The sequence below is a fragment of the Galeopterus variegatus genome, unplaced genomic scaffold (assembly GCF_000696425.1).
Source record: "Galeopterus variegatus unplaced genomic scaffold, G_variegatus-3.0.2 Scaffold406, whole genome shotgun sequence".
NCBI classification, from domain to species: Eukaryota; Metazoa; Chordata; class Mammalia; order Dermoptera; family Cynocephalidae; genus Galeopterus; species Galeopterus variegatus.
The window spans coordinates 438380-501648 of NW_007726517.1; the positions used below are offsets into that span (position 1 = coordinate 438380).

At 42.0% G+C, this 63269-nt stretch overlaps 1 protein-coding gene and 1 non-coding gene across 2 annotated transcripts; one reads left to right on the forward strand and one right to left on the reverse strand.

Annotated features, from left to right (window-relative positions):
• Positions 1 to 18466: 18466 nt before the first annotated feature.
• On the reverse strand, positions 18467 to 60383 carry SMS (spermine synthase). The gene is made up of 13 exons (XM_008568400.1): positions 60291 to 60383; positions 57407 to 57417; positions 56242 to 56261; positions 44473 to 44593; positions 40788 to 40881; positions 40190 to 40254; positions 35133 to 35308; positions 34192 to 34346; positions 33642 to 33731; positions 26752 to 26866; positions 25431 to 25510; positions 20516 to 20631; positions 18467 to 18990 (listed from the first exon to the last, which is right to left on the reverse strand). The coding sequence occupies exons 1-13, from the start codon at positions 60381 to 60383 to the stop codon at positions 18951 to 18953; spliced, it is 1176 nt and encodes a 391-aa protein (XP_008566622.1). The 3' UTR covers positions 18467 to 18950.
• TRNAI-GAU lies at positions 48212 to 48286 on the forward strand. The gene has a single exon. It is a non-coding gene; the product is annotated as a tRNA-Ile (tRNA).
• Positions 60384 to 63269: the final 2886 nt, after the last annotated feature.

Consider the following 63269-nt stretch of genomic DNA (forward strand, 5'->3'; position numbering starts at 1 on the left):
GCCAGGCTGAGTCACAAGACCCCTCACACGCAGGTCCACGCTAGGTAACTGGGAAAGATCCCAGGAGCCATTGGCAGACAACATGAGCTCAGTCCTCAGCAACGGCAGCAGCAGCAGCTTAAAGGTCCAGCAGCTTCCAGGTCCGGCGGCAGCAGCCTCTCAGAGGGTCTCATAGGCACCGGCAGCAACATCCTCCAGCAACAGCAGAAGCCTCCCCGTGGACCCCCTGGGGATTGGGGATGCGTGGATCACAGCCACTCATCCTTCATACTTAAGTCATAACCCCGGACACCTGGGTGCACATGCGCAATTACATTAGTCAATAGCCAAGGAACACCTGGGTGCACGTGCATATTTACATCAAATGCTTGGCAAGATCTGAACATCTGATGGGCCCTGACCATTTTCCTATATTTTCCCAACAGGAGTCCATGGGCAAAGCCTTTATGACGGCTTTCAAGGAAAGGAAGGGACGAGTCAGGGTAAGCAGCTGAGCAGGCCTAGGATCGGGTAGTTTGAATCATTTCAGCAGGCTCTGGTCTATAGAGGTGGTCTCTAGAGCTCTGGTACCTGGCCATGGGGTGATTTAGGGCAGGGGGATAGTGTCTTGGACTGCAGGAGCCTGGTAAAAGGAGGTCAGTGAGGATATGGACTTGAGATTGTTGGGTTTGCATATCAAAGGCATGCTTACAGGCTAGTCACTTATCTCTAGGAATTAGCCAAGCCTGGGAGGGATAGTCCCTCCCTGAGTCTTCAAGGTCCCAAGATGTCAACACATCATAAAATATAAATAAAAAACATGTTTAATACAGCCCCCAAACCCATAATACTCTTTCCAAAGCACTCTATTGCATAATATTTTTTAAATGTGATAACTATTCATCTAACTAGTGCTTACTTGCTGTGTCCTCAAACTAATCAGACCCACCCTGACCCCTCAGACTACTAACCTGTAGAAATCTATATGCCTTTAATTAATACTAGAGAGTAGTTAAAGGATGGTTTACTCAGATGTCTATAAAGGCGAGGCTTAGAGAAGTGGCTTTCAAATTTGAGTGGGCACCAGAATTGCTGGAGGGTTGGTTAAAACACAGATTGCTGGGCTCTATCCCTAGAGTTTCTGATTTAGTAGGTCTGGGATGGGCTGAAATTTGCATTTATAACCAGCTCCCAGGTAGTGCTGATGTTGCTGGTCTGGAGACTACATTTTGAGAACCCCTGAATTAGAGCGGCCATTAAATCTCTTTACAATGTAGTAGAGTAAACTGAAGAACCAACAAAACCAAACATTAAACTTATGTAGTGAAACCAGAGATGACATTCAAAATATTTAACAACCAGTATGGCTTGGCACTGACCAGGGAACTGGGGCCAGTTTCAGTGGCCCCTACTGTGCCAGCACTACCTCTTAGCTGCTGTACCTCAAGGGTGTCAGGAGAGGGGGGCGGTGGATGAGCCTGTAGCCATCCACAGCTGGGATGGAGGTATTTCAAAATTTAACAACAGCTGCAGCCACACTGGTATAAACCAGCTAAATTACAGTCCTGAGTCAACTTTTTTTTTTTTTCTAAAAAGATGACCGGTAAGGGGATCTTAACCCTTGACTTGGTGTTGTCAGCACCACGCTCTCCCAAGTGAGCTAACCGGCCATCCCTATATAGGGATCCGAACCCATGGCCTTGGTGTCATCAACACCACACTCTCCCAAGTGAGCCATGGGCTGGCCCTCTGAGTCAACTTTTAAATGGATTTTTGATGGTGCTTAAAATCCTTCAATGGCTACTGTCAGCTTTTTTAAAAAAATGTCAAAATGCTTCACATGGAGTTCCCGCATGATTGAACCCATGCAATCGTCCAGGCTCACCTGTGGACAGCTCCTTGATTTACACCCTACACACCAGTCATTCCAAAACCCTTCAAGTTCCCAAATGCAGCCTTTGTGTCCTTAGAAAAGATTTCTCTTCTTGCCTAGAAAACCATTTCCTCCAGAAACTCAAATTCACCTTTTAAGACTCAGCTCAGATTCTATCTCTTCAGGAAAATCTTCCCAGACCCCTTTTCTTATCAAGTTCACCGAGCGACCTGTCACGCCATTTAGATTCATTACCATAGTCTCTTTGTAGAAAATTGACCCATTAGACTGCATCTAAGATGAGGACAGGTATTTACCATGTTTCATCAATTTTAAGAGGGACTTTTCATCAAGTTTTAACATCTCCAAAAGTAGGATATACTTCATAACTAGTAATGTGGCATAACTTGACAGCATTTTTCTTTCTTAATGGTACATAGTACTATGGTAGATCTTACAATCACTTGTATCTTAGATTCGATGAAATGGTTTTTTTTCTTCCTTATATCCACATTTCCTTGTGCAACACTGAGCATGTAGGATATGCTTAGGCTCTCAGCCCTATTCTGACCTTCTAGTGTGTTCAATATACGGTCGGCAGCTGAAAGTCTACAAACTCCATTTTCCAGGCTCCCTTGCCAACTGAGCTCCTGTTAGACTCTGTCAATGGGAGGCATCAATGGAAGATTAGAAAACTGAAGGGATGAAGAAGCCTGGTTTGGTTGTTGTGACTGTTCCTGGATCTATCTGGAACTCCAGCAGGCCACTGGGGGCTCCTACAATAGTGGGGCAAATGTGACAGCAGCAGGTGACCACATCAGCGGAACTGTGGTCCCTGGAGTCCCACTAGGCAGCAGCAGCCTCAGGGGGAGTATGCTGTGGGCTTCAGGTCACGTTCCTTCCCCTTTTTGCTGCTCCAGCCTTAAGGACAGTAGCAGCCTTTACAGTTACTGAACTCTGGGTAACATCTCCTTTGTTCCTCTGCTCTTCCACTGTCTTTGGAACCAATTCCCCGCAGTAAATACACTCGGTTTGAAATACCGAGAGAGTGGTTTCTGCTTTCCTGCCCGAACACTACCAGCTACAGCTCCCGTCTCTTTCCTTTTCCCGTAACTCCTGGCTGTGCCATTCCTGCTCGTGTGTTTCCATGCTGCCAGGTGGGACAGCGCAATGGTGACAGTGGTTAAGTGCATGGTATCTGGGAGCAAACTCCCTGGGTTGGATTCCCAGCACAGCTACTTACTGCTATGTGACTTTGAGAAAATTGCCTAATCTCTCAGGGTCTCAATTTTGTCATCTGTCAAAGAGAGATAGTAATAGTGTCTACCTTATACAGTTATTATAAGATGAAGTGCTTAAAATGGTGCCTGAATAATAATAATGGTAGGCATTATTATTGATGTGCTTAATACTTCATGTATTTTGTCACCCATAGATATACCTGTAGATGTCTCCTGTTTTGTTTTTTTTTTTTTTTTCTATTTCTTATTCAGGGCTGTCTAAGCCTATGGAAAGTATTCAGTCCATATTCTTTGCAGAAGGGATTGAGGAAGGAAAGAATGAATGGAAGAAGAGAAGAGGAGAGAAGAGGAGGAGGGAAGGGGAGGGGAGGGAGGGGATGTGTCTTTTCAATTAAAAAAAAATCACCTCTTCTCTGGTCCCTTCTCGTGCTCTTCGCTGAAGACCCTGGTGGGCTCCATTCCTAGATGGTTGTGTTCATATTGGTAGTAAGGACAGCCAGGTGTGAGCATACCCCTTCCACATCCTCCAGTCTTTGAGCCACTTCAAGGTTGGGACCACAGTTTGGACATCCTTCTGCCCCTGGGATCTGACAGAGAAGGCACCTAACACTATGGGATGAATACAACTGAAATCCCCATGAGATTACAGAAGTCGGCCTGAAAAGACTAGATTCACAATGTGATTTTTGTAGCCAGGATGAAGAGAAAGTAATAGAGAGGAGTGATAACAGACACTTTTTCTCAAGTTACTGGTCACAGTAAATGACAAGAGGGACATCATTTCCCTCAAGATAGTGGCCACAAGTGCTGTTCACGCCTGCTCTGGCAGGTTGCCATAACAACTTACGATTGGATTCCTTAATGTCAAGTGCTCTGGGCGCACCAAGCCTGGTTTTTATCAAATCAAGAACTTTCTGCTAATAGAATACTCTGGGGAAAAGAAGGAAAAAAAAAAAAAAAAAAAAAAAAAAAAAAAAAAAGGATGGATCGACATAAAAAAAAGGACATCATCTACAAACGGGAAGGAAAGTAAGATAAGATTTTCAAATTTCAACTGATTATTTTCAATTTTGCAATGCATTTGAAAGTTTTGACTCTAAAAGAGCTTGCTTGACATAATATAACATTTGCCATTATTCTTCTAAACACAGCTTAATGAGTACTCACTGTTCATATTTTTTAAAACTATAACACATTTCCTCAAGCCCACCCCTACTTTGTAGGGTCTGAGACAAGAGTGCAAGTGAAGGTCCAGCCACATACCACTTAAAGCTGTAAATCAGCCTACAAACTGTTCAGTCAAATACATTCTATCCTCCTATCTTGAAATATACCTCATACCCACCTAGAAGGCCAGTTTCCAATTCAGAATTCTCAGACTCCATGGAATTCCAGGCAGAACCATGTTGGAGACCTGGCCCCAGCCCTCGGCCCCCCACCTTTCTCTGCTCCCTTCCACCCCAGCAGCAGCACCTTGACCACCACGAGAACCCATGCACAGGCTTCTCTCAGGACGATGGAATGATAAACTTAGAGGAGACCCCCATGAGCCCTGGAAGTGGGCTCTGAGCAAGTTTGGACAGGAAATTTCAAGTCTTGGGGATACAAACTGTTTTAGAAGGGGACATAGGTACACCCCCTTGGAACTGCAGACTCTTCACCCCAATGGTGAGGGGCGTAGCCCGAAGAGAGCTAGAGTGGAGCCCTCATGAAGCCAAGACCCAGGGCAGGGACCCTCTTGCCAAGGGCTGAGGGCAAAACTGTAGCCCCTACCACATAGCTTAATAAATCTTTTCCCATCCAACCTACCCAAATAGATTTCAACTACAAGAATCTGCTTTTAAGCAGAGAAATATAGATCTCAGGTGTGAGACGAGCTGCCCAGTGCAACTGAATGAAGGCCTTGACAGCTAAAGCAAAAAGGGAAAGACCTCAGTTATGGGTTCTTAAATAAAGTAATTTATGCAAGTTCATTTGTTTAAGGAGACAATGTTTTGCAACACGTCGAATTCTAAAAATGTTTTATTGTGTTGTTATTATATAAAATACACCAGATGATATATGAATTTCAAAAATGTAATATATTATGCAAACAGAAAAGGTCATTCATCTTCCTAAGGAGGTGATAAATACTACATTACACAATAGACTGCCTCACTGATATTATTAGCCACGAATTCTATTTGGAGTTTACTGCTCATCTCAAAGGCTTACCATTATTTGACTGTAACAACTGCAAATCATGACCACTCAGACGATCGATTCTGTTTAATCACTGATGTTCCTGCAGTGGTGAAAAGACTGTATTATTTTTGTTTGAAACTAGCACACGAAGTCCCATGGTATGGTATAATTAAGAACAACTGTTTACTTTTTCTTAAATTCAACACCCCTCACCCCACCTCAAAAGCTAGACATTAAAGTACTAAATATAATGATCTTGGTAAACCAAATTGCTATGTTCCTGGCAGCCCTTCCCTGCTGCTTCCCTTAAACATTTCTATCTGGATGATGATGAATAAAAAAAGAAAAAACAAAACCTGGAAAATATACAGCTTTCCCTTGACTGTACCTTCCACCTAACCATCAGTTTCCATTTTCCTCACTCACCGTCTCCTTCCTCTGTCTCTTTCTGGCCATTTTAGATTGTGACTTGTATTGTTTCAAATGTCCACGGGGCACACCACACAGGATCATGAGACACCAGCCCACTGTCTCATGTCTGTTAGTTGGTCTCCCCAAGTAGACTGCAGGAACTTCTTGAGGACCTCCAGTCATCTTGGTTCGCTTGGTAGCCATGCCAGGGCCTGACATATAGGAAGTACCCATAATGTTACCGAATAAATAAATGATCTCCTCATAAACTATGTAACATAGACAGTTATTCTGACATAAAGAATATCATAAAATTGAATATCATATAAAAGTGAATATCCCATAAAAGTAAATTAACCCAGTGCATTACCTTTATAAATTTTGGAATCTGAGAATAAGAAAGTTCAGATAGAAGAACCTGGATGATTCCATCCAAATCCCACCAGGTAGGGAATGACAAAGAACTACCAGAACTTAGTGGCAAAGACAAGACTGGCAAGGCATGCCCCTGTGAAATCTTTTTAACATGCACTTTGTTTTAATTACATTTTACAATCATCAGGAGACCAGCTTTGACTATGCTTTGAGAAATGGTGCAACATTGCACTTAATCCAAGGTTATTTTTCAGAGGTGAAATGAACAGACATCAAATTCTGGAAATGCTTAGAAGGGAATTACTCTGAATGAGGCTGGAATAAGTGACTGACACAATATGGCAGCTACTGCCTTCTTTCTCTTCTACTTTCAGCTACCCTCTATTAAATGTGTTTTAATACTGTGCGCTGCCTCTGATCACTTTTAGGAATAGATGGGTTGTAAAATATGAATAAAGACAGAAAACTACATGGATTTCATTGCTTAGCTAAGCACAATTTTGTGGTCATTAAAAACGCAACTAATGTTTCTTTTTTTAAGGTGGTGCATGAGACCTGGCTTAACACATTTACTAGCTTTGGAATTGTTCCCAGGATACAGTTTTGTTTGAGGGGTGGATTTCACATGCTGAAGTTCTCTGTCCACAGACTGAATAATCTTAGGTATAACTATCACATTTGATAAAATATTTTATTCACTGCATCTTCAGTAATTTATCATAATGCAATTGTTTAGCCTATGACAATTGATTGCATATAACTTAGCTGCTAATTTAAATGTCTAAATGTTTAAATTTAAGTTTAAAAACATACAGTGGGCCATCATAAAAAATAATTCCCTCTAGACTGTGATCAACATCTTTTCCCCTTTTTGTGACATCCTAAGATAAAATATTACCCATTAGCATTCTGTAGCCATCTGTATATCTTTTTTAAAGTACGTTTTTGGCATAGCCCCATCAACTATCTCTTTCTCAATGTCCAAAAAAGCTGTTAGACCCAGAGACAGGCCCATGAATAAATAACTTGATATAGGACAACAAATGCATTTCAAATCATTGGGGAATGAATGGATGATTTAATCAAAGGTACTGGGACAAGTGGTGATCACGATGGGAAAGAAATATCACAACTTATAGCACATTGGATACCAAAACAATAACAATGAAATCTTTCCTCACATCCTACACAAAAAGTAAAAATAAAAAAAGGAATACCAGATAAATGAAAGCCCTAATTATAAAAAGGAAAAGTTTAAAATACTGAAAAAAAAATACATATATATATATATCAGGAAAATCAGGCTAGGGAAATGTTTCTAAAAGAAGACACAAACACGAACCAGAAAAGAAACAGACTGACAAATCTGACTACCTCAAAATAAGAACATTTCTGTACATCCATAAATACCATTACAAAATGAAAAGACAAGCTACAGACTGGGAGCAGATACTTGTAACAATATTAACAACAAAGGATTATTATCCTGAAGATTTAAAGAACAGCAGATCAATAAGAAAATAAAAGCCCAATGGCCAACAGGCATTTTTTTCAAAGAGGAATACTACCCAATTAACTTATAAAAATGTGCCCGACCTCATTAGTATTGAGGTAGATAAAAACGTAAACCACAAGAAATGACCATTTCACACTTCCAGACAGGTAAAAATTTAAAAGTCTAACAATGCCAACTACTGGCAATGGAGCAACTTCAATTCTCATCACACTATGATGTTAAGTGTGTAAATTGCTGTACCAATTTGGAAAGCGATTTGGCAACATCTAATTGACTTGAAGCCTGGAGAATCAGACACGTCGGAAGGTACTAGAAGAACTATTTTGTGTTTTTTTAAATGTGTCTACAATGAGGTGCCATCCCTAAAGGAACTGCAAATTTCAAAGCCAGGAGCCAAGCGGTAAGAGGTTAGCAGATAGGAAAAGGACACAATTGTCGGTCACCTCTGATGAATTCTGCCAAGTACCTTTCTAATTTTTGATGGCTTTTATTAGCCCTTCATATGCAGTGACTTCAGTGGCTGGTAGGATGTTTTAAAGGAGCTCTTTGGCACATAACAAAACCCCACGGTAATGTGTTTTCCAACTTCTCCATTGCTTTTTTCTTAGTTACATTATTGTAGCATTCTGATTCTTCCATGAGGATGTTGACATTAGTCTTCCGAATATGGAAGGCCCGTGGATTTAGACCTGGTTAAATGCATTTGTTCCATGAAAGAGAAAGCTCGTCATCTTTTTTAGTTGTTAATTTCTTTCTCCATATATCAGTGCTGAGCTGAAAAATAAATTAGTCATTATTCTTACAGTTATGTTGAATTGCCCACTAAGTCCTTTGCAAGTTACTGGGCCTTCCATAGCCAGACCACCAGACATGTTATCTTTTTGATGATTTACATTTCATATTATGTCTTTGATCATTTGTATTTTCATTTTCTCTTTATTGGGTACTCACCGTGTGCCTACTAAACCCTGGGGATGTGAAGCTTAATAGGGCATGGTCCCTACCCTCCAAGAGCTTACAGAACTTAATATAAATCTAACCTTAACCAATTTTAACATACAAACAGAAGATCACCCAACACTACCTTAAATGAGTCCTTGCAGGACACATCAAGAACATCTAACAACTTTATTGCCCTCATTTAATTATTAATATAATCATTTAACATAGCCAGTTAGCTTGGAGACGTGGATAAATTGGAGGGAAAAAAATGAGCATTTGGGAGAATTAAAATAATAGGTTTTTAAAAATTAAACCAATTCTGTACAGTTGTTCTTGGTGAATGTAAAGACTGAAGAGGGCATGGCTATTAGTATTGTTTCAGATTCCACCGCTTGATTTCTTTTAAAGGCAGCGGTAGCACAAGACAGTAGGCAGTTCAACTGCACTGGCACCGATTCCGATTTTGTGTAACTAATTTTTGAAACCTCATCGCTGCTAATAATAAAAGCTAACATTTGAGCACTTACTTGGTGCAAGGCACCAACCTAAGCATGAATTCTTTCATTTGATCCCCACAACAATCCAGAGGGAGGTGCTGTTACTATCCCTATCTTACAGATGCACCAAGGGCCAAGGGCCAGAGCCAGGAAGTGGCAGAGCCAGGATCTGAAGCCAGTGGTCTGGGTAGAGAGGCTCTGCTCAAAACCACATTTACATTTTACATTCCATAAATAAATAGTCTTTGCAGGAGGCAGCATTACTTGTCATGACTGTGGTGAATACATTCCAACATCGCTAAGTATGTGAGAACCACTACTGACTTTTGCGCCTGGAAATTAAGGAAGATTTTTTTTTTCTTTTTTTTTAGTATGATTCCTTAAGCCAGTCTTGATCCTACTATTATGGAAACGGAATGGACCAAGAAGCAGCCGACACTTGGAGGGTTGGAGAGTCAGGTATTTATTACGCCGGCGGGCCCAGACAAGCTAATGTTTGAAAATCTGGACCCCAAGCTCAGGTCTCACAAAGTTTTTATAAGCAGAATCTCCCAGGGTTTTTACATTTTTTTTTTTTTTCTCAGCATTCACTAGGCTAGCATATGTGGTCTGGGCAGATAAGTGAGCTCGGTTACAGAAGCCAAAAATATAAGCAGTGATTAGAGGCCAGATTAGTGTAACAAGCAAATATTGTTTCAAAGACAAAATATTACTTCAAGGACAAAACAGGCTTATGAGAAAATTATTTTGGCACTTTTCCCAACACTACTACTAAAGGCAAAGAGTGGAGAGAAGGAATGTTACTGAAACCCCAAAGGTCCGTTTGCTCGCCACTCAATAGCCAATATTTGAGAGACACGTGCTGGTGTAAGGAAAGGTGGCCTTTAATCAGGAAGCCGGCAGCCTGGGGAAATGGTGGACTCATGTCTCAAAGACCATCTCCGCTTTTCCCAGACTTGCCAAAGGGTTTTATAGGGACAGGTGGTAGGGGCCTGATTCATGGTGATCTAGGTGGGGAAGTGCAGCATAATCATAAAATTGCAGATAAACTTCAAAGAACTTCTCGGGTGGGAGCTGATCCACGGTGACCATCCTCCATGGAGTCAAGTCATGGATTCAGTTCCTGTTAACCTCAAAGAGATCTAGCTAGTAAGCTAGTAAAGAATGGCCATCTGGTTTAATAATTTCTTCTTTAATTATTCTGTGTACAGTGTGAGCAAAAGTCATTATGTTCTAGCAATCATGTGAAAAAGAGTCATTGTATTCCAATGTCCAGCTGCAAGCTATGTGGTTTGGGTTACAAGAGAAAGGAAACAAAATAAACACTTTTTTTAATTCAGAAGTTTAACAAAATGGAGTCACTTCTGTTCAGCCTGTTACAGGACCACCAATGCCTTTTAACTCTTGGCTTCCATGTCCAAGGAAGGAATACAATTTAGTCTTGTGTTTCAGGTTCCCTAATTGCCTAGAGAATATGTTCACCAAAGGGTGCCTTTCCTAAGGTTCCAGAATAAGGTTTCTTCCAGGAAGCCACAAACTTTGGCATCTCATACCAATGTAGGATGTCTGTGCACTTCACAGGACTGCTTTAACTATGAGGTGCCTATTAGTGCTTTCAGTTATCTCCTTCAAAGATTTTAACATCTCTTTGCTAATAGGAGGTCATCAGTTAAAGCTTTGCTCAAAGTGCAACACGGGGCTATAAGATTCAATCTTGACAGCATTTGTCAGAGTCAAGTTTGACTGCTGCTATTTCTGAGAAAGAAATTTTCCTATTTCCTTAAACGCCATTAATTTTGAATTAGGGGCATTAAGCACTCCTTGGAATTTATGTTAAACTCTAAAGTCATATGTGATAGATTGAGTTCTTTTTCCCAATTCATCACCCCCCTATCATCCATCTCCTTGCCATGGCCTGGTGACTGAGTTTACTTCCCTGTCTCTTGGCCTTGGGCTTGGCCATGCAATGTACTTTGGCCAGTGGGATAGTGACAGACACAGCACAGAGGCTTGACACGTACTTGGATCACTGTGCCTGCCCTTTTGCACACCTGCCTTTCACCATGAGAACATGTCTCAGGTAGCCATGGAGGCTGAGAGCAGACATAGACCCTACACACAGCTCACAGCAGAGCCCAGCCTAGGTCAGCCAAACCCCAGCCAACAATCAAATGGGTGAGAGAGAAATCAACATTTGTCGCTATAAGCTATTGAAATTTCAAGTTTGCTTGTTATGCAGTATTATTGCAGTAATAGTTGACTGATACATAAACCCTCCCCCATCTGCTAATTATTTTGAAGACCATCAGTATTAGTTTCCTGGGGATGCTGTCACAAAGTACCACAAACTGAGCAGCTTAAACGACAGATACATATTGTCTCACAGGCCTGGAGGCTAGAAGTCCTAACTCAAGGTGTTGGCGGGGTTAGCAAATCTCTCCTTTTTATTAGGACGCCTGTCATATCAGGCAAGAGCCCACCCTAAGGACCTGATCTTAACTTATATACGAAAACCCTATTTCCACACAGGGTCATATTCACAGGTACTGGGGGTTAGGAATTCAAAATCTTTTGGGGGAACACAACTCCATCCATAACACCATCCCAGATGTCTTCCTATCTGGGAGGTGAAGGGGTGTGAAATTAGACTGGAAAGGCCTGATGGTTTTTGGATTAATGGGAAATCTAAGAGTTTATCTTTTTATATAGCTGTAGCAGGGCTAAATAAGTATTAGGTTTTGCTGTGTCTTCTAAATGTTCAGTGTTTCATAAAGCACTTGCTGTACATCACCTCCGGCCCTGCCCGTCCCTTAAACTAAAACATGTGCACTGTCTTACAGCCATCACCTTATTAAATCTGGGCTTCCTCTTTGTGCTCCTATTTCCAGCAGCCCTCCTAGTGCCCTGTTGCTTTGGGCTAGTATTTTATGCTTATTTTTCTTTGCTGCTTAAGAAGCTGCCACATGTTCTTTCCTCTCAACAATGCCCTGAATATATCCCAACTGTCTCCTCTGACACCCCTACATAAGGGCTGCAGCAAAAGTGGTCTGTAAGTGCTGCAGAAGCCTGTTTCTAGTACATCAGGGCTGAATCATGTAACCTCTAATCCCTCCCCTTATTATTCTTTGTACTTTCCATAAACCTGCAAAAAACCCAAGATTGTTCCAATTTTACTCTTCACTGAAATAAATAAACTTACCTAAACCCATAAAACCAAAGCACAATCCAGGCTTCAGTAAGTTGCACGTTTAACTGAATGAAGAGTATAATCCCTTATCCTTGTGTTTAGAACCTTCTAGCTATCAGGACAATACCTGCACACTGAACAGCATCTCCATACCTTTTCGGAATCACAGGGAGGACCGGAAAATTCCTGCATTGCTTATTGCTTCAAAGTCCCCACTAAAGGGGTTCTCACAGTGGGTTCTGGGCCTGGCTCCACCCAAGAGCCCCCATCCTGGTTTGTATGTAAACACCTTTCGTGGAAATAGTATGTTTATGAAATCATCAAATCCTTGATTTCTGGACCATTTGACACATAAGAAGTCAAAATGGAAATTGTCTGAGTGTCTGCTTTTGTGACAGTGGCGTGGGCTGCAGGCAGGTGCTGGGTGAGCTCCTATCGGGCATACAGCTATGGGGCCAGGTTCCAGGAACCTCACCTTCCCTGAGGGATCTGAGTGCTGCTTCGCCCTCTGAGGGCCCAAGCCCTGGTCCAGCCTGTCTCGTGGGACCTGTCTGCGGTGTCAGGAGGCCTGCGTCCCCTCATCCTCTGACAGCATAGCCTGCTCAGGAGGCCATGCCATGTCAGCCGTTATGCTGTGTGCCAGACTGACCCAGGGCCCTGTGACATTGACACACCACGTGGTAATGTGTTTTCTAGACACAATTTGATGTAAGGAGATGATTAAATAAAGCACTATCTTGATGGAAAGAAGTCTCCAGTAACAGGCCTTTACCCACCACCGTTTTGTACTTTTTCAAATGCTGGGGGGATCCATGCCTTTTGAGGAGAACTGGGAGCTTAAACTCAAGCCCCAGATTAATGGCTTGTCAAATTGCCTTTTTAATAATATCCATGACAACATTTCTAACCCTTGGAAATCAAACAGGAACTCATTTTAGCAATCACTATGGCAACACCTATTGCTTTTGAGGCAGCGCATAACAATAAGTTGATATTTAAAACATTTAAATTCAGTAACGGTTCATGAAACAACTTTCTGCGTTTTTCTGCAATGCGACCCACCTGACTTGCCAGTGACCAGGACCCTAGCTCAGTACTACTCAAAGTGTGGGCAGGAGACTGGTAGCATCAACAGCCATTGATTACACTGTCAGAAATATGGATTCCTGGGCCCTGCCCCACACCTACCGAATCAGATTCTATATTTTCAACTAGATCCTCAAGGCACTTTTTGAGAAGGACTGCCCTAGTTTTTCTAGTCCTATTTCTAGATAGCAGGACAACTACCATTCCAGCAGAACCTCTTTAAATCCTCAGCCACTTTTTTCATCAAACTAATTGGGTAACTTTCTAATGGGATCTTATTCTCAAATTTGCAACATTACAATATGGGACTCTTTGCCTTAAGTAAAAAGAATCTTAGGACCCCCTCTCGGTCTCCCCTCTTCTGCCACATACGCCACAGAAAGAAAAAATAAATACAACCCATCATGCTCTGCAGTGTCCTATCAGCAGCTCAGGAACGAACAGCTAACAGCAAAGAAACAGTGGAGTCTTTGAAGCAAGATCTTTCTATGGGGCCTTTTGTCTCCAAGCCAGCAGGGCCCACCAGTGACCGCCGCCCCATCCTCTTCCTCCTGCTGGCGTCTCCCTTTCTCTGTCTCAGAGCCCTGCTCAGAGACCATCCTGATGTCCTGTGGGAGCCCTCGCAGCTGTGCTTCTTTCTTTGTGTAGCAGATAGGAAGCCTCGAGAACATAACTTAGACACTAGGCCTTCTGCTGCCCCAGGAACATGCCATCTTACCATCACCTATGCTAGGTCCTGAAATTTGCAGCAGCATGCTTCTTTGGATGCTACACAGGTCCGTTAAGCCTTATTCCTGTTAGAAATTTTGTGTCCAAACCTCTTGATCTGATCCCTCAGGCAGATGGGAGACCAACTGTACCAAAAGCATCCTACCTCCTACTTCTGAAATGTTTAATGTTTCACTTGGAAAGAAGTGCAGGGTATTCTCGCCCCTCTGATGTGCGAAGATGCAAACTTCTCCCTTTATCATCACAGGCTGCTTTCCTTCTTGAACAAGCCCAACTCTGGGTAATTTCTTCCGGCCAGCCTGTCTCCTCTATATTTTACTTGCAAAATGCAATTCTAAGAACTCCCTTTCACAGTGCACAGTTGAACTCCCAAGGTTGGAAATATTCACTAAGTGCCTACTACATGCAAGGAGCGTCAAAAGAGAGCAAGGGCCCGCTGGATGGTTTCAGAGCGTACATTCTAGCCGATGCCAACATGTGGGCTGAACCTCTCGCTTCCCCTGCAAGTTAAAAACCTCCAGCTCTTCAGTGGCAGTGGCAAAACCCAAACCCAGGTGTCTGTATTCTTTCCCACCAAGACACACCGTCTCTTCAGATATTAAATGCTGCAACGTATATGGACAACAAACACAGGATGAAAATATTACGACCGAGGAGGAAAGAAAACAAAGTCTGAGTGTGAAGGGACCATGCAATGCACAGGATATGTTAAAAGAAGCTCCCCTCAGCTTTGTTAGGGGACAAATGAAAGCAGACAAAGAATGTCTAGAAAGTAGAAGACATGGAATGTAGCATAGAGCTGTGTGTGACCAAGTCCAAGGAGTGTTTCTGTCCCTCTGCAGTGGGCACAGAGAAGCAGTCTGACACTTAGCGAGAACCTAAGCTACCGCTATAATCATTAACCAAGATGAAAAAGTATTTTAGAACAAAGTCAAGAAAAAAAGATTATACCTAACAGGTAGAGCTAGGATGAGATAACTCTAGGGCCAAAACCAGCGTCTACACACCCAACCCTTGCCTGTCTTCGCTATCCAGGGCTCTCCATCTCTGGGAAACAGGGTGGAGCAACCCTGGAATCCCCTCCTCTGGATATTGGAGGTCTGCAGTCAAATCATACCTAGCTCGTTTAGTCTGCCTCTTTACCCAGGAGAGCCCCCAATTCATTTATTGTTACATTCCTGTGCAAAGTTGCAGAGAGGAGCCTGTGTCCTGATGCTTCATCATAAAGAATTGCTCACCACATGGCTGGTTGCTGCGCACGTAAGTGTCTGCATTAATGAGCCAGCCTGGGCGTCCCCGGGACCCCCGGGTACAGGAGATAAGTATACCTGTCCGGTCACATTCATCATCTCATTTCCCAGGGAAATCACATCCGAAAGTATTCAAATAGCTTTCCAAAAGCACTGAGCTATTTCTTGCCCATGTTCTATTTCTCATTTTTGAAATAATGAGTAAAGCAGAAATCAGTGGACTGACTGCACCAGGTAATTGAGATTTTAAATGGTTCTGGCCGAGGAGAACAAACCTGTCAGTATTGATCTGAGGTTCTAACCGACGGGTGAAGGGACCCACCTGCCCTTCCCCAGCGCCCACTGACCTCACTGAAATTGAGCATTTCCTTTAAGTATAAACATAGGTGACAGATAAGCCATGTTAGCCGAAGCAGTTCCTAGACTCTGTCAACAACAGAAATCAGGTGTGTTCTTACCACATTTCAGTTGCTACGGCTCTTATGCTTATTACTACTTCAAAATTATGGTATTCGACCCACCACTTGACCCAGCTATGTAATGTATGGTGAATAAAGAAGCACAAACATTAAATCATAAATTTTTGAGAAAACAATATAAATTGTTTCCTTGAAATCATATCTATTTTATGTATTTAAAAAAAACGTTTCTGAGAAGGGGCTCACAGGTTTCACCAAGCAGCTGCCAAGAGGCCAAGGCATGAAAAATGTTAAGAACCCCGATGGAAGCTTCCACTTTAGAAACTGAGAATGCTGGAACCTAGGTTCAAATTGGGACTGGCCATGGCACCCTCAGGCACATTTCAAACTTGGACGCTGACCTACCCAGTTAGTTTAGTTATTAACATCTTGGTCACAAAGCCGTTTTAAGACTGAGTAAGATAATGTAAATGAAAGTGGTTTATTAACCAAAACCAGAGAAATGTTAAAGATTACTTTGTTGCTGTCTTTGTACCACAGTGTGATTGAAGGAGGTTAAGTGTTTGTTCAAGGCCACATAGCAGCTCCTAGCTCAGTAACTAGTACCAAAGAATGCTGCCCGCTGGCCTCTAGAAGAATGCTATTCAAGATACTGTTCCAAGATATGGTAAGGCACTTGGGCTGCAATGACAATCAGTACACTGCTGCCTCCTTCACCGAGAAAGTATTGCAATGAAGAAAAGCTCAGCTCAAGTAAACTGCTTAGAAAACAAAGTTGGTTGACGGACCAAATTTTGAGTAGCACTGCTCTAGAGTCAAGTATACTGATGATATATAACACAAAACACAAACACCCAACTCCCCACCCTATGCCAGGAGCCATAGGAACAGAGCGAAGTTGATCTATTGCGAGATAGATGGTAGAGATAAAAACTCCTGTGTCAATAGTTAATGCAAACGAGGAAGTGACTATTCAAAGTGCCCAGGAGTAACGGCATTTATTTGGACATCAGCACTGCTTTAGCTCACTAAAAATAGTCAACCCAGCCTTCCTCTGGCCCAGTTGGATCACCATTAATCAAAATTTTTATATATTCAGTCGCAGTTCCAAGAGAAAGAAGCATTTCAGTTTCTTAATAAATCAATTCTTGATATCTGCTGATGTGTTCAATAGAATTTAAACTAGAGCCCTATTTATAAAAAAAGCAGCTATAGGATCCTACAGTATATTCCATTTTAAATTATAAAGGAGATTATAACACTATAGCCATTAAAGTAAAATAACAGTGCTAGATTTATAACATTTCTTTAAAAAGCAGCAAAAGCAGAGGTGGTTTTTAGTTCTCAGAGTTCAGTTTGCATGCTTTTGTTTTAAAACAGTAATAAAGATGTTCAAAACAATCACACATCATCCTTTTCCAATACAAAGAAATGAGTCCGGACACAATTCACTATTACCCTCCAAAATAAAAACATTTGTTTCCTTCCATTCCTTTCTTCCCCCCCCATACACATCCCTTCTCTCACAAATGTATTTTTCATGGCCTGGCACAATCTGATCCCTTTCATTTGTACCGTTCAGCTCTTAGCAGGACCTGTGTCACCAGACTTATCAGTGGATCTCTTGCCTCAGCCTCAAGCTAGTCTTCAAGTGCGAAGTCATGCTCATATATTAATAGCACCATATCCAGGCATCAGATATATTTGGTTTCTTTGCTAAAATGGAAAAAACCCAATTCTGCTGACCCAAAACAGTGTTCTAACAACAATCTTACACAGTACAGCGTGCCTTTGCAAAGTATTAAAGAGTCTGAGGGAATGGGGAGGATTCATAATGTCCACCAATGTCATTTTAACCTATAGCCTATCTAGTTCCAACATGACTAACTCCTTTTATTCAACCTTATTGTTTCTTCTTCCATGCCAGTCCAATGAAAAGGGGGAAAAAAAGTAGGTATACACCCATTTTAAAGAATATTTATTACATATCATACCATTTGTTCATACCTTGGGAGAATGTTCCGTGTTGACACTAATTCTATCTCAAAACAGATACTGAATATTTCATTTTTAATGTTTTTCTTACTGCAAATTTACCATAAAGGAATTCATTCTATTGATAAAGCATAAGTCTTTTATAAAAATAGAATAACCCAGTAATGTCTAACAATCCAAGTCAATATAAGCTCCCCTGTGAAGTGGATTGTTACCCACAAATACAATACAATTAATTACATGTCCTTCCTTACGAGAGTTTTTAAGTTGCTCTTATTGCCACAGGCCTTTCCACAAACTCTGTCATATACCTGTGCATCCAAGAATCTTCTCAAAAAGTTTTATAGCAGCCATCCAAAATGATCTTTATTTCCACATCTAATACACCAGGGAAAATGGGAATAGAAATAAGCTTTTGATTTTCGCCTTTATGGTCAGGCAAAATCTTTTGCTATCCTCAGGTCAACTTAATAATGAAGAACTGGGGGGCCGGCCCGTGGCTCCCTTACCATTCATCTTTTTTTAAAAAATAATAATAATAATGAAGAACTGGTGAATGTAACAGGTTGTGTATCATTTACCATGGTGGTAAATGAAGTCATTACTACTGTTCAAAAAAGGCCCCAAGGCCTTATAAAGAGATAAATAACACCACAGAGATAAATGACACCAGTGATAGAACAGAACGGAACCCAAAACAGACCAGGAGACACCTTGGTTCTATGGGATCAGAAGTGCCAAGGTGGGGAACTGGGCTGAAATAAAACACAGAACACATGAAATGTCTTTTTTGTAACTTTAATTGAAGCATTGCTAATTCATTTTCTTTAACTGTTTCTTATAAGCACCAAATTTTAATATCTAAGTCAATTTGGGGGGAAAGAAACACCACCAAGAACTTCCCTCTGGAATAAAACAACGATGTTCATTCCTCTAAACATCCAAATTGAAGGTCTACCAAAACCAAAACAGAAATAGCCCACAGAGAAATAAAAAGTAACAAAAATCACATTCTGGGGGGAGGGTCAGTGCATTTAGCATTCTGTGCTGTGCTGTCTAATCATCCTTCAGCTGACTTTCAAAAAAAATAACAGCCTACCTCATCAAAATATACATTTTCCATTCGCTTTTTTAAGTTAAAAATAATTAAAAAAAGAAAACTTTAAGGAATTCACGATGAATTGCCTGACTCATGTTGATGGCATGAACAGCACATGGAGGTCAGGAAGGCTATTTGCAGCACACGTGATTAGGGGACATTCATCTTCATGGTTTCACTTTCTTCCAAACAGTGTAAAATACCCACCTGGACAGGGAATCAAGGAATAAAAGCAGGATGAAAAGCGTCATGGCTTCGGACATAGTGGGAATGAGAATGCAGGCCTTTGGAGGAGGCCACTGTGCAGCTAGGGACGCCACCACCTGGGATGCCTCAAGGACCGAGAGGACAAAAGGCTAAAGGAATGCAAATATTCTCTCCGGCAACACTACTGCTTCCAAGGTCTCATAAAAGCTTTAGGGAATTAGCATGAGAAGGAAAGGAAGGAAGGAAGGAGCGAAGGAGATATGGAGTGGGGGGAAGACAGAGAAGAGGGAGGGAAGAGAGAAGGAAGAAGGGAGGAGGAGGAAGACAGGGAAAAAAGAAACAGGGTGGAGGGAGGAACCAGAAGGCAGAAGCAGCCTATGTTTTATCAACTGATTTCTCAAATCTCTAAACATGCCAATACAGACCTGACTACACAAAAATGCTCCGAAGGGAACCCTGAACGCAGGTGGCCAGTTGGTGAAAGGAGATGTCAAAGCTCTCCACAGGCCACACAAGGACACAGCCACCCAGCAAGCAGAGGACACCCCCACCCCGTACCCCCCACCCCATGGCAGATCTAGGGGCTTCTTGCCTCCTGCCAGCAGGCTGCCTACTCGGCTGGGGCTCTGTCCTGGCTTGCCAGGGCATGAAAACTGCTGTCGCATGCACCTGGACTTGACCACCACAGATAAGGAAGGAGTTGTCCGCAGACTGCTGTCTGCCTTTCTTTCAGAAGGAAATGCTGTACAAATTTCCGAACGCAATGCTCATTTTGGTTTTTCTCCATGTTTTACTTCTTCGGACTAACTTTACTTGGTGGAACTTTGCAGCCCCCAGCATTATTTTGTTCCCGATTTCTACTGTAAATTAGCATCAAGTGTAGGAATTAATATTCAAGTCAGATAATTTTAATGCAAGAGTAGAATGAGTATCTAAAGACATCTTAGACCAGAGCTTGCCAAGCTTTTCAGGCGCACAGGAATCCCCCAGAGGGCTGTAAGACAGGTCACTGGCTCCACCTCCAGCAATGTGATTGGGCAGCAGGTGAGGATGGGGCTTGGGAATGTGCATGTCTAACTAGTTCCCAGGTGATGCTGCAGGTGTGGGAACACCTGTGAGAACCACTGCTCTGGACCAGTGGTGCTTGATTATTAAAAGCACCAGGGAAGCTGTGGCAAGCCATACCCCAGAATCTCTGAGGGTGGGACCCAGAAACCAGTGTTTTGCTTTTTTTTTTTTTTTTTTTTTTTGTGTGTAGATTGTTCTCTCTAACTGATAAGACTTGATACATTGTCCCCAAAGCTTCAAGGCCCAGAATGGCATTTCTAAGAGTTTTTTTTTTTTTTTTTTTTTTTTTTTTTTTAAAAGCCCCAAGGGTGATTCCAATAGCAGCCAAGCTGGAGAACCTAGGCTTTATGTACTACAGAGGTAACTCTGTTTATTATTGGGACTTAAAATGTTAAACTGGCCTAGGATTTACTGGGGTGTTCTGATCTGGCAACACAATGTCATGGTCAAAGGATACAATTCCAAGTATGAAGGGACACAGACGATCTCCTTCGAAAATTCCACAGGACAATACAGGCGCCCAAGCTGTTCTTCATAGAGCGACAGGGCTTCTGTCAAATTGACACAGTTCCCCTAAATCAACGAGAGAAAAGCAAACAATGGAATTCTTGAGTCCTACTGAGGGCTCCACTCACTTAAAGGTCTCTCTAATACAGGAGAACAATTCTAGCTTTAGATAACGGTTCGTCTTTGAAAATGAGATAAGGCTTCTGTACTTTTACAAATTGCATGGAATTCTATTTATAGACTCATTAGCTCATTATCCTTCTACCTCATTTACCAAGCCATTTCAAATTATCAGAGTATAAAGCAATACAAAGCACTGAGACCAATTTCTCATTAGTGACAGTCATTGTATCAACACCATGCGACTGAGCAAAGATTCGTACACATAACCCATTTCAAAGCAAATTCTCAATAATGGTCCCCATTGTGTTGAAAAGGAAGTATCAGAAAAAACAGTGCTTTTGATTTCCAGAATAGTTGAAACTACAACTCTAAGAGTCTAAGATATTGCCACAGAACTATATTCACATCCCATGCTTAGGCAAAATCTGTAATTTATTTTAAGACATAAGAGAACAAAAGTTTATTCAAGATACATATGCTAAGGAATCACCCAGGTGTGCTCCTTATCAAAAACCTGCCCTGGACTTCATTGCTCTAACTTTTCTCTCTTTCCAGTCACCACTTTTTCAGCTTGGCCAGCAACTAGGGGTGGTCAAAGAGATACAGTGACAAGTGACCCACCCCTTCAACTTTTTGTCAGCCTGTAACCTGGATGTGACATTTGGAGCTGCAGCAGCCATTCTGTGACCATGAGGAGGAAAGAAAAAAAAAAGGTAAAGAGTATCAGAGACTGATGTCAAAGACATAGAACTGCTGACTGGATACAGTATCTGCCCAGCTCTGGAGCAATGCTTCTCAATCTTTAATGTGCATATGAATCACAGGCGATCTTGTTAAAATGCAGGTTTTGATTCAGTAGGTCTGGGGTAGGATTTATCATCATTTTGGCACAATTTTACTTCAAGTGCTTTGCATTACAAATTTAGAAAACAAGATGAGTATTTAATACCACCTATTTTCTTTTGACCTCTGAAGTTCTTTACATCCAGAAGACTACTGAATCTATGTGCTGTAAGATGAAAATTATATCTACAAATAAAGACAGCCTATGATGTAAGAACTCCTAAGAACAGCATCTCAAAACCAACCAGCTAGCCAGCCAGTCACGGGCAAGAGGTTAGAACTATTCTGAGAGCTGGCTTTAGTGGTTTTAACTTAGCACATTTGCTCAGCATGATGTCGTCCTTCAGTGCCATCCTGTTTAGTAACCCATCATCTAGGGTCCTGCAGTGGGACTTGGCCAAACTACCCCTAGACAGCATATAATTTGGTTTCAACATCAAGTTCACCATGAGCGCATATAAACACCCCACGTGTAATTTAAGATTCACAAATAGAAAACACTGCCCAGTTGTTTTTAGATCACGAGTGGGGAAGCTACAGAATGGAAATGCCACCAAGGTGCACAGTTAAATCATTTTCTTTACCATCTTAAAATTGACATCATGCTCTCTTTAGAGAGAGTATATGGGAGGCCCCCCTTACAGAGAATGTGGTAAGGAAATAGGAAAGTTTCAATTTGTTCTTTCCCAACATTGTCAAGAAGCAGTTTTAAAAAAGAAAAGAGAAAAAAAGAAGTTCACCACACAGAGAGAGACCTACCCAAGAAAAGTAACGGGATACATTTCCCTTTCCTGTCTACTTAAACAGAACATTATTTATTCTTTTCGTTTTATGAAAGACGTGTGGGAAATGCACAACAAACATCTAATAGCAAAGAATTAAGCACCTACTAAGGATGAGAGGAAGGAATGGGACAAAGGGTGGGGACACACCTAGGGGTGTGCCAATACAGCACCTTTGGTTCTAGAAAGTTCTCCTTGCCCCACATTAGGCATGGATAAGTAACACTTGCTTTTGTACTTTATAAATTTCTGTATTGTTTGCAACAGAAGTAGAAAAAAAGGATACCATGGATGGGTTACTTCCAGAGACAGGCCGGAATTAGGGAGGAATATAGATGCCCCAAGGATACTACTGGTAATGTCCAATTCTCAAGTTAGGTGAAAGGTCAGGGGTTTGCTAGTATTTTGCATCATAACTTACATGAATGTTACATACGTATTTTTATATGTATCAAATAACCTAAAGTTCTCTTAATGGGGGGCAGTGCAGGGGGGAGTCCCAGGACCTGCTTCCTAGTCTCACGAAGGCAAGTCCTCCTTGTTTCAAATTCCACAACACATTCCCCAGCTTCACGGCACTGCTGATAAGGCTGCCTTGAAGCAGCCACAGTGACACTAATGACTTCACAAATTCTCCACTGTGACGCAAGTAGTTTTTGGCAGGAACATTTAAGCTTTTGTAAATCATCACACATTTTCATCCCGTCCCTTAACCTTACTCCATTTCTAAGCTACACACTCAGGCAAGAGAGGTGGACATGACAGGAATCGAGGCTATCTTCTGAGCATGTCACTTAGCAGTTTTAAAAAAATTACACTGTGGCAACTACATCAATAAGTCCTAATCAAACCACCCTGTTTGACTCAACCACTGCTTCTTGAAAGGCCTACACCCACTAAGTCCGTGTGAACCTCACAGCCTAACACATTCAACTACTGAATGTACTGTGGGACCCCCGGGTGTTATAAAATGACATCGCTTTGTGTTTCCAACTATAATCAACGTGGAGGACAAAAAACATGTCATAATACGTCTTTGGAACAATTCCTGGAAACCAGCGCAGCCCTAGACACATAATACTCCATTTTTGGTGAAAGTCAGTTGGCAAAGGCAAGTTATCAAAGCCTGGGTCACTGATAGTTACAAATGGGCTGTGGTGCTACTCTAAGCCAGCATTTCTCTTGGTCTTCCACACTAAGACAACACTTCCTCATAGGAGGCAGTCCACCAGGCAAATATTCAGGACAAAAGAGTCACACTTTCTTCCTAACTCCACCTGTTGTCTACTACAAATGGTCTGGTTTGCAGTGAATCCAGATTTTTTTCACTCTCTTTTGGTTAAAGATCCCAGAGCCTCACATTCTTCTTCGACTTAAGCTGCGTGAGATTTCCTTCTATTTGCAGAAACGTAATAGAAAAAAAAATTCTATAGGTATGCTCTGCTTAAGAAGTGTCCACTCATGAAAAAGACCAACTTGCTGAATCTAGGTTGCTTTTACAAATAAGACAGCTTCGTTCGAGCAGCTTTCACTGTAGACTTCCTACAACGCAGAGGTCAGCAAACTTCCTCCGTAAAGGGCTGGACAGAAAAGATTTTAGGCCTTGCAGATCATACGGTCTCCGCCACAACACTGCAGTTGTAGGGCAAAAGCAGCCACAGACACTATGCAATGGATGAGTGTGGCTGTGTGCCAAGAAAGCCTTATGCAAACAAGGAGGCCAGATGTGGCCCACAGTTTGCAGACCCCTGCTTTAAACAGTTAAGTCTAGAGCATGTTTCAAAAAATCATTTCTAAATATTAGGGGAAAAAACCTATCCATTCATAGACAGTTATTTGCTCTCCTCGAGGCTTCCCAACACTTTGACCAAGTGCAAAGTCCAGGATTAATCACCCCATGCTTGAAGGTCTTGTCCCAGGGGAAAAGGACAGCAGGATGGGCTGGAGCCTGAGTCAAGGTGTCTCTTAGGGTCACTACGTTGTTTTCAGATTATTAAACTCAGATTCCATAAAACGTCAAGGATAGAATATGCTCGCAAGCACCTCCTCACGAGAGTAAAGTTAAGAATGCTACCTGTTCTTGACAATTAAATACACCCACACTTTATATATTAAAAATAAAAAAAGTCTAGGGCCGGCCCATGGCTCACTTGGGAGAATGTGGTGTTGGTAACACCAAGGCCAAGGGTTCGGATCCCTATATAGGGATGGTCACTGGTTTGCTCACTTGGGAGAGTGTGGTGCTGACAACACCAAGTCAAAGGATTAAGATCCCATTACCGGTCATCTTTTAAAAGTAAGTAAGTAAGTAAGTAAGTAAGTAAGTAAAGTAAGTAAGTAAGTAAGTAAGTAAGTAAAGTAAGTAAGTAAGTAAGTAAGTAAGTAAAGTAAGTAAGTAAGTAAGTAAGTAAGTAAAGTAAGTAAGTAAGTAAAGTAAAGTAAGTAAGTAAGTAAATAAATAAATAAATAAAAATTAAGAAGTCAGGAGGGGGAGGGACTTCGCCTGTAAACTCAAAATTTAGAGACCAAAGTGTAATACTACCTAAGTTAAGTGCTTATTTTTTATTTATTAATCAAGAAGTTTTTGTACCAAGTAAAAAGGCTGTATTATTAGTTGCCTTTGCTGTCATTTTCAGAATTTTGCTAAGGATTTTAAGAGGTCGCATATTTTTTTTTAAATATCAAGAAATACAATCTTTAAACCTTTTAAAGTTAAGAATCCCCTAGAGAAAGAGAAAAACACCACAATTTGCTTCCACCTGGTGGCAGGAGCTCATACTACAGCCAAATTTATCAGACGCATGTTGCCGTATTTCCATTTAAGAATCTCCTAAAGGAGAGAAGATGGTGGAAATCACAGTCTCTGTCTCCACCTGGTGGCAGCAGCTTGTACTACAGCCAAATACCAGGGTTGATAAATCAGGATAAATCCACAAGAACTCATTAATTCCCAGTAGGTGACAGGTCAGCTATTTAGAAACTTACTGCTTGAAAGAACATAACCCAATGATGCTGTTCTATCATTAAAAGACACAAATTTTGAGAGTATGCATTCAAATTTCAAAATATAAAATTCTTAAATGACAGTTTTGGGAAGAAAACAGTTCAGTACCCTACCTGTGTAAAATATTTCCCATCCTGTTTCAGTACTTTCATTGAGAGATCAAGAATCAGTCTGAGAAACTCCCATGTGGAATCTGGATGTTAAAAAAAATTAAGTTTTATAAATATGGGTTTGCATGCATCAACAACATCTGAAATCCAATATTCACTCTAATACTAAATGCTATGTTTTGAAAGTCCCCCACAAAACTCATGTTGGAACCCCAGTATGGTATTTGAAAGGTATTTAAGAGGTGACTGGTTAATTGGATTAATCTATTCATGGAGTAATGAATTATCAGAGTAGACTGGGGTTTTATAAGGAGAGCAAGTGAGCATGTTGGTAACTCTTGCCCAGCTCCAGCCCAGTCCTCACCATGTGATATCCTGTGTCACCATGGGATTCTGTAGAGAGTCCCCACCAAGAAGGCGGCCCTCAGCAGATGTGCCCCCGGACTCCGGACTTAGCCTCCAAAACTCTAATAAACAAATCTCTCTTCCTTATATATTAACCCAGTTTCAGGTATTGTTATAAGCATCAGAAAACAGGAAGGGAAGGGAGGGAGGGAGGCAAGGAAGGGAGGGGAGGGAGGGAGAAGTCACAAGCTTAAGATCCAATATTTCAGAGCTTTTTTATGAATGACAATGTATAGTCATATAGCTGACATCACACACGCACACACACACACACACACATACACACACGCACACACATACACACACACATACACACACACACACACAAGGTCAAAATCAAATGTGTATCCACTTAGCACTGTTCTCACAATACCAAATAAAGATTCCACACAAAGACAGTGGTTGAAATCTGAAAGAAAACTGCTTTAAGGAAGGTGAAAAGCGACATCCTGAGAGAAACCACAAGGGTCATAAAGTTGGGACCCGATTCTGTAAAATGAGCAGGAAGTCAAGTTTACAGGAAAAAAACATTAACGCAGGAAACAAACAGCAGTGATGTGGAGCATATGGTTTTAAGAGGGGAACTGCCTCTGTTGTTCCTTAGAATCGTCACCAATTTAAAAAAAAATCACAATTTAAATAAACTATGAAACAATTAATGTCAATGATATGATTATGAGTCATTTTACTTAACGTCTGTTTCAAATGACCAAGTTAACGTGCTTATTTAATGGCGGAACAGGAATGAAAGCCAAATCCAAATCCAAATCCAGTCATCTATCCACATGGGCCTCAGTTGAACCCCCTTCTAAAAATGAGAAAACTTAACTAGACAATCTCTAAGATCCTTTCACCTCATATGGTGCCAAGAGAAACATCGCCATGAACAATATCTTGGTTAAAAAAACACTGAATCTACCTTCTTCCGGAGATGTGGAGATTGGAACAGCTGTCAGATCATTAATCACATAATCAAACTCTCTCCCTTCTTTGGCGTACCTCTTCAGTACTGGAATACAGTCTTCTATGAGAACCTTACAGAGAGAACAGGAAAAAGAGTGAGCCAACACATGTGGATGTAGTTAATCACTAGTAGAGAAGGAGGAAAAATGCAAGCTGGGGCTTAGATTCATAGAACCTGCTCCATAAACAAAAGACTTTCATCCATGTCTGTGACAATGAAAATGAAGATCTTACCACAGATGCTCCGTGACTTATGATGGGGTTACGTCCCAATAAACCCGTCCTAAGTCAAAACTGCATTTAATACACCTAACCTATCAAACATCACAGCTTAGCCTCACCTACCTTAAACGTGCTCAGAGCACTGACATTAGTCTACAGTTGGACAAAATCATCTAACGTAAAGCTTATTTCATAACAAAGTGCTGAGTATCTCACATAATTTATTGATGTTCTACTGAAATGTTACCACTTCCATACCACTGTAAAGTCAAAGAATTTTAAGTTGAACCATATACTAAGTCACGGACAGTCTATACATGCTTCATGTGCCTTCTCATTTCATCTTGCGAACAACTCTACAAGTACTATCATTATCCCATTTTACCAATGGAGAAACAAACTTGAGAGGTTACACGGCTTGCCCAAAGGCACCCAACAAGAAATGGAGCCAAGAAATTCACCAGGAACCATCCGCTGTGGGTTAAATGTGTCTCCCAAAGGTTCACGTGTTGGAGAACTTGATCTCCACAGTAACAGTGTTTAGAGGGTGGGAAATCCTATTACAGTAATTGAAAGGTGGGGCCTTGAAAACTTGACTAGATTGTGAGGACTGTACCCTTGTGAATGGATTAATCCATTGATGGTTTAATGGGTGGTAACGAACACGGTTCTGATGGCCTTAAAAGGAGAGCAAGTGAGCAAGTCAGCTCTCTCTTGCTCTGCCCATCCTCGCCGTTTAACACCCATCCCACCAGCTACAAAAAGGCCTTCACCAGATGTGTTCCCCAGACTTTGAACTTCCCAGCCTCCAAACCGCTAAGGAATAAATTTCATTTCTTATAAACTACCCAATTTCAGGTATTTTGTTATAAGAGAAATGAACTGATACACTATCTGAAGGCCAATTTCAACTCTAAACTATACTGCCTCTCCTAATATCTGTATTTTCTTCCACTTTTAATTTTTCTTTTATACTAAGCAGTGAATGACTTCATTGTTTATCAATTTACTTTTGCGTCTTACCTCTTAAATTATTAACCTACGGTTTTTCATTTGCCCTAACACTTCAAGTACTGCTGATAAAGTCATGTAGTAAATAACAGCTTCTACAATCAGAGTCATTAACGAGTGGAGTACAGCAGTTAAGGGCTGGCATCCTCACACAAATCCTATGTAGTAAATACAGGAAGTAAGTCTGAGGTCTGCCTTTCTTTGAAGTACTGAAGCTATGTGCTGGGCCATATCCTGAACTAGACAGGAGTTATTCACATCTTTTGTTTTCCTAATTACAAAAAACACTCATGTAAAAAAATTTTCACATTATAAGTCAGAAATCAAGTTTGCCACAATTTCCCAAGATAACCTATCCCATATTTTTTCTTATAAATGTTCTTATACGTACCCTCATGGTTATATTTTTTTTAAGAAACTGGATTTTACTGTCCTATTGTTTTATAACTTGTTTCACTTAATGCATCATACAAGTCCAACTATGCAAAGGTGTAGAAGGTACTAACCCCAGCTGCCTTCAATCCACATATTAATCCCATTTGATATACTCATTTTTCCACATGCTCATATATGGACTCTTATGAACACTCACCCACACGTAAACACAAATGTGTGTTCTTTTGTAAAACTTAAACCACACAGCATTCTGAACTTTTTCCCTAACATCTCTCCAGGTAACCATCATTTTTAAAAAATACACCATTTCACTAAAAACCTTCTTGTTCTTGTCATCACCACACCTTGGCCTCTACAAGGACAGCCATAATAAACCTCCTTGTATCGATGCCTTTATGTCTGGGCCCTCAAACACTGGGCTACCATGTTAAAACACATTTTACTTTTCATGGCAATTCATGCCCCAACCAGCAATGCATGCGAGCACCTGTCTCCTGGCATCCTCCCCAGCACGGGCTGGTGGTGCCCCTCTTCTTAACTCTGCCAAGTCCATTGCTGATGTTTTCACGTGAACCTCCTGGGCCACCAACAGGGGTGAACATCTTGTGACATTTTCACAGATTATTTGACTGTCCTCTTCTGAAAAGTACCAGAGCTCATTTTCATTACACCTTTACAAATTGAGCTAACTTCATTTTTAAATTTTAAGTTGTAGGGGCTCTCTGTATTTTTCAAGGAGTTAATTACCTGTCATGTGTTACCAATATTTTTTGTAGTTGTCTTCTGCCTTGGTAATAACAACATAATACCATAAACAGCTCCTGAGTGTTTTTCTTATAAGGCTTCCGAATTCCAAAATTAAATACTCTCAATTTTCCTAAATGTATTAGTTTTTATATCTAGAGCTTAAGCCATGAAATTCATATTTCTATGGTTTCTAGAGTTAGCTAACTTTGTTCTCACACAGATGGATAGCCCATTATGCCCGTCACTTATTAAATCAACTACATCTTTTCCCAAGTGAACTGAAACGCACCTTAGGCCTTATATTAGCAGTATATGTAGAAATACACACTCAGATGTATTCAAGTTCCTGTGACATTCCTCTTATCTATTTGTCTGCTCCTGTGTCATACATTTCCTATCTGATTTCTGTGCCTTACAGTAGACTAATTTCCAAAGTTTTCTTGGCTATTCTTAGATAGCCTGGATATTTAGATATTATTACAAAAGATACTTTTTTACAAATAAACCTTAAAATAGGGCCGGCCCGGTGGCGCACTGCTACAGTGCGCCGCTTGGGAGTGTGCCGGCGCTCCTGCCAAGGGTTCAGATCCCACATACAGACCGGTTCCCGCTCACTGGCTGAGCAAGGTGTGGGCGCAACACCGAGGGTTGCGATCCCATTGCCGGTCCCGGTCCGGTACGGGCGCGACACTGAGGGTTGCGATCTGTTGCCGGACACGAAAAAATAAAAATAAAAATAAACCTTAAAATCAGTTGGTCTAATTCTAAAATCCCCCTTGTGATTCTGATTGGAATTCATTCTAATTGGGAAGAAACAGACATCGTTCTATTAATCCCATCTAAGAAATACAGCATGCCTCTCCACTTATCCAGACTTTATTTGAAGCCTTTCAATAAGATCTTGACTTAATTCATATCGGTCTCATAATACCATTCTCCTTAAATTTATTCCTAGGAATTTAAAACAATTATCATAATTTGAATCCCCCATTTCCATTCAAACTTTTGAGCATTTAGCAGAGAAAAACATTTTTAGTCTGTCTTTATCCAATTACTACCTCAAATAATTTTCTAGAGAAGTTTCCAAGATCTTCTAAGCATTCGTATCATCTGCAAATAATAATCTGATTACTTATACTGTTTTCATCTTCCTACCTTACTATAAAAAACAATGTTGAATAAAGGTAATAATAAGCATCCTCATCTTGTTCCTGGTGTCAACCAAAATTAAGGCTGCCAAGGCAGAAATAATTTTGTAAAGTTTACTGGGAGCCAAATGTGAGGATCGACCTGGGAAACTTGACAGATAAGTGCTCCAAAGTTTATTACAAAGAGCAAAGGCTTTACACACAGAAAAGGCTGAAGAAAGCAGAAGACAAAAAAAGCAGTTTGGTAATTTCAAAGTTACTTTCCTTGAAATGTGGGGACAGGGAGACAGAACAATAGGGAATAACTGATGAGTTAACATCAGGTTACTTCAGGCTATCCTTTTGTGTAAGGCTTAAAGCAGAGGGGACTTCATTATCAAACCTACTGAAGATTTAAACTGGCCTTTTGGGAGATTGGCTGTTATCTTTCTTCTGACTTCTCAGAAGGTCAGACCACAATGTAAGTGTGGAACTTAGCAAGGGTGACTCCATTTTGGTTTTAGTCTGGTCTGCTGGTGCATAGTGCAGCAGCTTACTGCAAAACAATGGCCTCCAAAAATTTTTACTTCACACTAGCTTCAGTGAATGGCATTTGCCATTTACTGTATTTTGTGTTTTGCCATTTACTCTAACTTTACCTTTAAGTTTCTGATAACTGGTTTCTATTATGTTTAGATATGTTTCCCTTCTAATGCAATTTTATTTTATGTAAAGTTTTATTAAGAACGATTAAAAAGGGCCAGCCCGGTGGCGCACTTGGTAGAGTGCGGCGCTTGGGAATGCAGCAGCACTCCCACCGAGGGTTCGGATACCATATAGAGACCGGTCCGCTCACTGGTTGAGCGCGATGCGGGCGCGACACTGAGGGTTGCGATCCCGTTGCCGGTTGCGGTACGGGCACGACACTGAGGGTTGCGATCCCGTTACCAGTCACGAAAAAAGACAAAAAAAAAAAAAAAAAGAACGATTAAAAAACATTCAATAAACATGAGACAAATTTATTGACAGATGTCTTAAAACTCACATCTTACTTTTCTGGACTAAATCCTAGTTGGGTGTAATACAGAATTCTTTAAATAAGTTACTAGATTTAACTTAGTATCTTACTTGGAAATTTTGTACTTACATAAAAAGCACAATATTTAGCTTACTTTGTGAACTACCTTGACCTCTGTATTAAGGTTATTCTGTCCTTATGTAAGAAAATAACCTAAGTGATTCATTTTCAGAAATAATTCAGGCTCAGCCTGAAAGTTGTCTGACTGGTCCAGCCCATTCCTGGGGGGGGGGGGTCACTGAACAGACAGAGTTCTCCTTGAGATGGTAATGAGTTACTAGCCCTTGATTGTTCTCTTCATTCCCTAGTGTTTCTCCTTTCACAGGGTTTCAGTGGCTTGTCCTGAGCCTGTGGACAGGACAAAGAAATTTCTTACAAGAGGGTAATAAATCAGGGTAATATTAGGCATCATCTGGGAAGACTGTGCACCCTATAGTACTCTCAGCCAATGAGGAAAGTGGGAAGAGGGACTTGCACACTAGGGAATAAATTGCTTGCTACAGCCCTTTTCTGTATGCCTGCCCTTCAGACACCTGAACCTTGTAAGGCCATCATTAAAGTCTCACTTCGCTGTACCTCGTGTCTCCGTGTCCATCCTTTGGCATTGGATGGGTGAAGGTATTTCTCACACCTTATAAAATGTCAGAACAGAGTAATTTTCTGTTTTTCAAATGATAAATAGTTGTAATGACCTGGTGTCTTTTTAATGATAGCATTTTAATGGCCAAGGGGCTTGCCTGCCCTTAGGGGAAAGTGGCCACTCTGGTCTCTCTTCTGCCCCAGCCCCCCAGACAAGGAACCCCCACCCCTTGAGAGCTTTGGGAGAACTCTCAGCCTCAGAAGAATTTTCCAAGCTCCCCCTGATGGTTGTGCTGTTCCAGAGAGAAGATGGAAGAGAAAAGAGGATGTATTCTGGCACTAACTTCCGCAAGTGCAGCTTCAAATCAAAACAGTTTTTCCCTTGTCTCGACTGTTGGATCCCAGATCCACTTCTCAGGTCAAGAGGTTGCTTTCCAAGGCCATTGGTAAATCTTCCCACTTACATCCAACCTCTATTACAACAGTAAACAACTCTCCCATACTGCTGCTTTGAATTTGTGGTTCTGTTTCTTTCTTAATCCATATAAGAAAGCTACATAATAAGGAGCCAGGAGTCTGAATCACTCCTCTAAAATTACCCTGTAACCTTGAATGAATTCCCTTTAAACTCTAAGCTGCTTCTTCTTCATCCATATAAGAGAAATAACACCCACCTGGCACAGGCCTGAGGATTAAATACCACAGGCGGAGGGTCTGGCCCAGTACTTCCAAACAATGATTAAGTCTGAGCTCATTCATTGTGAAACAATTCCACCATCTCTCTCTCTGAAGACCCTAATTTCTCTCTCCCATTTTTTTTATTTTTTATTTTTTTTTAAAAGATGACCAGTAAGGGGATCTTAACCCTTGACTTGGTGTTGTCAGCACCACACTGTCCCAAGTGAGATAACCGGCCGTCCCAATATAGGGATCCAAACCCATGGCCTTGGTGTTATCAGCACCGCACTCTCCCAAGTGAGCCATGGGCTGTCTTGCACTCTCTCTCTCCCTTTTTAGCTTTCAAATAGTATAAACTAAATATACCCTAGTATATTCAAAAAGTTCATGTAAAAATAGAATTAAAAGACAATATGAATCCCATACTGGCCAACCACCAACCAAAAAAAAGTTTTAAAAAATTAATAATAATAATAATAATAATAATAATAATAATAATAATAATCTTTCCATGAAAAAAAGTATCTTCATGTATCTTTCTCTTTTGACCATGACACAATCAGAAACTGCAATAATAGGTCAACATTCAAGCACAGTAGAATTTAGACAGAAGAAACTAATTGCTTATTAAAATCAATTGTTCCTACTTCAAACATTTTAATCATATATACCTACCAATTAAATACCCAAAATCCCTCTGAAAGACCCAAGCTCAAAGAGATTCTTCAGGCTGGAGAGCCTAATGGTGGTAGGTGGTTGCCAGGTCATAAAAAGGTACATCACATCTTTCATACAAGATTGTCATTCAATTCAAAGAATCTGGAGTTGGCAGTTTTTTAATTATCTGTATATATTCACTCTAAATACAAATATACATATAAGTCATATAAAGAGACGATTTCTCTTCTTAACCAATTATATTAAAAGCTGTTCTAAGAAGGCAAATTCCGATCAATAACAATCAGTTAAGAATATGACTTAAAAATATGCTACCTGGGAAACAATTACCTGATAGCAGTCTCCCTTAAGATTGTCTAAGACGTCACCACATGTTTTTCGCATGTATTTTTTACATCCATCAATCACCATTTGGTCAATGTTCGAAACAGGTTAAGGAGAATTTGGATGTATCAAAAAATTCTGAAATAGTAATACTTTAAATAAAAGATTAAGACAAACATAAAGGTTTCATAATACTAATTTTTGGGTATCACAAATTAAAAAAGATGAATAAGACAGTGATTTTATCTTCACACTAAGAACACTCAAAGGGAACTGCGATCTCATGAAATGGCTTAGGGAAGTCATTTCGCAACTGCTGAGGCAGTAGACACTTGCACCAAAGTCACTTGCTCTTTAATCCTCAACTAGATTATCTCTGCTTTGTTGGTGGGAACGTAAAGAATACTGGTAATAAATTCAAGTGCTTGTTCAAGGCAGTCTGTGTAATACTTTTGCCTTGAGTCTGTGGTAACATTAGCTTGAGTTGAGACACAAAAGAAAAGAAGGAAGGAAACAAAAATAGCCCACTGAACATGTTCTCTTATAAAAAGGATATCTCTACCATAGTGACCATCTTTGGTTTCAGTTTGACTATTTCACTTAATATTCCCCCGTCTCCGCCTCCAAGAATCAGTACATCCTTGCCAGTGTAATCTTCTTTGCCACTGCCCATGATGGCCCGGGTATACGCCAAATCACTCTCTGCCAAATCTAGGGAGGAGAAACAGAGATCCAAAACAGTAACTCGACCCAAATACACAAATCACCTGACCTCACCACACTAGAAAATGCTGGAATCCAGCCTAAAATGTAAAATTATTTCAGTCTTTAAAAACTGTCAATAATGTGCATGGTTGTTGGTTTTTGTTTTGTTTTGTTTTGTTTTTTTTTTTTTTTGACTGAGGACTTTTCATCAACCCTGCTCATCTGACATGTAATACAGCTAGTGAGAGGAAAATCCAGTCTTAAGAATGTGCTGATATGCTGGATAATTAAATGCAATTACATCTTTATAGATGAAATAATATACCTCAGAGTTGCTTCAAAATAATAAGGGACAACGTGGACCGGGGTTTAGGTGAAACAAGATTGGCCAGGAGGGGATAACTGTTGAAACTCGATGATGAGTACATGTGGGTTCATGACACTGGTGTGTCTACTTAGGTTTGAATTTCTCCATAAGAAAGTTTTTATTTTTAAAATAAGCAACTGAGTTTTCTTTTAAAATACAATCCAAATACTAAGAAAAAGCAATGGCAATACTCACCAATAATACCCACCAAGTATAAACACTCACTAAGAAAAAGCAATGTCAAGAGAAAGTTTACATTAAAGCCCAGAAGATCCACAGGTTAGCAGGATGTAAATGTGCATCTCAGAAAACAGCAATGTCAAACACAAACTTGGACAAATCCACAATGGTTTTTACCAGGAAAATATCATCATCCAACACATCACCACTTTGTTATGCGACTGGGACAGGGATGGAATACTTACTAACATCCCCACTAAGGATAAGAATATTTCCAAATTGCTTCGAGTGCAGAATTTTAATGTTCTGATAAGGTGAATCTTCATCATACACCACTTCATCTATGTCATACTCAACCAGGTGCCCATCAGCAGTGGGCCAGTATCTGTCGATGGCCCCTCCTCGAACTATGGGTGGCAATCTGGAAGAAGAGGGCAACAGGAATGAGCCTTTCTAGAACACACTGCCTTACGAGCAGACCTGGGATGAGGAGCGTGCAAAAGAAAGCACCACCAAACGTCAGCACTATGGCACACAAGAGTTTACTTTTTAAGAAACCTTTCTGGCATGTTTTAAGTTTCCCCTAATAAAAAACTGAAGGAGAAAATGGCCACTGCAGACACCACCACACCCAAATACCTCAGCAGGTACCTATCTCAAGACCTCCCACACAACCACATTGCCATTACCCTTCACCCAGGTTCACATGGCTGCAATACTATTATCTAATACAGAATCCATCTTCAAGTGTCCCCAGTTGTCGCAGTTATATCCTTTACAGCTGTTCTGCTTTTGAATAAAGGTTCATACACTGTATCTTGCTATTCTTTTTCTTTTTATCCCTCATTTAACCTGGAATACACTTTTTCTGGTAAGTCTCATGTGATGGAAAAAAGAGGCCAGGAAAGGAGAATAAAAGAACCAAAGTGACTCCAGTTGTTTTTTGTTTCTGTTTTTTTTAACTTAATTGACTTGTTTTCTTCTTGCCCAAGAAGCTGTCCCTTCATTAGAATTTACTGCTTGACAAACAATCTCTTGTGTAGGTAAACGCAGATAACATTGTTTAGAGAATCCTGGGAACACAGGATACATCAACCTGTTAAACACATGGGAATTACTTATGAATTGAATAGCCTGTATTAGAGTAGCCATAAATATTGTAAAAGTTCTGAGAAACCTTTTGTTCAGTATGTCATAGTCAGTCACCTATTCTGTCTTCACACAATGTTTGGAATTTGTTTACTGCTTAGACCTTCCTAACCCTGTAAGACCTCCTGCCTTTTCCCGCTGTTGGGCAGACTTACTTATGCTGAGAGGTCTCCAGGATTTCCAACCCTAAATAAAAGCCTCACTTAAATTTCCTAACAGACTGAAGTGTTTTGCTTCGTCACATGACATTGATTTCTCTGAAAAGTTCCGACCAGGTGTCCTGCAGAAAAAAATCCCTCACATGGGTTTAGCTGATGATCTATCTCTTCATGATTAGAGGCTGGTTGACATAGATTACACAGGCATCACATCAGAACACAGTATGTGTGCTTGTCCAATTACTGGTGATGCTAAATGTAACCACGTGGTTGAAGTGGCTCTCTCCATTTGCTAAGGTAACTTTTCACCCTTTGAAATTACTTAGCAGGCTATGGGATGGCACTCAAAATGGGTGACAGTCCTGATCCCCAGCAGACCTTTCCAGTGGCTTTGGCATCTAAAAGATTCTTACCTGCACTAATTACTAAAGTGGCCACAAAATAATAGTTTTCTCATTCCATTCTTTTGTGAATACTAGTATTTCTGATAAGGTGAATGTACTAGAAACTACCAGCAGAGGACACTAAATGACAAGAGAAAACAGACCTGAAAAATAGGGTTGGCAAATCTAACCCAAACACAAAGAAAATGAGAACTCATCACACATGTAACACAACTAACTGCCTGTGTGTCATGTGTTCTCAAACACGGTAGTGTCAAACAGTACAAAGGCATGACATACAGCTGTAGACGCCCAAATGCTGGGATATGCTACCTCTGACTTACTCTCCCGAGTCTCCTCCACTCCCCGCTCACCTGCTTTCAAGAGCACAGTTTGAACCTGTTACAAGGCTTTCTATGAAGAAATATGAACTGTAAAGAACAGTGAGAATAACAAAGCAAATTCCCATAAACACTCATTTGACCCTAACGACTCCTGATTTACCCACTTCTTCATCTTCATGTGAAGAAATTCAGCTTTTGGAATGTTAGGCAGAACAAAGGTTTTCCTTGTAAAAATGTGAAGCCCCAATTAGGACAAGCCCCAGAGAACAGGCAAACAGGACTTCGAGCAAGCCTCTTCTACCCCCAGCTGATGGTGAGGAGTGGAGTGAGATGGGAGACCGAGCCACCCGTGGCACTGGATGAAAGTGTCAAAGTCACCTGCTTTCAGGGGAAGAAACCCACCCCCTGGGTGACAGCCAGCCAGCAGCTATGGGCACTTCCTGAACTATGCACAAACCCCCTGAAAATAAGCACTGCCTATTCTCAATTGCATGAACAGTGCCTTGGCTATGGTGAAGAGCTCTTTTCTCCATTGTAACCCAATGGTTTTTAAAGATTGGAAAAGAAACAGCAAGGATCTCTAGCAGGATGAGGAAGCTGTTACCCCAATGAAGTACTCGGCCTAGCATGAGGAGCATCTCCCTGTAATCCACCAGGAGATGGGGAGCCCTGCAGAGCTTGTTTCAACCTTCACTACTGAAAGAAAATTGAAAATGGATTGTACGAAGTCAGGAGGAATATGTCCTGGGCCTCGGGTACACTGTGTAAATTGCAAGAACGTGGGTTTTTTTTATCAACTTATGTGAGCTTGTTTTCTTGTTCCTTTTCATTTGAAAGTAGAACATGAAAATACATTTTCAAATAAATCCCATGGCTTCTTGAAAATTGAGATTTAATTCATAAGCAAAAGGATAATAATAATTTCAGATAACATTACTGAGTTACAAACTGTTAATGATTTAATCTCTAACAGTGTCACTCCCCAGATAGAAAAGTACAATATAGTCCTTGTGTTTTTGAGGCCAAGAATAAAGGGCCCGTAATACAACAAGGTATTCCCAACCTCTCGTTCTTTTCACCCTTATCTTATAAAAAGATGTAAAAACTCAGACAAGCAAAAGCAAGGTCTGTATTTTGAACTGAAAATCTAAAACTTAACTCCATTCTCACTTAGAAAACTCCTATTACCAAAAACATAGAAGAACCAGACTTCTCATGAATGCCGAAGCCCATAAATGCATTCCATTTACTCACTCCTAGAAGTAGCCGTGATACAAATCAGACTGCTTTTTCTGATGTGAGTCAATTCACTATCCCTGAGTTAAAGTTTCCAACACAGTGGGAATCTGTTCAATTCAAATGGATGCAGAAAAAACTCTGCAAGCAGGAAAAGATAAAATGTCCAGAGAGCGGTATGAATGTGTTTTTAAGAATGGGGGAGGGGGAAAGACATAGCTGAGGACCCCTAAACTGAGCTTGGGTGGGATAAAATAAAGTCTGGTGCTCTAACAGATTTCAAGTGGGCAAGCTCTGTGCCGTGTCTCATTCTTTTCACTTTATTTTCTGCTTTCCTTTCTACCTGAGATTTACCCGATTTACCTGCATTTACCTGAGATTTATCTGAATTACCTAGTTACCTTACATCTGCCCTGGAGCCTTCCTATGGGCTGATCAAACTTAGCTTGGTGAGTCATTAAGTACTTAAATATCCTAGCTCTTGCCAATAAGGATTCCCTCTTCTGGAAAGTGCCATGAACTGGACAAACCTGTACTGCAGTCATTCCATCAGTGATAAAGTCCCTCCCTTATCCGTCTTTACATAGATGAGGTTAACTTTATGAGCAAGGAACAAGCCTCCCAGCCATTAGGGCCCAAGGCAGGGCAAGAGCAAATTACTGACAATCATGTGCTGTGTATCCAAGGCACTTCTTCCTTCATTCCTGTGATTGGCCAGACCCCATCCCTTCCAACAAATATCAAAACTGCTACTTCTATCAAACTTCTTTTAAAATCTGATGCCACTGGCAAACATTTCAGTGCTGTCCGACAGAACTTTCTGCGATGATGAAAACGTCCTACATCTGTGCTGTCCGATATGGCAGTCACTAGCCACTAGCTACTGACATGAGACTAGTGCAACTGAGGAACTGAAATGTTTAATTAATTTAATTTCAAATAGCAGCAGTTGGTTAGTGGCTACCCCACTAGGCCCGGAAAGCTTCATTTTCTTCAATACCTTTTGAAAATAACCTGCCTGTGGCAGCTTAAAGGTGGGTGGCCTCTTGACTGGTAGTACCCTGGAAAGTTTTCTTATTTGAAAGATTTGAAGGAAAATTTTTTTAAAAAATCTCTTAAAACTGCTTAATTCTACTCTGGAACCCAGAACAATGAGCAGAGACAAGAGTCCTCTTCTCTCTCCTGGAGGGGTTTTGGGCAGGGGGGTGGTCAGGAGCTTTCTATCTCCCCCTTTACTGAGGTAGCAGCCCTACCTGGGTCTCTGCTTTATACAGTTTCACCTCCTTGGAATCACTCCATGTGGAATCACTCCACAATCTCCTTTCGGCCTCACTTTATCCAAAAGAGTGAGTGAGTGAGTGAGTGAGTGAGTGAGTGAATATGTATGTTTTCATACGTTTTTGTTTTGGTGTGAGGGGCCCAGTAGCTCAGTTTGTGTTTCCAGAAGCAGATGGTGATTTTTCCCACATCTTAAGCAGACACACTGGGGACAACACCACCATTCTGATTAGTTTACTGATTAAACAAATATAAAAGAACAATGGAGGGGCCGGCCCGGTGGCGCACTGGATAGTGCGCCGCTTGGGAAGCGCGGCGGCGCTCCTGTCCGAGGGTTCGGATCCCACGTACCGACCGGTTCCTGCTCACTGGCTGAGCGAGGCGCGGGAGCAACACCGAGGTTTGCAATCCCGTTGCCGGTCCCCGGTCCGGTACGGGGGCAACACTGAGGGGTGCGCTCCGTTGCCGGACACGGTAAAAAGACAAAAGACAAAAAAAAAAAAAAAAAGAACAATGGAGAGTGGACTTACCGCTTCACGGATCCCACGTACCGACCGGTTCCTGCTCACTGGCTGAGCGAGGCGCGGGAGCAACACCGAGGTTTGCAATCCCGTTGCCGGTCCCCGGTCCGGTACGGGGGCAACACTGAGGGGTGCGCTCCGTTGCCGGACACGGTAAAAAGACAAAAGACAAAAAAAAAAAAAAAAAAAAAAAAAAAAAAAAAAAAAAAAAGAACAATGGAGAGTGGACTTACCGCTTCACCCGCCCAGTACTGTCCTGACTCAATTCTTTCATTCTTTCTTCTACTTTGTTCAAAAGCTACAATCAAAAGAAAGGTAACCAATCAGCTTGTAGAATAAGATGTATGAAACAGCTAAATTACAGACCAGAAGACGGAGGCCATGTTGAGAGCTGTGCGATACCAGCAGCTACACCTGCCCCACCTCCGTCCTGGCAGCAGCCTCCAGGCCTGGCCCAACTGCACACTCCCACACCTAATATACCTCATGGTGCTGACCTAACTTAGTCTAAGTTAGCAACAAAGTGATAGGGAAGACGGAGCCTAAAGGATACTGCAGGTATAAAGTCATTTAATGGTTTTATATTCCCTCCACTGGGAAGTAAAATTGTTACTCATACTCAAGCAGTCAAAGGGGAAAGTTGACAGCCAGTTTCCTATAAACCAGTGAGGAACAACTATTTCTCTCCTAAAACCACTTATCTGGAGGGAAGAAAGTCTAAAACTAAGTTAACTGGGAAGTCAGCAATCAAGAGAAATAATCTTAACATCACTAAGCAAAGCAGATCTTATGATCCTGAAATAGTTGAGTAGATAAAAGCAAAAAACCTACACTGTCAATTTCTTCTTTGCCCTGTGCATCACTGTCGTAACTCTGAAGGTCCAGCAACACCAATCCATGTGGGTAAATTCTCAAATTGGCAAAGCTACAAAGGAAAGTTAATTTTCAGGTTAGGAACTGGATCACAGCATTCAAAAGAAAAAACATGCCACCCCAATTAAGAGAAAAGACCACTGCTCTTTTTCCCCTAAATTACAGTTAACCCTTTTGCTTTCTTATTAGGGCCTCTCTTCTTGGAGAAAGAAGCTACCAATCATTTATGGGAGACTTAGAGGAAGCACCAAATACTGTGGTTTCAAAACTGTTCTTGGGCCCAGAAAGTGGTTCGGCAGCAGTTCTGTGAATCCGATTTTTATAAAGATTCCCAGGTGATTCTGCCAGGTTTAGTAACCACTGTCTTAAGAAGAAGGAAGGGTGAAGAAAGGCAAACTGGGTTCCTCCAATTAACTTTCAGAGTTCAAATCAGAGTCTTCCTGACTGCAGGGAGATGGTGGCTGTTGAGCTCTCTTACCTGCCCGTAATCCTGCCGACTGGGCCAATTGTTGAGCTAAGGCTGGGTCTGGAGCTCACAGACCCCTCAAGCCTGTTGTCCAGACTGAGTCACAAACCCTTCACATGCTAGGCTGGGTCACCAGACCCCTCACACACAGGTCTGTGAGCTAGGTAACCGGCCAGAAGGTCCTTGGAAGCCATAGATTAGAAAGCATGGCCCCGCGGAGCAGCATCTACCCGAGGCAGACACCAGCCAAGCCGCAGGGCCACGCATGCACACTAACTCCACCCACACACACACAATTTGCTTACAAAGAATGAACCGCACCACCCCCAACCAGACCTAAGGTAAGAGGGCCTGATTAAATTATTCTATTTTCCCAACAGTGGCTAAATTAATTTAGTGAGGAGTCAGTAAACTCCAGCCTGTGGCATGTTTTTATAAAGGCTGCAGGCTAAGAATGGTTTACATTTTTTAAAGAGTTGTTTAAATAAAAGAATGTGACAACCTTACATAGCTCCTTACAGAAAGTTTTCTGACCCCAAATTTAGTGAATTTGACTGGCCCTTTTTTTCATGAAATAAATACATTTGAGTGTATCACATACAATTAAACATGTTTGATGAAACTTGTTTTCATTATATGCATATATTTGTATTGCATATACAGACATGTACTTCAACGGCTATGACATAAAATTACTCCTTACTATGAGTTGTGGTTAAAGTTCGAAAAATATTAAATTAGAAAAAGAATTTGTTCAGAGAATAAAGGCAGCATATACAGATTAAAAATACAGATAAAAACAAGATTAAAAAAAATAGGTAAAACTAGTTCATTTCACCTTTAGCCCTTAAATCAAGTTCATTTATACCTGAATGACCCAATAACCTTTCCCTCTTCCTCCCATCACCTGCAGCACAGAGGAAGAGAGGGGCCAGGGTGAAGGACAGAGAAATGCCATCCACCCCAGGTGAAGGATAGAGAAATGCCATCCCTTAAGCATTTGGGTGGTTCCAGTGTGAACACAGAGAACACTGGAAGATAGGGTCGAGTACCAAACTCAAAGATGGGAGCTCCTAGAGATAAAACCAGAAATAGAAAGACAAAAAGTTACGGGGGTAGTTGATGGAGAACCTGAAAAAAGTGGCTTAGGACTAGGGCCAGACTGTTCAACATCACATAAGGACCATTAACCCAGAAGAAACCAGAAGCCAGGGTGTGGGACTGAGGTCCTTTCTCCCTAAACCCATGTACGGGGTGGGAGAAGTGGGGTTTCAGGACAGGCACCTTGGAATGGGATACAGTTGAACAAGTAAAAGACTCATCATGTTGATTCTCATTTGTTCTGCTTTCAGAGTCAATTTCCAAGCAGCTCCTGCCTCTCAAAAACTTTCTGGGAAGAATTCTAAACCCTCTGTACAACTGGACTTGGTGTCTATGGTGGAAACTTCAAGAACTGTGATGGAGAGATAGGCGGGGCTTGGCTGTAAAGGGCTTAGAAGAGGGTAAGAGATGAAACTTTGCACCTGGCAGTGGAGGAGCCTACCAAGGGGCTGAGTGCAGACCTGCAGAAGCTGCAGCACCTGCACTTCTGGGGACTCTCTGTTAACCGGGACAGATGGAGGGCAGAAAAGGGTTTGGTAGTAGTAGTGTTGATTACGGTCACCCTTAAGGAAGAAAATAACCATTTTCCATATATTTGAGGTAAATGCTAAACACACATACGGAGGTTTGCTATACAGTAAGAGACATAAGTCTGGGCTTGGAAAGGGAGGGGTCTGGATGGATGTCTTTGAGAGGCATCAGGATAGAGAACACCAATTAATGCCACAGGGGTGGGCCATGTAGACTTATAAAGAGAATTATTAAGGTGGGGGGACGGGCTCAAAAAGTAAAAGTTTCTCTCATCTAACAGCATTGTCTTCTGGGCCTCTGGAAGACCACGGAGGTATTTTCTCTTTTAAAAGAAAAACAAGGAAAGGTTAGCTGGTTAGCTCAGTTGGTTAGAGTGCAGTGTTTATACCAAGGTCAAGGGTTCGTATCCCCTTACCAGCCAGCAATAAAGGGGAAAAAAGGGGGGGGGGGGGGAAAGGGGGACATTAAGGAAGCCTAGTATTCTAATATTTTGCACCCACTGGGGGACTAAAATAAAAGCTATCAAAAATACCCAGGAGGTTACATTTTTAAATTTATAGTGCAAATTACTAAAAATCTTAATAATAAGCCTGTCTAGATATAATACAAACCTAGATTTAAGAAAATACAAAGAGCTCAATGCACTGACATTTTCTGCCATTGGTCATTTCTTAATTTAGGTTTTCTTTCCTACTCTCAGAGCACATTTACTTTCAATTACATACTGACTACAAAATGTCTATATAGTCTACAAAGCCTTAAAAAAAAAAAAAAACATGGGGCCGGCCCGGTGGCGCACTGCTACAGTGTGCCGCTTGGGAAGCGCGGCGCCGCTCCCGCCGAGGGTTCAGATCCCACATATAGACTGGCCGCTCACTGGCTGAGCGAGGAGCAGGGGCAACACCGAGGGTTGCGATCCCATTGCTGGTCCCGGTCCGGTACGGGCGCAACACTGAGGGTTGCGATCCGTTGCCGGTCACGACAAAAAGACCAAAAAAAAAAAAAAACACCAAAGACTTGACCTCTTGGATTATCTTGGCTTCCTGTCAAGCTACTTACATTTTCCTATGGTCTACACTAACTGACAGTCACTCCTAACAGTGCTACTCAGAGCATGACCAGCAGACCAGCAGCATCAGCACTGGCGGGAAGCTTGCTGGAAATAGGACCCAGGCCCTGCTCCAGCCCTACTGCATCAAATTCTTGAAGTAAGGGCCCCGGAATCTGCATCTAGATCAACTCCAGATCACTGCCTGACACTGCTTAAGCTGCCAGACACTGGCCACACAGAGGAATCACTGGGACTTTAGAGAAATGCAATGTCCAGGCCCAGTAGCCTCAGTATCTGAGGAGAATGCCCAGGCATGGCTATTTTGTGAAAGCTCTCCCAGGAGATTCTGATGTGCAACTAGTGCTGAGAAGCAATGAATTCGAGCCACCTCCTAAAAGATGACAAAGGAGAAAAAAATACTTGAACACATCCCACAGGCACACTGCTCTTCCTTAAGAGCCCGGATCTGAAGAAGAGCACTGAGGCCACCTCACCTGCCATTTTTGTTTGTGTAGGTTGCTAAGTAGCCATGTTCCTGCCAGGTGTGCACCGACTCTGCCATCCCCTGCTCCTGGAAGATGGACTGGAGGCCTTTCAGAATGGTCTCACCGTCAGCTGGAGAACAGGGAAGAGAAAGCAAGGTGGTGAGGAAGAAATTTTCGGAAGGAAAGCCAATGAGGCAGTTTGACAACTGAACCTTATGAGAAAATCTGTACAATGGTTGCCAGTGTCACTTATCCCCTTTTGTCATGAGCTATAACCATTCTTCACCGTGCAAGAGAAGGCTTCACACATCAGGTTACACACAAAAGCCTGACCACAAATAACTGTGCCAAGGACACAGAGACAGACATTTGGCCTAACTAGAGATAGCAGAACAAAATATTCAGCCTACCCAATTCTACTTTAGGTTAAATAAACTAATGAGAATACACAGCACTAGAAAGGAGATGCCCATCCACTGTTGATGGGTATTATAAATGACCTAAAAACTTGATTTTCCAGGTGTTTTACAAAAAGGATGTACTGCTTTTATAATTGGGGGAAAAAAAGATAAATTACATGGCATTACTCAGCAATGGTTCAAAATGGTAGAAAATGAACAATTCCATATGAATCACTTGCTGGGTTGTGGTCCCCCCAGACCCCCCACCCCAGTCCAGAAGCCAATCCTCCCGTCTCCCACCCTGCTTCCCACCCCAAAGTGGAGCTCAATGTCGCCAGGTAGGACTATGGTCAAGGTTACAGAAAATGCATTAACTTCTGATCTCTACTTGTCTTCAAGAACATCTAACATTGCAATACTTAGAAGAAAAGCAAAATGCAGTTTGTCTTCCCTAGTTATATCTGCAAAGCAGGCATTCCCGGATAAATGTAAAATGAAGAACCAAGATGTGACCAGAGGAATTACTCTTTACTGTCCCACGAACCCTCTGCAGGCTGGCTCTCCAAGAAGAAAAAAACAACATAGCCTGGAAAGCATCAAAACGAAGCATGCCTGTGACCTGTACAAAGGCAAGAGAAAAAAGATTCACAGCTGACTGCAGTGTGGTTTCCCAGAAAAAGTACATTAGAATTCCTGCCACAAACTAAGTAGCGTGAAAACTGGAACTGGATTTTTTTTTTTTCCGCTATGCATAAAGAGTCTACTTCAGTGACTTTTGGAACTGTGTTCCTAAGACCTTCTTAGTGCACAGAAAGAATGAAGGCCAAAATGGGAGGTTCAGAGGCCAAATTTAACAGTAGATATGTCTTATTCTGGCCTGCAAAGGCTTTTTAAAAGCATGAACTAGTTGCCATTTAAAAATCAGATTTCACCTCTTCCACTATAGTGGATGGAATGATGGTCCCCAAAAAGATATGTCTATATTCTAACCTCCAGAACCTAGGAATGTAACGTTATTCATTATTCGGAAATGGGTCTTTGCAGCTATAATTAAGTTAAGATCTTGAGATGAGAGCACCTGGATTATCCAGGTGGGCCCTAAATCTAATCACAAGTGTCCTTATTAGAGACAGAAGAGGAGAAGACACAGGGGGAAAAAAAAAAAAGGAGCAGGTGCTACGAAGACAGAGGCAGAGACTGGGGCGATGCAGCCAAACAGCAGAAGCTGGAAGAAGAAAGTGTGGCCCTGCCACACCTTGATCTCAGACTTCTGGCCTCCAGAACTGTCAGAGACTCAATCTCTGCTGTTTTAAGCCACCAATCTGTAGTACTTGGTTACAGCAGCTTTAGCAAACTGATACACCCACCAGAAATCCAATGTATTTTCAATTTCGCTGAACAGTGAATGGAGTAGTAAACACGGCAGTAAAACCGTAATTTTTCAATCTTCTGAACAGCCAAATACAGACAGAGCAATTAAGATAGTGCAACCAAAACTCACAGACAACATTTAGAACTAGATGACAGAGTGTACCCCAAACTGGGAGGAGGTAGAAATAAATGGGCCACGACTCTGATACCTCTGTGGTACCAGCAATTGTGTGAGAGAAAGGAGAGAGAAAGCAAAGGGACTCCCCCTCCCCCTGAAAGTCACCAATGGGTGTTCACCCCCCAAGGAAGGGGTTTCCTCCCCTCAAAGCGAGGATGGAGCTGAAACCTGTGGGGAGAGGAGGGGACCTGGGTAGGGCCAGATAGTGAGCGGTGGGGTCAAGCTCTGTGCATGGCCAAAATGAACGAACTGAGGCCACTTCCAGGAAAAAGCCCCACATCAGGGAGAGACTACAACACAAGCCCCTACAAACATGAGCAGCAGCCCAATCAGTCATGAAATTCTCACTCACTCCTAGCAAAACTGCACCTTTGGGAAACTCATTTGGCAGAAAATAATCTAGCTTGCTTTGCTATTCTCAAATTGGTTTCAGGAAATTAAAAGGAAAGGTCTGAATTATATCCCTAGAACTGCAGCGTTTTAGACTGAATTCCACCTCCCGAAAAAAAAGTTCTGATTTCAAACTTGATAAAAATGAACTATCCTTGTTGGGTTTGTGTTTGCCACCGAAGCATGGTGGGTCAGCCCAACCTGGCAGAATTTACCCTGAATATGAAAACCACTATGTAATTATGCAATCCCTCCTTGGCTAGAACACATGTTTTCTGTTTTGAAAGTATATAAAACAAATCATCACTCCTGGTAAACGGCCTCAAGACTGGGTTCTGTCGGCACATTACAAAACAGAACACAAATCCCTCATGCTGGTGAAGGGATAATCCAGGAGGGGCCATGATATGAGTGACTGACCAGGCTGTGCTGTGAAGCCCCTGGGGGGGGCCTGCGGCTGTGCTGGGGCGAACTCCATTCCCTTGGGCCAGGGAGAGGGAGTGAGTGCCTTTGTCCATCCCAGGCAAAGGCCTTGACCACTAGCCAAGCCCAGCATGGCAGCTGCCCCCCAGCCCCCCAACTGGCACAATGAGCAGAAAGGCACCGTGTGGGATAAAGGAAGCCCTTCAACCAGGTTTCAAACTGAAGAAAAAAAAAATTATAAAAAAAAATCCAATTTGAACGGCTAACTTGTTTCTACACTATGGGCTTACTCCCCCCGCCTTCACAGTTCAGTAAAACTAGGCCAAATCAGAACGTATTTCTGGCAGTCAAGTGTTCACTCCCCCACACGCCCAAGTCCATTTGTGTGGCTGCCTGGTCCCTGTGGGCATCTAAGTGGGCCCTGCCAGGAAGATGTCTGCAGGGCATTATGGGGACCATGCCATTTTGCCCACGTGTCCATCTCACTTCATACTCATCTTCCTCCTGATCTGGGGCCTCCTCCATTACCCATGTTACTCCCAGCCCTTGGGAAAGAATTCAGAAAGAGGATCTAGAGCTGAAAACTTCCCAGTATCTGTTTTCCAGAACCATGGTTTTAAAGTGAAAACTGAAAGTCAAAGCTATGAGCTCCACTAGGATGAAAGAGGTGGCTTGCTAAGTCATCTTGATCTCAGGTGCTCAATAAATGTTCTGTGGGCAAATGAAAAATTATTTCACGTGGCTAAATTCATCATCTGTATTACTATACCTCACAGAGTTTCTAGAACATCTAGATCAGTGGTTTTCAATCGTAGCTGCACACTATAATCACCTAGGGAGTTTTTAAAAATTCTGATGCCACACGTTAGACCAATTAAGTAAAAATCTGGGGGTGGGACCCAAGCATCAGTATTTTTAAAAGCTCCCTGGGAAATTCCAATGTTAAGACCCGCTAACACCCAATATAAAAAAGAAAAAGAGGGCTGGCCAGTTAGCTCAGTTGATTAGAGCATGGGGCTGATAACACCAAGGTCCAGGGTTCAATTCCCTGCACTGGCCAGCTGCCGAAAAAAAGAAAAAGAAACCCCCTACCATCTCCATACTAATTACACCAAAGTCACCAAAAAGTTATAGAAAATGTTCAATGAACAGAAGGTCTGAAAAAAGTCCAAACTCTTTACTAACTGAAGCCACAGGTAACAATGACATGCCCCAGAAAATGCTTTGCAATTATTTCAAATTTCAGCTTTCATGCCTGTCTAGTAAAGAACTCATAAAATGACCAAGCAAATCAGACTTGCTTTATTGGTGTTCCTTAACACTGGGGCAGGGTTGATAATGTGGTGTGAAGGACTATCCTGTCTCTCACAGGACTTTGGCAACCCAGCCATGTTCGCCAAATGTCAGTAATGCCCCCACCCCTTTGTCAGAATAAGACCCCACACCCCAACTGCCCCAAGGGTGGATGAGGGGCAATACAATCCCTTGAGAACTACTAGATGCTCTACGTTTCACATGGGTGAAAATGAGCCTGGGGTCAGAGCACAGCCAAATTTGGGAACAAAGGATAGCAATGTCATAAATGCCTACAAATCAGAAGAAAAATTGAAAGTGTAAATCCCAAGGCTAAAAGAGATATAACCACACTGCTTTCAAATAGATATGGTAATCCAAACTAGGCCAACAAAATGTTGTTTGGCAGGTCTTAGAAAATTCACTTCAATGGCCAGGCAAGAATGTCGTATAGTAACTAGTGTATCACTCGGAACCTTCCAAAGTGCTCAAACATAGTGACCTCTCCCAGGGCAAAATGTGTCCTTTGTCCACTGAACACAATGTCCCTGTTTCCAGACCACTGCCTGCTTTGTGTTTGTTCAACAATAAATTAAAATGAATCAACTGGTACAAATTAAATACATCACTACCAAAAGAAGGGAAGGGAAGGGAAGACAGGAAGGGAAAAAAAAAAACAATCAAGGCCTAAGTTTCATCTCCCTGCCTCATTTTCTCCAGAGATCCATTTAGAGACCTCTCTTGGAGAACCTCATTCCTCTGACCATGAGCATCAGCTCCAGATGGCCGAAGCCCAGATCTGTGTATCTAGCTGGAACCTACCTCCCAAGCAACTGCTCCCAGCACAGTTCCAATCACAAGTCTGACGTCAAAACCAGGCCCATGACTTCCCTACTCCTATTGATGGTTATAACACCAGCCACTTATGATCTCCCATGATGGTCCTCCTCCCCCAAGCTTTCCCCACAAATCTCCCACCACAGCCTCTCTACCCCACCCAAACTCACTGGCCAGGACCCTTCTCACATACAGAGCTAACTTTTTTTTTTTTTTGGACCGGTAAGGGGATCGCAACCCTTGGCATGGTGTCGTCCGCAACACGCTCAGCCAGTGAGCGCACCGGCCACCCCTATATAGGATCCGAACCCGCGGCCTCAGCACTACCAGCGCCACACTCTCCTGAGTGAGCCACGGGGCTGGCCCCATAGCTAACTTCTTCAACCATAACCTGGAGACACTACTTTAGAGAGTTCCTATAATGGAATCCAGAACCAATGTTAGTTCCCCCCATCCCTTGCGGGCTCGTACTGCTTTTAAATGACTGATTCGTAGGGTGGGCAGCCCTGTGTGCATAAGAAGATTAGCTGTACCAACCCAACCTTACTAGCCCAGGGAGTCCAGGGAATCATGCTGAATAAAAACACAAGACACCACGCACCCTGGCAAAAAGGCAGGAAAAAGCATACTTCTGGTATACTCTTGGTCCTTCTTCAGCTTTAAGTAGCTAAAATACTCCTTAAGATGAATCCCATTAGAGGCTGCCCTAGGAAATAGGCAATGCTCACAGTCCGGGGGAGGGGGAGGAAAAAAAAAACTCAACTCACTCCACTTGTGACCTAGCCTTGGGGCTTTAAGTTTTTTACAACTTCAAAAACTTCAGCTAAGAAAACTCAGGCCACGGGAACACTGGCTGGTGTGCAGGCTTTATGAAAGCTACACAATCCTGAGGATCTTGTGTACTGACACCCTGCCCCCGTGCAGAGACATCAGACCACCAGCCAAGCTCAGCCCGCCCTGCCACAGGCCGGAGCCTTAGCGTTCTCTGCAAAATGAGGGGGTTGGAACAGAAGATGTGCCTTTGCATTCCTCTCAGTAGCACCTGGCTTATGAAATTAGGAGATGAAATTCTATTCTTGCAAGTTTGGTTTTCATTATGAAGGCTCGAAATTCTATGCCTCCCCACCAAGCCCCTACCCCACAATGCTTTGCCTCCTAGATCTCTCACCCACAAGGGCTCAAGCTGTCTAAGTGCCAACGGGTGGGGATGAGGAAGTGATGAGGCCCAAAGATGAACCACTTACCACCCAGGTGTAAGGGCCCACCCACGATCAGGTCCACACCTTCACTCCCTTTTTCAGGGGTCTGTACTTTCTCCATGGGAATATGGCCCAGAAGCTAGCTGGCAACAGATCGGGTTTGCAGCTCTCTGCGGGGGGAAGTATAAACACAGGCGTCCTTTCCCCAAAATGCCAGATTCTGATGTCAGAGAACCTAAGAGGCAGGCTCAGGTTGTGCATGCTTTCCCTTCATGCGTAAACCAGGTTTCTGTTTTTTCTTGATGGACCCCTAAACCTGCAAGAGGAAGAAAGAGACTGGACTCCAATCCAGTTTGAAGGTATTCAGATAGCTGCTTTAAAAACCTATTCAGATTTTCTAATCTTGACAGTGGTAGTGGTAACATGACTGTATGCATTGATCAAAACTCAGAGAACTGTACACTAAAATTTTTTCTATACAAATTACACCTCAAGTTACCAACACCACCGGCATAATTCCTCTGAAAAGAGTAATAAAACAGCATAAGCATAAGCGCCCCTCAGGACTCCCTCTCACCCAAGTCAGTGTTCGAGAACATCTTTTGATCTCACTTAGAATATGCTAGATTCACCAAAAACATGAAGACTGACAGGCAAGTCCAGATTATCGAAATCAGGGGACTTACAGAAAAAGCCTTCATATTTCACAATAAGAAAATTTTCAATTATACTAAAATGTTTTAACTTTTAATTTTAAAAAAGGGTCTGACCATCAGGAGACCTCTCAGATACTCAGAAGTCTAATGAATGTCCAGGGATTAAAGTGAGTGAAGGTCAAGCACAGGTGGTTCCTTGGCATGCCTTACTTCGACAGCTTGGTTTTATATTCCCAGGCCCAGACCTTTTTACAACAGCTGCACAACAACTAATCTCATCACACAAAATCCAAGCAACAAATGTTAAGAGCACCATGACTTATAATAGCCAAAAAGTAGAAACAACCCAAATGCCCACTAAAGTTATAAATGGATAAGCAGAATGTGGTATATCCATACCACAAACTGTTATTCAGCTATAAAAGGAATGAAGTACTGATACATGCTACACACAACACGGACAGACCTTGAAAACATGATGCTAAGTAAACGAAACCAGTCACAAAACACCACATATTTTGTAAGATTTAGCCAGAAAAGGCGAATCCAGAGAGGAGGGCAGACTAGCAGTTGCCAGGGTGGGAGAAATAGGGGGGAGGGGGGCTAGCAGGGAGGGGGGCTAGGAGGAATGGGGTGATGGTTAAGAGGTACAGGATTTCTTTTTAAGGTGATGAAAATGTTCTAAAATTGATTGCAGTGATGGTATTACAACTCCGCGAATATACTGAAAACTACTGAATTGTACACGTTAAATATGGGAACTGTATGGCATGTGAATCATATCTCAATAAAGCTGTCCCCAAAAAATCCCAAACAAGCTGAGCCTTCAAATTCCCACTTACTCTGAGGTAACCAAGGCAACAGAAAGAAAGTCCCAGAAGTCCTTTCTCCCCTCCTCCCTCTACCACAAGGCATGCGCCAGGCACAGGCTCAGATGCAATGCACACCAGGTAAAGGGGCTGCAAGGGGTGGTCTTCACTACCTGCTCCCTGCCAACACAGAATGGCAAGCGTTCAAGTGGCTGCTGTGTGCAAGCACTGTCCAAGACACTGGAAGTACCTGGCTCCCTCACTGCTTTTCTGCCACTGAAGCACCTAGGCTCAATCACAGCAGCTAAGTAAGGCTGCAAAATACAGAAAGGGACAATGGCGTAAACCACTGGGAGGGCTTATTTTCAGAGCAGTTTCTGATGTTCGCAGAAGAACAACCAAACCAGGAAAAATTACAGAAAAAAATACAGAAAGCAAGGGAAAAAAAAGAAAAAAGAAAAAGGACCTACCGAAGTTGGATTAACAGCAATACAGTTGAATACAACGCCAATACAGAAATAACACTCGAGCTCTTTTCATGCAAACATGCATTAAGGAAAGCCATATGGGAATGTTTATAGAGTACCAGCCACAATAACCATTTCTTAAAACACACAATACACTGAGTTATAGCATGATGTAAATATGTTGTTAATTATTTAACTGCCCTGCCTACCAGTTCCCACTGCAAGGGCGAGCAGTTAAAGGGACATTTCCCATAGACGCATAGGGCCAGACTCCTGTCACCCTCCCCTAAGACCTAGTGGAAAGTAGGCAGGAGTCCATCGCTCTCCTTTAAAATAACGCCAACCTAGGTCCTTCATGAGCCAATCTCCTTAGGAAATTAAAGTAGGGCTTATAAAAAATATAATTTATGACACACACTCCTAACCCCTCTTTGGTTCAGAAACTGAGCACTAATCCAACATTGTACCCTCTCCTTCCTAGTAAGCCCTTCTCCCCACAAGACTAGCAGAGTCTGAAAAGTAGAGACAGACCCCAGGCCTGATTCCTCCCTTGCTGCCTCCCAGGGAGGGCAGCACCTTACTAGGGCTGTCAAGTGACAAACTCTCCTTTCCCCACCCTTCTGACTTTACGCAAAGAGGAGTCTAAACAATATTTAGAAAATAAGGCACAGATGGGGAGATTATGCTAAAGCCTGCCTTTACTGGAGGGAAGGTAGTACAGGTAATTTGCAGCTATGAGACACTGAACCACCAGGCCACCTGACCTCTCTCAGGAGTAATCATTCAAGCAACATAAGGTGGCCTACCATGTGGTATGCGCCCCATCAGCTTAAGGACCGCGTTTTCGGAGAAGAGGAAGGAGTAAACTCAGGCCCACAGCTGTGGAAAAGAACCAAGGCAGAAGACTAGGAAAAGAGATCAGGACCCACAAAGAAGCCACTTCAAGGGGGCTCCGCTACAACCCAACAGGAAGCAATTAAAGAAGTGATGCCAGGCACAGCAGCGTCATAAAGAGGACAAGGAAGAAGGTGTCAAGAGGAGACTTGCAGTGTTTGAAGTTAGAGACCAGGAGGCTTCTGGACAAAGTAAAATGACCAGCCCTTACCTTTAGCTCAAAATTGGCATCCACAGTCCCCTTGAGGTATGGAGTGGGTCCCCAGCCACCACCTATCCTCACCCCATCGTCGCACAGAGAAGCAGGCTGAAAACAGAGATTCTAGGTGGGCCCAAGGGTGGACGGTAATGGTTTCCTTCAGCTCCGTCGAGAAGAGGAACAAGATTTTTCCCAAAGTAAAAACTGGGATTGCCACTTTTATTACCCAGGAAGTATGAACTATGCTTTCCAAGAACTTAACCAACATCATGAACATCCAGCCTTCTTCTCACTAACTTTAAGTGGGCAGAATCCCTTATACGTCACACCTATTACCATTTATGTTTCTATGAACAATTCAAGGGTTTCTGTCTGAGCGTCTATGTCAGGCTGTGAATCAACAATGAAATAGCATTTCCAAAGATAAAACAGTTTGGTCTTTGTGAACTTTGTGATGTCAGAAATTGCATTTATGTCAGAGCTGTCCCTGAAGAGGCCCCTTGGCCTTCCCTCCCTCTGGCTTTGTCGGAGCACTATCAGCAAAGTCCACAGTCAGGTGGGCCCCCTTCAGAACGGGCCTCAAAGGAGAACTCAGCACTGAGGAGGTGCTTAGAAAAGTGCAACTGGAGAACAGCATAAAGATGAAAGACAAAGGACACAAGTCAAAAGTACCTGAACACGGAGAGGGCCATGTGCTATGATGGATTCCAGATGAGAAAAAGCCATGTGTGGGGCCTGGAAATCTGGACTTCAGAGTTTTTTCAGATGGCTCTGAAGTGAGCAAGCAACCAACCAACAACATTGGATTTAGACAGTCTAAATGAAGGGTGGGCAAATTTCTTCTGTAAAGGGCCACATAGTAAAGTGTTCAGGCTTTGCAAGGCAAATCAGGTCTTGGTCACATATTCTTCTTTGTGAGTGTCTTACAACTCCAAAAATCCAAAAACCATGCTTAGCTGCAGAGTCATATAAAAATAGGCCAGATAAGCAGGATTTGGCCCAACCAAGGGCTTTATTTTGCTGACGCCTGGTCTAAGGTCTTTCCAGCTCTAAATACCCAACCAACATGGACACCCAGCTGTAATTCTACAACCTAAATTTCCTGAAGTGACGTTCTTTGAATTTGAGACTAGAATATTCTGAGGAGTATTTCCTACATTCAAGTTAGCAACTTATCAAATGATGAAAAAAAATAGCAGCTAATACCCTATATAACTAGGACCCCCGCTTTTTAAGGAATACGTGGAGATAACATTAGCAACTAGTGGAAACAATCCCACACTAGAAAATGAGAATACTTAAGAGTACCAATCTCCATTTTAAAGTCTCAAATCACTAATCTATGCTCCCACTTCAAGAACCTAGAAAAAGAGAAAAATAAACCCAAAACAAACAGAAGGAATGGACAACAGCAGAAATCAATGAAATTGAAAACAGAAACCATAGGGGGGAGGAAATCAATGAAGCAAAAGGCTATTTCTTTGAAAATATCAATAGAATTGACAAACTCTAGCAAGACTGACAGAGAGAAGAGACAGCTCCAATATTAGGAGTAACAGGGGATATCACTACAGACCCTGCAGGCACCAAAAAGATAATAAGGGAATACTTCAAACAACTCTACACATGCAAATTTAACAACTTAAGAATGAAATGGGCCAATTCTTCTAAAAACACAAACTACCACAATTCACTCAAGAGGAAATACATAACCTGAATGCCCTATAACTATTAAGGGAATTTAATTTATAATTTAAAAACTTCAAAAAAAGAATCCTTGAGGTCCAGATGTTTTCACCGGAGAATTCTACTAAACATTTAAAGAACAATTAACACCAATTCTACACAATCTCTTCAAGGAAATAGAAGAGGAGAGAAGGCCTCCCAATTTTATGAAGCCAGTATTATCCTAATATCAAAACCAGACAAAAACAGTCCAAAGAAAGAAACCCACAGAGCCATAACCCTCATGAATATAAACCCAAAAATACTTAACAAAGTCTTAACAAAATCTTTAGCAAATAGGATTCAGCAATATAGAAAAATTATATACCATGACCAAGTGGGATTTATTCCAGGTATGCAAGACTGGTTCAATATTCAAAAACCAATGTGATCTACCTATTAATAGCCTAAAAGAGAAAAAAAAAAAATCACATGATCATATTGACTGATACAGAAAAAGTATCTGATGACATTCAACACCCATTCAAGATTAAAATGCACAGAAAAATGAAAATAGACGGAGCTTCCTCAACTTCATAAAGGGCATCTACAAAAAACCTACAGCTAGCGCAACACTCAATGGTAAAGACTGAACTGCTTTCCCCCTAAGGTCAGGAACAAAGGCAAGGATGTCTGCTCTCACTGCTGCTATGGGACACAGTAATCAAAGTATATCCAGCTCACTAAGGCACAGAGAAGTTAAGCCTAAGGTCACACAGCTAGTAAGCAGTGGAGCCAGAATTCAAACCCAAGCAAGTTAGGCTCCAAAATCCAGTGCTTTTAATCATGACACTGTGTTGCCTTCCTTACTTATATATGATAGGATTACACAGTCGGGTTCCCCTTTTCTTTGTATTTCCCTACACCCTGTAGTCTAAAATGAGCAAATAACTTTAAAAAAATTTATGTAAAAAGACAAATGTATAAATAACTTACTTGAACAGTTTCTGCAGCCTCTTCAAGTAAAGCCAGATATTTATTCAAAGAAAAAAAGAAAATCACAGTAACTCCAGTGACAATTTAATATTCACATAATGCTTTGTAAATCAAGTCCTATCACAGTCTTCTAAGTTCATGGTAAGCTCTTTCCTCTCCAGCACCAGACCACGTACTCCAGACTAGACAACCCCCACTTAGGAACATCAAACACTTGGACAGACAGGCCCATGACCCTCATCCTCGAAACCCCAGAACCTACTGGGCCACTTAGCCGCAGTATTATACAGTTCAGAGATTCAATGTTAAACCATTTACAAAATCTATACCACTACTGTTTTCCAAAGCATGAGCCAAGGCACTAATCCGGAAAATACTGAGAAAAAGCCTTCTTTGTTGAACCAAGTTTGAGAAACATTCTATATCTTCCATGCTCTAAGGCCAGCAGAGAAATTCAGAATGCCCACTGGCACATCACCGTTCTTGTTTTAACCCATGATCTGTAGTCCTTCCAGAAGAGATAATTTGGTATTAAATATAACAATGTCCTAGAAATTGCTCAGAATTCTCACTAGAGAAATTTTCATTTGGGAAAAATGGAGCCATGCAAGAGACACACGATACCTTAAAAATCAAAGTGTCCTTTTAAAATTCTGCTTTAGTAACTTAGGGAGGCCCTTTAAATAAAGTAGACCAACCTTCAAATCACAGGCCAACCCATTATTTTCTGCCTCTTCTCTCGCCAGAACTTTCATTATCTTTCAGTACGTTAAATTCACACCTCTTTATAACTGAGCATCTTTATCCACTGGCACAATTTCAAAGTACTAGGCCCTAAGTATTGCAATTAGTGTTAAGTATTATATGTATCATTTGACACTCTTCCAAACATTTTATTGGACATCCCACCCAACCACACAGTGTGTGGGATTTTGGTATCATTAGTGCCTGCACGGAGAGGGAGAAATTAAGGTGCATGCTAAACTACCCACATAGTCAAGTCAGCCCAGGAATGTAGAACATACCACTGGCTCTTACCAGGCTCCTTTTGAGTTTGCGGCTTATCACATAAATGCATTTGATCACTGTATTAGTCCATTTCTGTTGCTTATAACAAAATACCTGGAACTGGGTAATTTATAAGAAAACAAAATTTATTGCTTACAGTTTCAGAGACTGGGAAGTCCAGAGTCAAGGGAACACATTTCGTGAAGACCTTGGTAACAGTGATGTAGGAGTCTCACATGGCAGAATGGCAGAACAAGAGAGAGACTTTCACACGTTCTCCTTTTAAAGCCCCCAGAACCAGATCCGTCTTTCCAAAAGAATGATCAATCTAATCACCTCTTCAAGGCCCCACCTTTCAATTACCATAATAGGATTCCCACCTCAACAGTTACAGTGGGGATTAAGTTTCAATGAGTTTGGGAGGAGGTGGGCATTCAATCTACAGCAATCACCAGCATCACCATTAGCTCAGTGGCTCCTTCCGGAACACAGATGACAGGATAAATTTAATAAAACCCAGGCCCACCACACCTTATGGCCACAGAGCTGTTTTTCCTGGGGTCTGGAAAAGTGCCTGGTTTTAAGAGTTTAAAAGAGCATTTGTGCATGGTTTACATACTTGGTTTGCAGATTAAATTGAGAAGGTTTCTTGACTTTTCGAAAGAACTGGGCTTGTAATTAAACTACCAAGAAATGGTGGTTGCAGCCACAACGCACACCAGCAGACTTGGGTTACAACTGCAGTGAAATGGTGGATTAAAACACCTGGGATATGCAATGACTCCAAAAACTAAACTCAATAATAGCTTCATTGAAGACATTTTTAAACAGACATCCAACCCACAATCCAGTAACTTTATATACTGAACCTTTGCAGGTAAGGATTAGTTAACTGTGGTGGTCCCAATTCAAATTATAAAGTCCATAATTCCTAACCTTCCAAGCACGAAGTCCAAAACTAGAAGCTCTAACATTTCAAAGCTATTAGAGACCACAGCATCTCAGTCTTTATCTCCTAAGAAGACAGCTAAGGCCTGCAACTGCCAATTTTAAATACAGCCTATTTAATTATACGCTGAAGGGATGAGAAGATTCCAAATGTTAACTCCTCCCTGCAAAAACAAACACAGCTTTCTCTCCTCAAAAAAACATGAGACAAATTGTCTACCAGTTATTAAACTGGAAAACACTCTCCTTAATGTATCATGCAGGGCTTCAAATTACTTGAAAAAGTACCTCTCCCTTCCTTGTTAACTAGGGGGCGGGGTGGTCGCTCCTAATGCCTTGATTACGTCAATTTCTTAAACAGCTAGTAGCTCTTCCACAGCATTTAAGACAGAACTATCCAGTGAGTACTAGATGAGGCTTCTTAATATAAAGTACAAACTAATTTTACCGTACGCTACCTGTACAGGTAACTTTGAAGTAGAGCTGAGCAAAATCAACATTCCAGCTGTAAAGAGACAGGAAAAATCTGTGATTAGTGACAATGGCCAGGTATAGTTGATAATGTGTGGTTTTTGAACTCCAAGCATAATTAAAGAAAATTGTAAGTGTCAATTAGTGAAAATAATGATGTATATTTTTTTTTCCATCCAAGTCCACAGAACCCCTGAATTGTACCCACTGGCCCCCCTTGGGAGTCCACAGACCCCAGGTTCAGACCCCCAGGCTAGAGAGAGAGAACTGGGACTGCCAATTCTGTACACTGTATGTTTCTCTTAGATGGAGTAGGTTTCCACCCAAGGCTAGCACTATAGGCAAATGCCCCTGGTTCCAATTCTTATTCCATAGGCTTCCCTGATGAGGTTCATTTTTAATTTTATTTTAAATTTTAATTATCAATATACGATGTAGTTGATTTTTGTGTCCCTTTACCAACTCTGCCTTTTCCTCCCTCCCTCTCCCCACCCCATCAACATCGTACCTGCTCACTTGTCTTAACAAGTTCAAGGAATTGTGATTGTTGTGTCTTACCCCACCCCCGCTTCGTTTGTATATTTACTTATTTATTTTTATTAGCTCCCAGAAATAAGTGAGAACATGGAGTATTTCTCTTTCTGTGCCTGGCTTATTTCACTTAAATATAATTTTCTCTAAGTCCCTCCATGTTGCTGTGAATGGCAGTATTCTTTTTAATAGCAGAGTATTCTCATGAGGTTCAAAGGCACAAAAGAACCCCTAACCCAAACATTTTCTGCTAAGTCCATAATTCCCAAGCAGCCTTCTTAATTTATTAAACAAGATTTATGTTATGAAATTAATTTGTGAATTGAGTGACACAAGTCACTTTCTTTCCCTACTCAAACCATATACCAACTGTCCAAAAGACAGACCCAAAAGCATCAGCCATGTTTCCAACTCAGGACCCCCATCCTAATTCTAAAAGGTGGATGGAGGGCCGGCCCGTGGCTCACTCGGGAGTGCGGTGCTGATAACACCAAGGCCACGGATTCGGATCCTATATAGGGATGGCCAGTTGGCTCACTGGCTGAGTGTGGTGTTGACAACACCAAGCCAAGGGTTGAGATCCCCTTACCAGTCATCTTTAAAAAAAAAAAAGGTGGATGGGAACCAGCACCTCACCTGTAGTGCAACATAAATTTGGCCCATTTAGTCAGGATTTACCAAATACCTACACCACATACCGGAGCTGTGTTCAGGATACAAACACTGGAGGTCTACCTTCAAAGATACACACAGCCCAGGGAAAGAAATGAACATAGAAAGGAGGATTGCTAGACCTTTATGGGGCTAAATGGCCTGCTAGAGACTATCTACTCCAACAGGGCTGGGAGAGGCCATCGCAGCTCTGGAGACCCAGCACCCCGCCTGGCACATAGAAATAGGAACAAACCACTGTCCTCCATCAGCCGAGAGATACCTAAACATGGGAGAGTTCATTCTTGTTTATTTCAGGCTGAGAAATCACAAAATGTTTTCTGGGCTCAAGAGTCCTCAAAGTCCAAAACATCACTTACAAGATGAACAAAGGATAAGATTTTTTTTTTTTAAGCACAAATAAAAATTGTCCTGGTTACCTCATCAGCCAGAACACCAAACGGGCACCACCAGGCCCAACCTCCAATTGCTCCTGGTGGTCTGGTGGCTGCTTGGTAGTAGCCGGCTTGCATTGGTAACGAAGTTATATTGGAATCACAACATAACTAAGTGGTTCAAGTTTAATTCCACTAAAATCACGTCATGGAACTGGAGTATTAGGAAGCAGTACTGACAAATGGGGAAGAAAAAAAAAAGCATGAATCCAGACTCCACAGGCATTTGACTCACCCTTGGGTCACATCCAATACTCACATGCCAAGAGTAATGCCTTTTGACTCATTATCATCAATTAAAATAAATGTTTTTGGAGACCTCACACATGGATTTCTCACCAAGTGCCCCTTACTGGAAACTAAAAGAACTTAGAAGATCCCAGTCTAGCTAGATCCCCTTATTTTTCAAATGTGAATAGGGACATCAAGGGTCACAGGCTTCACCCCAAGTGAAGTGATGGAGGGATATAAGAAGAATCAGAGTTCTCTTACCCCTAGAACACTTTTGCAAGGATTCAATATCTGATAGACACATATATACACACTTACATCACCCTACTTACTTTCTAGAATGTTTTTCACCTTGCCATCAAAGCTTTATCATCTTTGATTAAGAATAACCGACTGGGAATTAAAATATTAACAGCTCATATTTGATCTTTCCCTCTTAAGAGCCTTCCCCCAACCAGCGGCAAAAGAGCCGTCTATTCTGTTCTACACACACATACCATTATCCTTCATCTTTTTTTATTTTACTTTGCACAACCTGCCATTCCTCCTCCTCCTCCTTTCCAAACTACACATCCATGGTTCTCTCCACCTCTCCAGCCAGTGTCAGCCCTGGTAAATAAAAATTATCGGAGGCCATTCTTTTGGATTAAGTTCCTGCAGGAGGACCCAACAAACCAGACTAAAAACCAAAATGGAGTCACCACTGGTCACTTAGGTTGTGTTCTGACCTTCGGAGAAGTCAAGAAGAAAGAGTTAACAGCCAATTTCCCAAACAGATCAGTTTTAATCTTCAATAGGTATAACAACGAATTTCTCTCTGCTTTCTCATACAAAAGACACAGCCTGGAGTAACCTGATATTAACCTAGTCAGTTATTTTTCTATTGTTCCGTCTTCCTGTCCCTACCTTACAAGGAAAATAACTTGGAAATGACCAATCTTTTTGTTCTTTGTTTCTGTTTCTTCAGCCTTTTTGTCTATAAAATCACCTTCCTCTGCTGGGCTCACTGGAACACTTACTCTTATTTTATGGAATAACCTGTTGCCCGATTCTAGAATTGCAATAAAGCCAATTGAGATCTTTATATTTGTTATTGATTTGTTCTTTTACAGCCGTTAAATGTTAAAATTCTCTTGCTTTTTCTTCATACAGTTAAGTGAAGGTTTTTTCCCCTTACTTTCACAAAAGACAGAAGCCCCTGTGAGCCACCATTTCAGGAAGCAACACCTGAATTAAGCTGAAGGAGGTCTAGGGCCGGCCCGTGGGTCACTTGGGAGAGTGTGGTGCTGATAACACCAAGGCCATGGGTTCGGATCCTATATAGGTATGGCCAGTTAGCTCATTGGGTGAGCGTGGTGCTGACAACACCAAGTCAAGGGTTAAGATCACCTTACCGGTCATCTTTAAAAAAAAAAAAAAAAAAAAGCTGAAGGAGGTCTAAGGTAGGGGGACAAGGACTGAGGGGAAGTGCCAGAATCTTCAGGCGCCAGGATGAAGTCATTCTCCTTAAAATCTACAAGAAAACCCATGGTGCTTACACCAGGGACAGTTAGCAGACTCACCTCTTGCGAGCTAGGTGACCTTGATACATTCACCCACTATTTCTCCTCAAGCCTCACTCCCATCACCACTGAGTATGCTAGAACCTTCACTAACCATTTGATCCTAAAGCTGGCACGGAATTACTCAACAAAACCTTAGCTGTCTTCTACGCCACCACGTCCACCACCCAATGCACCATTTTACCTGTAGATTCTCGCCAGCAATCTCCCTTCCCTCCACGCTCACCTAGGAAATGTGGGAGTTAAAAATGCTTTATTTTCTCCAAGTCATTTCCCACCACCCAAATACACTGACCCTGCTTAACAACGCTACGGTGTTTCACAGCTACTCCCTTAAAAGTAAAAGCCGTATGAGGTGTGCGCTTTTTTTTTTTTTTTAAACTGACAGGGAAAATGAAGCTGAGAAAGATAAATCCAAGGTGGCAGGCAGAGCCAATAAAGAGAAGCAGGACTCAAACCCAGTTGTTGCTCAAATCCTCAGTCTTTATTAAATCTTGTGCCTTCGGAGATCCTTTAAATTTGAGGGAGCAAATGCAAAATGAGTACTCAGAAGTTCAGAAAGAGAAAGTCAGTGTTAAAAATGGTAATCGAAGAGGTTGCTCCATTTAATTCAAGAAAAGATCGAAAAAAACAAGGTGCAGGCGAGACACTCCGAGTGGGAAGTGCATTCAAGCCTGCAGCAGTGAGTCACAGGTTTAAAACCCACCAGAAAAAGAAAGAATAGTCCTAGCCCTCCCGCCCTTCCGCCCTCCTTAGAGGGCCCCAGGAGAAAAGCAGCCTGCGAAGTACCCCTCCCCTTTCACGTTCACACGCACAGTTCTCACTTTCCCAGCCCTCTCTGTTCTGGCCGGCTCTGCCTTCTGGACCTCCCCTATTCCGGGACTTGTAATTCCCGCGCCCAGACTTTATCCCTCCCCACCCCCAATACTAATAATCGTTTCCTTTTCCCGTCCCCCCTGTCCCTTTCCGGGGGAGCCGTCTCCTACGCAGTGGGCTAAAAATCCTGCAAGCGCCGCGCCGCCGCGGTGCTTCCCCCAGTCCAAGCTCCCCACGAGGGGAAACTCCCGCCCCCAGGAGGGAAATTCACCCGCTTGCAAGAGCAGGAAAAGGTCGCGTGGCGGCCGCTCGAGGCGCACGCCCCCACCCGGGCCCGCCGTGCGGGTCGCGCCTC

Coding starts and splice junctions, on each gene's coding strand:
- SMS (XM_008568400.1), bottom strand. CDS start 60,383: ATGCAAGCCGGCTACTACCAAGCAGCCACCAGACCACCAGGAGCAATT. Junction 40,882..44,472: donor TACACAAACAAAAATGGCAG/GTGAGGTGGCCT, acceptor TTTCCTTTGTAG/CTTTGCCAATTTGAGAATTT. Junction 20,632..25,430: donor ATGGGAAATATTTTACACAG/GTAGGGTACTGA, acceptor TCGTTGATTTAG/GGGAACTGTGTCAATTTGAC.